At 36.2% G+C, this 72,089-nt stretch overlaps 1 protein-coding gene and 1 pseudogene across 1 annotated transcript; both read left to right on the top strand.

The window, feature by feature from the left end:
* The first annotated feature begins 44,538 nt into the window (after nt 1-44,538).
* Nucleotides 44,539-45,194, top strand: LOC119520676 (annotated as a pseudogene).
* Nucleotides 45,195-51,273: 6,079 nt separating this feature from the next.
* LOC119520895 (olfactory receptor 8H1-like) lies at nt 51,274-52,221 on the top strand. The gene has a single exon (XM_037818752.1). The coding sequence runs from the start codon at nt 51,274-51,276 to the stop codon at nt 52,219-52,221; it is 948 nt and encodes a 315-aa protein (XP_037674680.1).
* The last annotated feature ends 19,868 nt before the right edge of the window (nt 52,222-72,089 follow it).

The following is a 72,089-nucleotide window of genomic DNA, read 5'->3' as shown; positions in this document are numbered from 1 at the left end:
CTGGTATAGAAAAAATCTGGGGGATTTAATTTTCTGAAAGATAAAACTTAGTGAGTGCATCTTTTATAGAATCTCAGGTAGGGATCCACATATTTGTGTACTACTTTTGGTAATGGCATGGCATACTGTGGCCATTTGGGATGTCTAGATTGAGATTCCAACACAGAAATCTCTAGGATAGCCACTCGGCACTATTTAGAATCTCTCAGTCACTGTGACCTCAGCTTATCACCTTTCTTTTTTCCCCTTTTTGTCAAGTAGGCATTTTCAATCTCTCACTGCCAGGGCCAGGCTCATTCCTGGGAATTATGTCCCACATCATCAGGGAGATTCATTCTCCCGGGAGTCATGTCCCTCATAGGAGGGAGGTTAATAAATTTATGTGCCAAGTTGGGCTTAGAGAAAGAAAAGCCACATAGGAGCAACAAAAATTGCCACTGTAGGTGCCTCTTAGGCATAATTATAGAAGGGCCTATTTACAACTGTCAGTTTTTCAAGAGCAAGCTTCAAGATGAGGGCTTGACTTATGTAGTGGATTCCTAACTTCATTTAATATGTACTCTATCCTAAGATAAATGGTCAGTTTCTTACATTATCTTAAGTGTACAATCATCATCACTCTCAACAGTTCTCATCAGCTGCTAATTAATCATCCCTAGTATTAATGTAGAGTTGGTAAGGTATTCCTATTAAATATAGTCAGGAATACATAATGGGTAGTTTTTCCATACCACTCTGTGGTTAACCCTCTGCACCAGAGACATACCTTACAGATATATCATGTTAATGCTTGTTTAGGTACTGGTTGCTACTCTGTGAATTACATGGCTTTAAACAACCATTTGCAAATATGTTTGCCTTTAATGCAACACTGATACTTATAATCCCATTAATGAGCCATAGTCAGACCTGACCATTCCCATATCATTTACATCAACCTCATTGTCATATCTGCACATATTGGATTATCATTCCCCCTTCACTAGCTTCTATCTCAAGTACCCCTATATTCCATATTAAAATACAATTATTTTACATTTTCACAGACTTCACATTAGTGGTAACACACAATATGTTTCCTACTGTGTCTGACTTACTACAGTCTGCATTACGTATTCAAGGTTCATCCATGTTGTCATATTTTCCATGACCTCATTCCTTCTTACTGCTGTATAGTGTCTATATACCATAATTTTTTATCCACTCACCTGTGGAAGGTATTTGGAATTTTTGCATCTCTTGGCAATTGTGAACAATGCCATTAGGAAACTTGGTGTGCAAATATCTGTTCATGTCACTGCTTTCAGCTCTTCTGGGTATATACCAAGAAATGAAATTGCTAGATTGTATGGTAACTTGATATCTAGTTTTCTGAGGAACTGGCAAACTGTATACAGCCCCACCAGCAATGAAAAGGGTCATCTTTAGCATTTGTAGTTTCATGTTTAATGGCAGCCATTCTTATTGATGTGAGATCAAATCTGATTTTGGTCTTGATTTTCATTTCCCTAATAACTATTGAAGATGAACATTTTTTACGTGTTTTTAGCCATTTGTATCTCCACTTCAGAGAAATGACTTTACATCTCTTTTGCCATTTTATAATTGGTCTCTTTTTACTATTGTCACTGAGTTGTAAAATTTCTTAATATATGCAAGATATCAGTCTCTTATCAGATATATGATTTCCAGATATTTTAACCCATTGATTTGACTGCCTCTTTCCCATTTTGGCAAATTCCTTTGAGGTACAGAAGCTTTTAACTTTGAGTAGTTCCAATTTATCTATTTTTTCTTTTGTTGCTTGTGCTTTGGGTATAAGCTCTAAGTGACCTCGTAGTACTAGGTCTTGAAGATGTTTCCCTACATTATCTTCTAGGAATTTTATGGTACTGTCTCTTATATTGAGGTCTTTGATGCACTTTGAGTTAATTTTTGAATGGCTCGTGAGGTGGGGGTGCTCTTTCATTCTTTTGGATATGAATATCTAGTTCTCCCAGTCCCATTTTTTGGAAGATTGTTACATCCTAGTTCAGTGGATTTGGGGGCCTTATCAAAAATCAGTTGACCATAGATCTAAGGGTTTATTTTGAAATTCTCAATTGTGTTCCATTGATCATTATGTCTACATTTGTGCCAGTACCTTGATGTCTTGACTACTTTGGCTTTATGGTAAGCTTCAATATCAGGAAGTGTAAATAGTCCGCCCACAAAAATTTCTTCATTTTTCTATTTTAGGTTTTCAGCAATTTGGGGCACTTTTCCTGCAGGATAAATTTGATAACAAGCTTTTCCAAGTCTGCAAATGTGTTGTGGGAATTTGGATAGGAATTGCATTGAATCTGTCAATCAGTTTGGGTAGAATTGACATCTTAATAAATTTTAGCCTTCCTATCCATGAACATGGAATATATTCCTATTTCTTTAGGTCTGCTTTTATTTATTTTAGTAAAGTTATGTAATTTTCTGTGTAGAGCTCTTTTACATACTTGGCTAAGTTTATTCCTAGGTACTTGATTTTTTCAGTTGCTATTGAGAATGGAATCTTTTCCTTGGGTGTTCCTTCAGTTCAGTCCTTTCCAATGTATAGGATCATAACTGACTTACGTGCATTAAAATTGTATCCTGTCAATTTGCTAAATTTGTTTATTAGCTCAAGTAACTATGTCATTGGTTTATCAGGGTTTTCCAAATATAAGGTATTATCATCTGCAAATAATGACAGTTTTACTTCCTCCCTTCCAATTTGGATACCTTTTATTTCTTTGTCTTTTGGGATTGCTTCAGCAAGAACCTCTGGCAATGTCGAATAGCAGTGATGACAGGGGGTATCGTTCCTGACATTAGAGAAAAGGCTGTCAGTCTCTTACCATTGAGTAGTAGGATGGCTGTGGCTTTTTCATGTATGCCCTTTATCACTGAGAAAATTTCTTATGATGGCTACCTTTTGAACTATTTTTATCCCAAAAGGATGCAGAATTTTGTTGAGTACGTTTCCAGCATCTATTGAAATGATCATTTGATTTCTCCCTTTTTATTTGTTAATGTGTTGTATGACATTGATTTTTCTTATGTTGAGCAACACTTGTATGCCTGGAATGAACCCCGCTTGGTCATGGTGTATGATTTTTAATGAGCCTTTTGATTCTGTCTGCAAGTATTTTGTTGAGAATTTTTGCATTTTTATTCATTAGGGAGATTGGCCTGCAGTTTCCATTTTTGTAGCTTCTTTCTTAGGTTTTGGTATTGGAGTGATTTAGGCTCCATAAAACGAGTTAGACAGTGTTCCATTTTCATAAATTTTTGAAGAGTTTTAGTAGTATTACTGTCAGTTCTTTTTAGAAATTTTGGTTGAATTCCCCTGTGAAACTATCTGGCCCTGTGCTTTTAATTGTGGAAAGCTTTTTGATGATTGGAACTCTTGGCTTGTGATTTGTTTGTTAACGTCTTCTGTTTCTTCTCTGGTCAGTCTAGGTTGTTCATGTGTTTCCAGGAAATATCCATTTCCTATGAATTACCTAGTTTGTTGGCATACAGTTGTTCATAGGACCCTCTTATGATTTTAAATTTCTTTGGGATCTGCAGTAATGTCCCCCCTCTCATTTATTAATTTTTTTAGGTCTTCTGTCTTTTTTATTTTGTCAGTCTAGCTAAGGGCTTGTGAAACATGTTGATCTTTTCCAACAATGAACTTTTTGTTTAATTTATTCCATTTTTTGTTCTACATATTATTTATTTCTGCCTTAATCCTTGTTTCTTTTCTTCTACTTGCTTTAGGGTTTGTTTGCTGATAATTTTCTAGCTTCTTCAGTTCCATTATTCTTTTTTTATTTTAGCTTTAGATTCTCTTTTTTTTTTTTTTTAATCATTTTATTGAGATATATTCACATACCACGCAGTCATACAAAACAAATCGCACTTTCGATTGTTCACAGTACCATTACATAGTTGTACATTCATCACCTAAATCAATCCCTGACACCTTCCTTAGCACGCACACAAAAATAACAAGAATAATAATTAGAGTGAAAAAGAGCAATTGAAGTAAAAAAGAACACTGGGTACCTTTGTCTGTTTGTTTCCTTCCCCTATTTTTCTACTCATCCATCCATAAACTAGACAAAGTGGAGTGTGGTCCTTATGGCTTTCCCAATCCCATTGTCACCCCTCATAAGCTACATTTTTATACAACTGTCTTCGAGATTCATGGGTTCTGGGTTGTAGTTTGATAGTTTCAGGTATCCACCACCAGCTACCCCAATTCTTTAGAACCTAAAAAGGGTTGTCTAAATTGTGCGTAAGCGTGCCCACCAGAGTGACCTCTCGGCTCCTTTTGGAATCTCTCTGCCACTGAAGCTTATTTCATTTCCTTTCACATCCCCCTTTTCGTCAAGAAGATGTTCTCCATCCCACGATGCCAGGTCTACATTCCTCCCCAGGAGTCATATTCCACGTTGCCAGGGAGATTCACTCCCCTGGGTGTCAGATCCCACGTAGGGGGGAGGGCAGTGATTTCACCTTTCAAGTTGGCTTAGCCAGAGAGAGAGGGCCACATCTGAGCAACAAAGCAAAAAATTGCTCTGTGGTGTCCAGTCCACCAGTTCCTGGCTTTCCACCTACTTTCCTGGAGGAGTAACTAAAACATACAGCTCACCAGTCCGCCATCTTGCCCCCCCCCTATCCATGTGGTTTTAAAAACCCCAATCTATTTTTTTTTTTTTAAATCATCATTTTATTGAGATATATTCACATACCACGCAGTCATACAAAACAAATTGTACTTTCGATTGTTTACAGTACCATTACATAGTTGTACATTCATCACCTAAATCAATCCCTGACACCTTCATTAGCACACACACAAAAATAACAAGAATAATAATTAGAGTGAAAAAGAGCAATTGAAGTAAAAAAGAACACTGGGTACCTTTGTCTGTCTGTTTCCCTCCCCTACTTTTCTACACATCCATCCATAAACTAGACAAAGTGGTGTTTGGTCCTTATGGCTTTCCCAATCCCATTGTCACCCCTCATAAGCTACATTTTTATACAACTGTCTTCGAGATTCATGGGTTCTGGGTTGTAGTTTGATAGTTTCAGGTATCCACCATCAGCTACCCCAATTCTTTAGAACCTAAAAAGGGTTGTCTAAAGTGTGCATAAGAGTGCCCACCAGAGTGACCTCTCGGCTCCTTTTGGAATCTCTCTGCCACTGAAGCTTATTTCATTTCCTTTCACATCCCCCTTTTGGTCAAGAAGATGTTCTCCGTCCCACGGTGCCAGGTCTACATTCCTCCCTGGGAGTCATATTCCACGTTGCCAGGGAGATTCACTTCCCTGGGTGTCTGATCCCACGTAGGGGGGAGGGCAGTGATTTCACCTTTCAAGTTGGCTTAGCCAGAGAGAGAGGGCCACATCTGAGCAACAAAGAGGCATTCAGGAGGAGACTCTTAGGCACAAATACAGGGAGGCCTAGCCTCTCCTTTGCAGCAACCGTCTTCCCAAGGGTAAAACTTATGGTAGAGGGCTCAACCCATCAAACCACCAGTCCCCTATGTCTGTGGTCATGTTAGCAACCATGGAGGTGGGGTAGGCGAATACCCCTGCATTTTCCACAGGCTCCTCAAGGGGGCACTACATCTTTTTTTTTTTTTTTTTTAACTTTCCCTTCTTTTTTCAAATCACCTGTATGAAAAAAAAAAGTTAAAAAGAAAACAAACATACAATAAAAGAGCATTTCAAAGAGACCATAGCAAGGGAGTAAGAAAAAGACAACTAACCTAAGATAACTGCTTAACTTCCAACATGTTCCTACTTTACTCCAAGAAAGTTACATAATATAGCAACATTTCAGTGAACTTGTTTCTACTACAACCATCAGAAATTAACAGACCATAGTCATTTCTGGGCATCCCCAGAACGTTAAATAGCTTATCTGTTCTTCCTGGATTATTGTTCCCCCTTCCTTAATTGCTCTCTACTGCTAGTTCCCCTACATTCTACATTATAAACCATTTGTTTTACATTTTTCAAAGTTCACATTAGTGGTAGCATATAATATTTCTCTTTTTGTGCCTGGCTTATTTCGCTCAGCATTATGTCTTCAAGGTTCATCCATGTTGTCATATGTTTCACCAGATCGTTCCTTCTTACTGCCGCGTAGTATTCCATCGTGTGTATATACCACATTTTATTTATCCACTCATCTGTTGAAGGACATTTGGGTTGTTTCCATCTCTTGGCAATTGTGAATAATGCTGCTATGAACATTGGCGTGCAGATATCTGTTCGTGTCACTGCTTTCCGATCTTCTGGGTATATGCCGAGGAGTGCAATCGCTGGATCGAATGGTAGCTCTATATCTAGTTTTCTAAGGAACTGCCAGACTGACTTCCAGAGTGGCTGAACCATTATACAGTCCCACCAACAATGAATAAGAGTTCCAATTTCTCCACATCCCCTCCAGCATTTGTAGTTTCCTGTTTGTTTAATGGCAGCCATTCTAACCGGTGTTAGATGGTATCTCATTGTGGTCTTAATTTGCATCTCTCTAATAGCTAGTGAAGCTGAACATTTTTTCATGTGTTTCTTGGTCATTTGTATTTCCTCTTCAGAGAACTGTCTTTTCATATCTTTTGCCCATTTTATAATTGGGCTGTCTGTACTATTGTCATTGAGTTGTAGGATTTCTTTGTATATGCAAGATATCAGTCTTTTGTCAGATACATGGTTTCCAAAAATTTTTTCCCATTGAGTTGGCTGCCTCTTTACCTTTTTGAGAAATTCCTTTGAGGTGCAGAAACTTCTAAGCTTGAGGAGTTCCCATTTATCTATTTTCTCTTTTGTTGCTTGTGCTTTGGGTGTAAAGTCTAGGAAGTGGCCTCCTAATACAAGGTCTTGAAGATGTTTTCCTACATTATCTTCTAGGAGTTTTATGGTACTTTCTTTTATATTGAGATCTTTGGTCCATTTTGAGTTAATTTTTGTGTAGGGGGTGAGGTAGGGGTCCTCTTTCATTCTTTTGGATATGGATATCCAACTCTCCCAGCCCCATTTGTTGAAAAGACCATTATGGCTCAGTTCGGTGACTTTGGGGGCCTTATCAAAGATCAGTCGGCCATAGATCTGAGGGTCTATCTCTGAATTCTCAATTCGATTCCATTGATCTATATGTCTATCTTTGTGCCAGTACCATGCTGTCTTGGCAACTGTGGCTTTATAATAAGCTTCAAAGTCAGGGAGTGTAAGTCCTCCCACTTCGTTTTTCTTTTTTAGAGTGTCTTTAGCAATTCGAGGCATCTTCCCTTTCCAAATAAATTTGATAACTAGCTTTTCCAAGTCTGCAAAGTAGGTTGTTGGAATTTTGATTGGGATTGCATTGAATCTGTAGATGAGTTTGGGTAGAATTGACATCTTAATGACATTTAGCCTTCCTATCCATGAACATGGAATATTTTTCCATCTTTTAAGGTCCCCTTCTATTTCTTTTAGTAGAGTTATGTAGTTTTCTTTGTATAGGTCTTTTACATCTTTGGTTAAGTTGATTCCTAGGTACTTGATTTTTTTAGTTGCTATTGAAAATGGTATCTTTTTCTTGAGTGTCTCTTCAGTTTGTTCATTTCTAGCATATAGAAACATTACTGACTTATGTGCATTAATCTTGTATCCCGCTACTTTGCTAAATTTGTTTATTAGCTCTAGTAGGTGTATCGTTGATTTCTCAGGGTTTTCTAGATATAAGATCATATCATCTGCAAACAATGACAGTTTTACTTCTTCTTTTCCAATTTGAATGCCTTTTATTTCTTTGTCTTGCCGGATTGCCCTGGCTAGCACTTCCAGCACAATGTTGAATAACAGTGGTGACAGCGGGCATCCTTGTCTTGTTCCTGATCTTAGAGGGAAGGCTTTCAGTCTCTCACCATTGAGTACTATGCTGGCTGTGGGTTTTTCATATATGCTCTTTATCATGTTGAGGAAGTTTCCTTCAATTCCTACCTTTTGAAGTGTTTTTATCAAAAAGGGATGTTGGATTTTGTCAAATGCTTTTTCAGCATCTATTGAGATGATCAATTGATTTTTCCCTTTCGAGTTTTTAATGTGTTGTAATACATTGATTGTTTTTCTGATGTTGAACCATCCTTGCATGCCTGGAATGAACCCCACTTGGTCATGGTGTATGATTTTTTTAATGTGTCTTTGGATTCGATTTGCAAGTATTTTGTTGAGGATTTTTGCATCTATATTCATTAGGGAGATTGGCCGGTAGTTTTCCTTTTTTGTAGCATCTTTGCCTGGTTTTGGTATTAGATTGATGTTAGCTTCATAAAATGAGTTAGGTAGTGTTCCATTTTTTTCAATGTTTTGAAAGAGTTTGAGTAAGATTGGTGTCAGTTCTTTCTGGAAAGTTTGGTAGAATTCCCCTGTGAAGCCATCTGGCCCTGGGCATTTATTTGTGGGAAGATTTTTGATGACTGATTGGATCTCTTTGCTTGTGATGGGTTGGTTGAGGTCTTCTATTTCTTCTCTGGTCAGTCTAGGTTGTTCATATGTTTCCAGGAAATTGTCCATTTCTTCTACATTATCCAGTTTGTTGCCATACAGTTGTTCATAATATCCTCTTATAATTTTTTTAATTTCTTCAGGATCTGCAGTTATGTCACCTTTTTCATTCATTATTTTGTTTATATGGGTCTTCTCTCTTTTTGATTTTGTCAGTCTAGCTAGGGGCTTGTCAATCTTGTTGATCTTCTCAAAGAACCAACTTTTGGTGATATTTATCCTTTCTATTGTTTTTTTGTTCTCTATGTCATTTATTTCTGCTTTAATCCTTGTTATTTCTTTTCTTCTACTTGGTTTAGGATTGGTTTGTTGTTCATTTTCTAGCTTCTTCAGTTGATCCATTAGTTCTTTGATTTTGGCTCTTTCTTCCTTTTTAATATATGCGTTTAGTGCTATAAATTTCCCCCTTAGCACTGCTTTTGCTGCATCCCATAGGTTTTGGTATGTTGTGTTCTCATTTTCATTCGTCTCTATATATTTAGCAATTTCTCTTGCTATTTCTTCTTTAACCCACTGATTGTTTAGGAGTGTGTTGTTTAACCTCCAGGTATTTGTGAATTTTCTAAGTCTCTGATGGTTATTGACTTCTAATTGTATTCCATTGTGGTCAGAGAATGTGCTTTGAATGATTTCAATCTTTTTAAATTTATTGAGGCTTGTTTTATGTCCCAGCATATGATCTATTCTGGAGAAAGTTCCGTGAGCACTAGAAAAGTATGTGTATCCTGGTGATTTGGGATGTAATGTCCTGTAGATGTCTGTTAAATCTAATTCATTTATCAGATTGTTTAGGTTTTCAATTTCCTTATTGGTCTTCTGTCTGGTTGATCTATCTATAGGAGAGAGTGATGTGTTGAAGTCTCCCACAATTATTGTGGAAACATCAATTGCTTCCTTTAGTTTTGCCAATGTTTCTCTCATGTATTTTGTGGCACCTTGATTGGGTGCATAGACATTTACGATTGTTATTTCTTCTTGCTGAATTGCCCCTTTTATTAGTATGTAGTGGCCTTCTTTGTCTCTCAAAACATCCCTGCATTTGAAGTCTATTTTATCTGAGATTAATATTGCTACACCTGCTTTCTTTTGGCTGTAGCTTGCATGAAATATTTTTTTCCATCCTTTCACTTTCAATTTCTTTGTGTCCCTGTGTCTAAGATGAGTCTCTTGTATGCAACATATTGATGGTTCATTTTTTTTGATCCATTCTGCGAATCTATATCTTTTAATTGGGGAGTTTAATCCATTTACATTCAACGTTAAAACCGTGAAGGCATTTCTTGAATCGGCCATCTTATCCTTTGGATTATGTTTGCCATATTTTTCCCTCTCTCTATTAATATCCTTTATTGTACCCATACCGAATCTCTTTAGTACTGAACCTTTCTCCAAGTCTCTCTGTCCTGTCTTTGTTTCTCTGTCTGTAGGGCTCCCTTTAGTATCTCCAGTAGGGCAGGTCTCTTGTTAGCAAATTCTCTCAGCATTTCTTTGTCTGTGAAAAATTTAAGCTCTCCCTCAAATTTGAAGGAGAGCTTTGCTGGATAAAGTATTCTTGGCTGGAAATTCCTCTCTCTCAGAATTTTAAATATATCGTGCCATTGCCTTCTCGCCTCCATGGTGGCTGCTGAGTAGTCACTACTTAGTCTTATGCTGTTTCCTTTGTATGTGGTGAATTGCTTTTCTCTTGCTGCTTTCAGAACTTGCTCCTTCTCTTCTATGTTTGACAGTGTGATCAGTATATGTCTCGGAGTGGGTTTTTTTGGATTTATTCTATTTGGAGTTCGCTGAGCATTTATGATTTGTGTATTTATGTTGTTTAGAAGATTTGGGAAGTTTTCCCCAACAATTTCTTTGAATACTCTTCCTAGACCTTTACCCTTTTCTTCCCCTTCTGGGACACCAATGAGTCTTATATTCGGACGCTTCATATTATCTATCATATCCCTGAGGTCCATTTCGAGTTTTTCAATTTTTTTCCCCATTCTTTCTTTTATGCTTTCATTTTCCATTCTGTCATCTTCCAGGTCACTGATTCGTTGTTCAACTTCCTCTAGTCTTGTACTATGAGTGTCCAGAATCTTTTTAATTTGGTCAACAGTTTCTTTAATTTCCATAAGATCATCCATTTTTTTATTTAGTCTTGCAATGTCTTCTTTATGCTCTTCTAGGGTCTTCTTGATTTCCTTCATATCCCGTACTAGGGTCTCATTGTTCATCTTTAGTTCTTTGAGTAGCTGCTCTAGGTGTGTCTCTTCTGGTCTTTTGATTTGGGTGCTTGGGCTTGGGTTATCCGTATCGTCTGGTTTTTTCATATGCTTTATAATTTTCTGTTGTTTTTGGCCTCGTGGCATTTGCTGTCCTTGATAGGGTTCTTTTAGGGTTTGTAGACCAGTTGAAGTCCTTATCTCTAATTTATCAGATCTACAGCTTCGTGGAGTACACTTTCTCTAACTAACCAGCAGGTGGCGTCCACGAGCCACCTGTTCTCCACAAGCCAGATCTCCCCTGCTTAGCCTTTTTGGTGAGTGGGGGAGTGAGTCTTGTGGGGCCCAATTGGTGTCCCAAGCTTGCGTGTGTAGTTGGTGTTGCCTGCCCTGTATGTGGGGCGTGTTTCTGGGCAGTCGGGGAGGGGGGGGTGGCCCTAACAATCAAATCTCCCTGATGATCCTAGAGTTTTAAAGCTACTGCAATAGTCTAATCCTTCAGTTCAGTCCTGCCACAGTTTGTCTCTGCCACTGACCCACAAGTCTTTGGTATTGGCGTATGGCTCCTGAGACTTGCAAGTGGGCCCCTCTTCCAGGCTGTGCACCCCGGGTCCTCTGTTGAGGGATGACTGTGCTATGTCACAGGTGAGTGCCGTCCCCCCAGGGCAGTTCTGGGCTGCTGGGCTGTGTTGGGAGGCTCCCAGTCTGCTCAAATGATGGCTGAATGGGGCTCTGTTAATTCACACTGCTCCCCCTTCCCAGCTCTGGGACATTCAGCTGAGGTTGCAGGGAAGGCTAATGTCCACGCCCAGTTTTGTGGTGTGTGCCTGTTATTTGAAGCACTTCCGTCACACTGGGTTGTCTGGGGCAGCTCTGGGCTATGGGGCTGGCGATGGGCAGGAGTGTTTCCTGTCCACCAGGATGGTGGCTGTGAGCGGACACCCCCCTTTTCTTGGGAAGTTGTGTTGTTTAGTGAATTTTCTCAGCCACTGGATTATTGCCTTTTGTCTCAGAGCTCTCTTATTTCTGCTCTTGACTTGACGTGCCCAAATTTCAATTCTTTGAAGCTTTCTGTATTGAGCTTCTTAGAGTAATTGTTTTAGAAAAAGCAAAAAGGATTTAAAAAAAAAAAAAAAAAAAAAAAAAAAAAAAAAAAAACGGCCCTCCTCAGAGATCTAATGGGTTATTGAAATGCTAATAGACAAAGCAACCAGGGCCATTAAGGAAAGGTGCCCTGGGCAGAGAGATCAGCCTTGCTTCGGGATTTGCATATGCGCCTCAAGGCCTGATCTCCGCCCTTCCCCTTTCTGTGTTCACCAGAACTCCAAAAATCCTCTGCTTTTACTTTGGAGCTTCTCGTGTTGTTTTCCTTCTATGCCCGTCTCCTCTCTGCTGGGCTGGCTGCTCTCAGAGTCTCTGGTGTCTGGCCTCAGTCTATCTATGGTTGGAGTTTGAATCAGTAGAATGAGTTTCCGATGAGAGCAGCCACTGCAATTCTCCCTTCTCCTTCCTGGAGCTGACAGCCCCTCCTCCCCCGGGACTGAGCCTGGCAGGGAGGGGCGCGGGTCCCCTGGCTGCAAAAACTTACAGATTTCGGTGATCTCAGCAGTTCCACGTTTTCATGAGTGTTGTATGAAGTATGCCCAAAGACAGATTGCTCTGTGGTGTCCAGTCCACGCAGTTCCTGGCTTTTTACCTACTTTCCTGGAGGAGTAACTAAAACATACAGCTCACCAGTCTGCCATCTTGCCCCGCCTCCTAGATTCTCTTTTAATGTATGCACTTAGAGAGATAAATTTCCCCCTAAATACTGCCTTTGCTACATCCCATAATTTTTAATTTGTTTTGTTCTCATTTTCATGTCTCTAGATATTTAGCAATTTCTCTTGCCATTTCTTCTTTGATCCACTCATTGTTTAGGAGTGTGTTGTTTAACCTTCAGATATTTGTGAATGTTCAAAATCTATGATTGTTATTGACTTCTAGTTGCATTCCATTGTGGCCAGAGGACGTTATTTGAATAATTTCAATCCTTTTAAATTTATTGAGGTTTTTTTATGCCCCAGAATATGATCTATCCTAGAGAAAGTTCCATGATCACTGAAGAATAATATATATGCTGGTAATTTGAGGCATAAAGCTTTATATATTTATGTTAAGCCTAATTCATTTATCACATTGTTTAGATTCTCAGTATCCTTATTCATCCCATATGTTGCTGATCTGTCTATAGGAAAGAGTGATGTATTGAAGTCATCTGCAACTATTGTGGAAATGTTTGTTCCTTCCCTCAGTTTGCTGATCTTTGTCTCATGTACTCAGGGCACCTTGAATGGGTGCATAAACATTTATGATTGTTATTTCTTCCTGGTGAATTGTCTCTTTTACTCTTTTAGTATATAGTGTCCTTCTTTGTCTCATATGATATCCTTGCATTTAAAATGTACTTTATCAGAAATTAGTGTTGATACACCTGCTTTTCTTGGCTGTTGCTTGCATGGAATAATTTTTTCCATCCTTTCATTTTTGATTTATTTCTGTCACTGGGTGTAAGAAGAGTTTCTTGTAAACATGTTGATGCTTCATATTTTTAATGCAGTCTGGTAATCTATACCATTTAATTAGACAGTTTTATCAATTTGCAATCAATGTTATTGATGTGAAGGCAGTTCTTGAATCAGCCATTTTATCCTTTTGTTTTTTGTCAGATTTTTTATGCTGCTCTATTTCCTTTGAGGTACCCTTACTAAAACTCTTCAGTTCTGTGCCCTTCTTCAGACCTCTCTCTCCCATTTTTCTCAGCTATTAGAGCTCTCATTAACGTTTCTTGTAGGGCAGGTCTCTTGTTAACAAATTCTCTCAGCATTTGTTTGTGAAAATTTATTTTGATAGAGAGCTTTGCTGCATAAAGAATTTTTGGATGGCAATTTTTCTCTTTCAGAATTTTAAATATGTCTTACCACTGCCTACTCATATCCATGGTACTCACTGAGTAGTCAGTATTTTGTCTTATATTGTTTCTCTTTTATGTGGTGAATCACTTCTCTCTTGCTGCATTCAGAACTTTCTCCTCCTCTTCATCATTTGACAATCTGATCTGAATATGTCTTGGAGTGGGTTTATTTGTATTTATTCTATTTGGAGTTCATTGGACATCTTTGATTTGCATATTTATGTCATTTAGAAGGTTGGGAAGTTTTTCCCAACAATTTCTTTCAATGCTCTTCCTAGCCCTTTACTCTTCTCTTCCTCCTCTTGAACACCAATGATTCTTATATCTGCAAGCTTCATGCTGTCCATCATTTCCCTGAGAGCCATTTCATTTTCTTTTGTATTTTTTCACTGTTTCTTCTTTTATGCCTTCACTTTCTATCACCCTATCTTGGAGTTTGCTGATTCTTTACTCTAGCTCTTCACATCTGGTGTTATGTGTCTAAAGAATCTTTTAAATTTGATCATCAGTATCTTTTTTCCATGAGATCCACCATTTTTAATTTACTCTTGCAAATTCTCCTTTATCCTCTTCTAGGGTCTTCTTCATGTCCTTTATATCCTGAGCCATGATATTGATATTTATGTGTACTTTTTTTGATTAATTTCTCCATGTTCTGTGCCTCTTTCTCCTCTGGGTTTTTAATTTGGATATCTGGGTTACCTGTATTTTCTGTTTTCTTCTTATGCTTTATAATTTTCTGCTGTTCTTGGCCTCTTGGCATTTGCTTACCTTGATAGGGTTCTTTTAAGATATGCAGGATTGTTTCAAAAAGTATCTATAATTTGATAGAGGTAAAGCTTCATATAGTGTACTTTCCATGACCTACTAGCAAATGACACTTGAGACCCCTCTTACCCTCAAGCCAGCCCTCCCCTAATATTGCCTAATCATTGAGTGGTGTCTAAAAACTGTGGAGGTCCAACCAGTGCACCAATTGTGTGCACTGGGTACCACCAGCCCCGTGGTTTGGGGGCATGCCATGTGCAGTTTGGCAGGGTGTCTACTACAGGACACAGTGGTTCTAGCCATTTCCAGGGTTGTGAGTGTAGTCCAGTGGGGCTGCAGAGCTGCCTGTCTCACTTTTCAGCTCAAGTGTCCCACAGTCCCTCTTGCCAGGTGCCCACAAATCCCTGGGATTGGTAGAAGATCCCTGGCTCTTCCCAATGGGCACCTCAGCCTCTAGGCTGTGCACCCCATGGGGCTTCAATGGAGGACAAATGGATGCCATCACAAGCCCACAGAATAACAAATTGCCTCAAGGAAGCTCTCAGCCAAAGTGCTGAATGGTTTTCTCCCAGCCAGCTATAAAATGGCTGTACAAAGTCTTTAAATCTACCTTCTTTCACAATCATCTGCATGCTCCAATGGCAATCCTGGCATGGGGACTCTTGGCTGTCTGTGAAGGATTATCACCCATGCAGCATATCGAGGAGGGTGCTCAGGGTGTGGAAGGCTACTCCTCTCCATGCTGTCATCTGGTTCCAGCTTCCCATTCCTCAGTTGATTTCCATGCCCAATACTCACCCATCTCTAAATGCAATCTCTTGGTTTCTCCATATACACACTCTCTATTGGTGCAGAGTTCCCTGTTCAGATGGTCAACCCTGGAACTGCTGTTCTGGAGCACTTTCTGTCCTTTATCTAATGTTTGTCACTGAGGAGAATTTTGCTCTGTCTTTCCTAATCTGCCATCTTGGATCCTTCATTATGGTTTTGATTTGCATTTCCTTGATAGGTAATGATGTTGGAAATCTATTCAGGTGCTTTCTGACCATTTGCATATCTTGTTAGTAAAGATGTCCCTTTAAGTGTTTTTATTAAGTTGAAGGATTTAATATACTGTACATTAATCCTTTATCAAATGTGTGGACTTAAAATATTTTCACACATTATATAGGTTATTTTTTTTTTTACTATCATGACAAAGCCCTTTGAAGAAAAAGGTTTATAATTTTGATGAGGTCCAAATTACCAACTTTTTATTTCGTTACTTTTTTTTTACTTGTTCATTGCCTTTAAAGTTCAAGAAATCATTGCCAACACATGGTCCTGAAGATGGTTCCCCAGGTTTTAACTAGTGTTTTGACAGTTCAAGCACTTGTATCCAGAACTCTGATCAATTTTGAGTTGATTTTTGTATATGTTATGAGGTAGGAATCTTCAGTATATTTTTGCAAATATATATCCAATTTTCCTGGCACTACTTGTTGAAGAAAATTTTTTTCCCAATTGAGTTATCTTTGCCACCTGATAAGAAATCTTTGACCATAAATGTTGAGGTGGATTTCTGAGCTTTCAGTTCTGTTCCATTGATCTATATGTCTATTCTTTTCCCTATACCATGCTGTTTTGATTACTGTGGTTTTGTAATAAGTTTTCAGTTCAGGAAGCATGAGTCCTCTAAATTCATTCTTCTTTTTTAAGATGGATTTAGCTATTTGGAGCCCCTTCTTATTCCATATAAATTTGATGATTTTCCATTTATGCAAATAAGTTTCTTGTAGTTTTAATGGAGGTTGCATTGAATCTATAAATTTCTTTGGGTAGTATTGACATCCTAATGACATTTAGTTTTCTACTCCATGAATTGTATTGCCTTCCATTTAACTCTTCTTTAATTTCTTTTAGCACTGTTTTGTAGATTTCTCCGTACAAGTCCTTTACATCCTTGGATTAGTTTTATTACTAGATATTCACTTTTTCTTTGATTGCTATTGACAAAGGATTTTTTTTCTTTATTTTGCCTTTTCATTATTCATTGCTTGTATATAGAAAGTCTAGTAATTTGGGGGTGAGAATCTTGTATCCTGTCACTTTGCTGAATTCATATATTAGTTCTAGGAGTTTGTTGTGGACATTTCAGGATTTTCTTTATTTTCATTTTCATTTGCCTCAAGATATTTCCTATTTCCCTTCTAGCTTCCTCTTAGCCCATTGGTTGTTTAACAGTATGTCATTTAATTTCCAAACATTGGGAATTTTTCCCATTTTCTCTCTGGTATTAATTTCTCACTTAATTCTGCTGTGGGTAGAGAATATACCTGGCATGATTTTAATATTTTTAATTTATTGAGATTTGTTTTGTGACCCAAATATAGTCTATATAGGAGAATGCTCCATGCTCACTTTAGAAAAATGTGTATTCTCCATTGATTTGGGTTCATCATTCTATATATGTCAGTTAGGTCAAGTTGATTTAGTGTATTACTCAAGTACTGTAGTTCCTTATTGATTTTCTGACTAGATGTTCTATCCATTATTTAGAGTGGTGTGTTAAAATTCTCTTAATATTAATGTGGAACCATCAATTTCTCCTTTCAGTTTTGTCAGTATTTTCTACATATATTTGGGGATTTGGTGTTTGTTGCACATATATTTATAATTGTTATATCTTCCTTTTGAATTGGCCCCTTTATCATTTTGTAATGAACAAAATTTTCCCTTGTGTCTTTGATTTAAATTCTATTTTGTCCAATGTTAGTATAGTCATTTTATCTATCATTTGATTTCTATTTGCATGGTCTAATTTTCCTCCCTTTTCACCCTCAACCTACTTGCATCTTTGATATTAAGTTTAGCCACTTGCAGAGAGCATATAGATGTGTATGCTTTTTTTATCCATTCTGCTAACCTTGGTCTTTTGACTGGGGAGTAACATACCAGTTGATTGTAGGAGAATTCCAACTATCCAACAAAAGAGATATAGATGGAAATAAAAGAATAAATTTTATTTGAAGCATAAAGGTTAAAACACTGTAGAAGCAGGCTTGGATGTAGTTTAGAAAAAAGTAGAAATATAAATGAAGACTTCATTAAAAAGACTAGAAAGATATCATTTTGTCAGAGGTGATTAAAATGTGGTGTATACTTAGTTGTCAAAAGAGAAAAGGAAAAACAGAATTTAAGTAATCTAATTATATTTGTATGTTATTTTGCAACTTATTGTGTCAGCCTTCTTTATTCAGGCTGCATTGTCTTGTTCCTGTGTCAGTATAAGTATTCTGCTCTGCCTTCTGGAGGCAAAACTTAGGAATCAAGAACTTGTGGTTTAACTTAAAAGAATTCCTCTTTATAGTGTTTTGGATTACTACAGAAAAATAAAATTTGATTTAATTAAATTCTCTAGATTTTCTTGGGAGGGAAATGTAATAGTTACATTTAGAGGCAAGAGAAATTTGAGATTAACATCTATGAATTTAGTACAAGGGTTTACACAAATAGTATATATAAGTGAAAGAGAACCATCTTGAAACTGAACTTGTTAAACTTTTTAAGTAATCTGTAAAATTCATAAGTGCTACTAAAAGTTACATTTTTCCATTTTTTCTTAGAGTTGGCTTTTACTTCCCATGCAAACAGCATTACTGATATATTTTTAGCAGAGATGGAAAAGTGAGGTTTTCATTGGATGTGCATTTTGGAGACTGATAACTGGTGAATGAAGAATCTGAGACAGTCCAGCCTCAATATCATCATATTTCAGATAACCTTGGGCTCTGTATATTCCAATGGGAACTTAATTTGAAACAATTGAAAGTATACTTTGATTTTCTTACTAGAATTGAGTGAATCACTAAGAGATGTCATCTTTTTATGGGGCACATAGAATCATTATTATGACTGTGTATCCTAATTCTAGTCATGCAGACAACATGCATTCAGAGTTATATAGTAATCTCTCTTCCCTTCCCCTTGGCATATTTAAAAAAATAAACAGGGTGGCTTCATGATAGCAAGGGAAAACCAAGAGACTTTAAAGTCTGGAATAATGAGAAAATGTTTTGGAATGAAGCAAAACTTTTGGTGAAGTATTTGAACAATGATCTTGGGACTCAGTAAGCTAAAAAGACATCTAATAATTGCCATATGGCTGATTCTCAGATTTGTGCCCCCTGAGTGTCCAACTGAATTAATACATGGGTAATAACCAGAAATCAGACATCTGATGCAAGCATGGATCCTCTGGGAAGCTGAGAAACAAAGAAGTCAGTGCAACTCTGGTACCTAGGGAATCAAAGATCCCAAGAACTTTTAAGAGAAATGTTCCATGAAAGAGGGAAAGGGGAGACCAGAAGATGTTGAAGTAATTGTAAGGCAAAAGTTAGAACCTGGTTCATTACATCAACAAGCAGAACTTCTAATACCTGAAATTTATAATTATTTTTATCTGATCAGTCAATTATTTAAAAATGCATCAATCAGATAATTTAATTCATTAGAAGAATGATGTTGATGATGAAAATGCCCCTTTGAAAAGATAGGAGATCCATATAGAATTCTTGCTGTGACTATTCTTTGTTCTTTACATTGTTCCCAAATTTGCTTAGAATTTTTTTTTTAATAATCAGGGTGTAAAATTTGATGTATCATACAGAAACCTCTGTCTTGAGTATTATCAAATTACCACTATCACTAATACATATTACAAATTTGAAAAGAAAAAAACTATCTTTAATATACATTTAACTATATTAATTAAATATGTCACATCACCTCTATCTACCCACCCATAATACAACAGTAACAACAACAAACTCTAAAATGTGGGTACATCTGCCTCATTAGTACTTTTAGAGTTTTTGCACCAAATAGATCAACAGATCAAAATAAATATTCACAGATAGGAAACAAAAGGATTTGAAATAATTCATATACTAAAACTTATGAGACATAAAATACTAAAAGATGGAAACAAATTCACACAAGAAGAATGAAAAGGAACAGTTAGTGAAAGAATGAAGGTAATTTCTCCAAATAATGAGAATCCAGAAGAGTGAACCAGAGATTTGATTTTAAAACCCCAGACATAAAGTGATCCCTGGTTCCCCAGGAAAGTATGAGTCAGCATAGCTGACCATCATTGTGTTTCAGGTATAGTCAAGGTGAGAACTTCAAGGAAGAATTATCAGCTCTGTAACAGTAAGTAATTCTAACTGAACTTATTTCTGTGACATGCTAAGGATTCTTTATTAGCTAAATGGTATTCAGGCAAATAAGTAACTGAAACTTCTCATGAAAATAGAGTACCCCAGAAAGCATTACAGTCATGTATGTATTACTGTACTACTGAATATAAATATTAACATATTTCTTTTATAAGACACATAAATGAAATTTATCCTTCTCTCCATCTCTTGCAGTTATTTTAGTATTAATATTAATATGATCATGTAAGAATTGTATCTAATTTGTTCAAAATTGGAGGACAGAAAAGAATAATCATTAAATGGAGAAATGAAAGAGATATATAGTGAAATAAAAAGAACAGTGAATGGAAGGAAGAAGAGAATGTGAGAGAAAATGTGCTCCATCTAACCTTAGAAGTGCACTTGATCTTAATTTCTATACCCCCTATTAAATATTATGAACAATGTTTAAACTTTCCAAGCACAGTTTTCTTCAAACCTTTTGGTGAAAAAATGGAAATTTGAATAAAATGTTAATATTCATAATTGATATTTTACATTTTCTCTTTTATCAGGATAATTCCAAGTATTTTACTGAATCATACTATAGACAAGTATCTTCAGTAACTTTCTTGATAGAGTGTGGCTATGTATTTTGTAACTACAAGATTATTCTAAAAATATCAGGCCAGAAAGAGACACTGAAATATTGAATGAGAAATCTTTCCACTTTGGTAAATGAGTCCAAACTAACTGTGTCTAGAAGGGGACTAGGGTTACTAGGGGTTCTCTTAATGGTCTTTCTGATTTTGTTTGCTCTGCTATTGGCAGGAACTTTGGCAGACTTCCAGCTGCAGGTTTCTCTCGTAATTCTTCCTCTAAACATGTTATCTTCTGGATGTTTGTTATTCTCCCACAGAGCTTATACTCTGCATACTGAAAATCATTTAATATTGAGTCAAGTGTTCCAGTGTTCTCTTTCCTTGACTGTGCATGTTGATTCTTTCTCCTCTCTCTCTTTAGAATCATATAAGCATTTCTTTGACTGCCACAGGATATAAACATTTCTTTGCTACCTGCAAACCCCGTTTTACTTGGTGATCATATCTGACCGTATCTGTGATCCTTTGCTTCTGATGTGACAAATCATATAAAATGCATTTCCATGATGTTCAACCTAATATTTTGTGGTAAAATAAAATAAATGATGTCTGATGTTATCTCATTCCTCTTTTATTCTTATCTTGCTCAAACATAGCTCACCATCAGCTGGAGCTTTTAGGTATGTGTTTCTTCATAATAGCAATAATCACCATCATCTTTGTCTCCTATGCACATTGTCACAGCCATTTGAGGCTCTGCTTTAGCAAGAGACAGAAAAATGCCTTCACTACATGTTCATACTACATTGTGATGGTTATCACACTCTTTGGTACTATGTTCTTCAGGTATGCACAAGTAATTACCAACTCCTCAATGGAGCAAAAACAGTGGTTCCTGCTTTTTTATACCCTGATTACCATCACATTAAAATGTTTTGTTTATATTTTTATGAACAGAGATGTTAAAGATCCTCTGAAGAGAATCATTCAGAAGTATAGGCCTGACTTCTGACATCTCTTCTAGGGCCAGCAGCAGAGCAAAATTAATTTATGCATGTGGGAAGAAGTGTTCACATGTATGGTGGGATATGTGAGTCAGTTCAGCATTGAAGATAATGGTGAGGTTTGGCATGTATCCTAAACACTGTGATCTAAACTGTACAAAAGCAAACAAAACAACTTAATTAACATGGATAAGATAAAAGAAGGAAGTTGTCAGCAACTGATGACACTTTCAAGGAATATTCTTTACTTAGATGGGAGACTTCCATGCACATTCCCTCTTTTTGTTGCTTTTAAATTTCATTTTACATACTTTTCTACATTCTTAGTTACCTCCTGGTCAATCTTTTGATTCTCCACTTTTTAAAACACAACCTGGAAAGAATAGAAGCGAGAGGAGATTATTATTGGGATTATAAGTAAAAGTGCTGTGTTTTAGAGGAATTTGGTTGAAAGAGGTTATTTAGAGTCAGGTATGTCATCAATTAAAACTATAAATATAAATAAGGTCTTATATGAGCTACTACAAGTGTATGATATTTGGACAAAGAAATAATATTAGTGTGGTATATGGGGAAAATTATCTAAAACAAAACTACTATGTGCATTCATATCTTTACAGCTTGATTTATGTCCCATAAATATTGGTAAATCTTCAATTTCAGCCAAGCAAAAAGTTAATTGCTTGTGATGGGGTCTCCCAAAGGCCACAGCTGGATTCACCCAATTTAGCCCAGGGCCATGGAGGAAAAGTTGATTTAGAATCAGCCAGAGTTGATATTTTTGCACTCAGTTTATTGAGATATATTCAGAAACCATATAATCATTCACAGCATACAATTAATTATTCACAGTACAATTATATAGCTGTGCATTAATCATCACAATAAATTTTTGATCACTTTCATTACCGCAAAAATAAGAATAAAATTAAAATAAAAAAGAATACCAAAAAGAAACTATACCCCTATCCCTCCCCATAATTCATTTAATATATTTTGTCCTCATTTTTCTACTAATCTGTCCATGCACTGAATAAAGGCAGTGGGAGCCACAAGGCTTTCACAATCACACATTCACACAATGTAAGCTATATAGTTACACAACTGTCTTCAATAATCAAGGATATAGGGTTGTATATCAGCATTTCAGGTATTTCCTTCTAACTATTCTAATACACTAAAAATTAAAAATGGATATCTATATAATGAATAAGAATGACCTCCAGAATGACCTCTCAATTCCATTTGAGCTCTCTCAGCCACTGAAATTTATTTTCTTTAATTTCTCTTCCCCCTTTTGGTCCAAGAAAGCATTGTTAGTCCCATGATGCCAAGGCCAAGCTCATCCCCATTAACAATATCCCATATTGCCAGGAAGACTTACACCTTGGGAGTCATGTACCACACACAGGAAAGGCAGTGAGTTTACCTGCTGAATGGGCTTATAAATGAAGGCCAGATCTGAGCAATAAAAGAAATTCTCTGAGGGTAACCCTTTGGCACAATTCTAAGTAGGTTTAGCATTACTTTGCAGTAACAAACTTCATAAGGGAAAACCCCAAGATTGAGGGCTTGGCTTTCTAAGTTGTTAGTCCCCAATGCTTGTGAGAATATCAGTAATTCCCTGGGTGGAGAAATTTAATATTTCCACATTTTCCCCCAGTCCCACAGGGTGGCTTTGTACATACATCTTTACTCTCTAACCAAATTTCTCTGGGATGTATGAGGGCTTCACACTAACCTGTAAACCAAGGAGTTTTCACGCCCTATTCAAATTTACATGTAATTATGGTATTAGAATAAACTTACCATACTGGTTAAATTATATAGTGTGTTACAAAAATGTAGATTTTATACCTAATAAACCTCTTTTTTGGCCTCACACAGAAGTTGAAGTTTTAAAACAGTGTCATTATAATCCTTTACCCTTTAGTCTGATTTACCTAATTCTAATGAAGCCCATTGTATTCATATTGCTAATTAATGTCTGATCTCTTTTTCATACTCTTTAACATTTGCTGTATGGGTTAATGCTGATATTCATAGCTGCCAGACTCTGGCTCTGCGTCTCAGGTGTAACACAGAAACCCAAACTTCCAGGGACCAAACAGGTTATAAACAAAGAGCCCAGCATCTAAGAATTCAGAAATAGCCATTACAACCCAGGAATTGATGTAACTGCTGTAAGTACTTACCATCTAGGAATGTTTACAATAAGCCTTCCCTGATAACCTATGCTCTCAGTTTTCAATTCTCAGAGTTTGCACATAAGAGTCCATGTTAGTGATGCATTATAATGTTTGTCTTTTCATTTCTGGTTTATTTCACTCAATACAATGTCATCAATGTCCATTCACCTAGTTGCATACTTCACAACTCCATTCCTTCTTGTAGAAGCTCAATATTCCATTGTATGTATACATCACAGATTGTCATTCCATTCATCAGTCAATGTATCATTGGGCCACATCCATCCACTGTAAATCATGAATACTGTCACCATAAACCCCACTGTGCAAATGTCCTTTTGTGTCTCTCTTTTCTGTTCTTCCAAGTGTATAACCAATAACATGTTTTTGGGACCATATAGAAACCCCATGCTTACCTTTCTTTGAAACAACCAAAATTCCCCCCAGGTGGGCTACACCATTCTACTTCTCCACCAACCATGATTAGGTACATCCCATTCTCCACATTTCCTCCAGCACTTGTATCCCTATGCTTATTTTTAGATGATTTTATTCCACAGAACACATTACATCTATGTCAGTTTGTATATATATTGTGTCCCCCAGAAAAGGCCATGTTCTTGGATGCAATCTTATGGTGGCAGCTATATTAGTGTTGATTATGTTGGAACCTATTGATTGTTTCCATGTAAATGTGGCTCATTCAACTGTGGATGAGAACTTTGGATAATTTCCATGGACTTGTTACCCCACCCATTCAGGGTGCATCTTAATTGAATCACTGGAGCCCTATAAAAGTGTTCACAGACAGAAGGAGCAGCTGCAGCCATGAGGAACACATTGAAGAATGCACAGGAGTTGAGAGAGAAGCAGCAGCTGCAGGACATATTTTGAAGATGGCCATAGAAAGTAGACCTTTTGTATTCCAGAGTTTGCCTGGAAGAAACTAAGAGAATACCCCCAGATGCCTGTAGAGAAACATCCTGGGAGAAAGCCATTTTGAAACATAATGTGGGAACAAAGGAGGAAGATGCCAGCCGGTTGCCTTCCCAGGCAAAAGAACTGTTCCAGATGCTATTGGCCATTTTTTTCTGAAGGTATCCTATTTTTGATGACTTAGCTTGGACACTTTTATTGCCTTAAGATTTTAACTTTGGAAAAAAATAAATTCCCTTTATAAAAGCCAATCCAGTTCTGATATTTTGCATTACAGCAGCATTAGCAAACCAGAACAATGTCCTAAGTAAGCTGTCAATTGTTCCCTGTATAGCCACATAGTGAGGCATTCACCACCATCTATATGAGAACATTTCCATTACTTCCACAAAGAAAGAGGAAGAGGCAAAAAAAAAAAGTGAAAAAGTAAAAGAAAAAAAGATGAGGTGGTTTCACTCTTCATGAAGGCAGATGGTCAGATCAGTGGAAACTTACACTGATCTCCCTTTCAATGGATTTGAAAAAAATGATTATAGTCAGTGCCACCTACAGCTGCTCTCTTGGGAATCAGCACATTTGGAATCAAACCTGATGGGGAAGTATTCTCAGAAATTCCTTTGCTAATAACATTGATTTCAGAGGCTGAACAACCAATGAGCCATGCCTGGGGAGCCTGTCTCCCAAGACCTAGACCATGCCTAAGGGGAAGGGAGTGGCTTTCAGTTTCTAGGGGAACACAATCAGTGTCATGACAGGGGATGCTGGCTCCCAGAGCAGGGATATCCCTTTGGGCTATGGGATTTCTTGGACACAGAACCAAACACTATTCAGTGGACACCATCATGCCTGCCTTCTGGGAGTTCACTTTCATGTCCCAAATTATGTCTCCTACCCAGTCAACTCTAACACCACAGCACATTGTCATGATAGGGGCACTGCATCAAGAGACTCCCTTGACAGCCACTCAGAATTTGGACTGAGTGAAACTTGTGGTGGGCACAAAATAGAGCAGCAAATCCCAGTGCTAAGACAGCCCAGGAAACAAACACTATTACAGTTATTTCCTGTGGACAGGGTCATCCCAAGTGCCCAAAGCTTCCTTGAATTCAGGCTGGTACTTAGACTGTGCATGCACATGACTCATCATGAACACTGGTCAAAGCGAGCACCAGGAGTGCTAAGCGACCAGCCTCAAATCCATTGGTAACTTCATGCCATTGAAATATATAGGCAGGTCAGTACTCATCCAAGGGCTTTTATCTTAGAGCACCAAGCAGGCAACACCTATCAGGAAGTCCCACTGGGGGTTTTGGCACAGAATCTTCCTGGTAGAGTCAACAGCTCACCATCCATCAGGTGTGCAGCAGTTACTTTGGGCTACAGAAGAATCCCAATATTTCTACCTCAGCCTGCACTTGTATGAATTCCTCCTCATTACCACCTGTCCACTTGGAGTACCCTTTAAATTTTCAGGACCCAGATGGAACCATTTAATTTGAGGCCTGTTGTTTAAAACCTGATGCTCAATGTGAGGCATTCAGCTGGTGGCTGAACTTGTGCCTACACATTCCAAGGGAACACCTGAAACATAGGCCAAGACATATTCTGATCAGATGGTCAAATGCTGAAGAGAAGGAGCAAGTTCAAAAAGCAGTAAGAGAGAAGCAATGCACCACTTACAAGGAAAACAGAATAAATTAAGTGGTGACAACTCTGCAGCCACCATGGAGGAAAGAAAGCAGTGGCATGACATATATAAAATTCTGGAAGAGAAAAATTGTGAACCAAGAATTCTTTATCTGGCAAATCTTTCCTTCAAATTAGAGAGAGAGCTTAAATTTTTCACAGACAAGCAAATGTTGAGAGGATTTGCTAACAAGAGACCTGCCCTACCTTGTGTACTAAAGGGAGCCCTACCAACAGAGAAACAAAGAAAGGAGAGAGAGGTATGGAGAAAGGTTCAGAACTAAAAAGATGAAGTATGGATATGGTAAAGGACATTAAAAGAGAGAGGGGAAATTATATCTGACAAACATAAGCCACAGGATAGGATGACTGATCAAGAAATGTCTTCACAGTAATAACATTGAATGTAAATGGATTAAACACCCTAATTAAAAGATATAGATTGGCAAAATGGATAAAAAATATGAACTATCAATACATTGCATCCAAAAGACTCATCTTAGACAGAGGGACACAAAGAAATTGAAATTGAAAGGATGGAAAAAAATATTTCATGAAAGCTACAGCCAAAAGAAGCAGGAGTAGCAATATTAATCTCAGATAAAATAGACTTTAAATGCAAAGAGGTTATGAGAGAAAAAGAAGGCCAATACATACTAATAAAAGGGACAATTCAACAAGAAGAAATAACAATCATAAATTTTTATGCATCCAATCAATGTGCCACAAAATACACGAGACAAATATTGGAAAAACTAAAGAAAGCAATAGATGTTTCTACAATTATTGTGGCAGACTTCAATACTCAATCTCTCCTATAGACAGATCAACAAGAGAGAAGAAAAATAAGGAAATCGAAAACCTAAACGATGTGATAAATTAATTTGAATTAACATACATATGTAGAATATTACATCCCAAATCACCAGGATACACATTCTTCTCTAGTGCTCAAAGAGCTTTTTCCAGAATGGATCATGTGCTGGGCCATAAAACAAGCCTCAATAAATTAAAAAAATTGAAATTATTCACAGCAATTCTCTGATCACAAAGGAAAACCATTCGAATAATATTAGAACAACCACCAGAGACTAAGAAAAGTCAAAAATACATGGAGGTTAAAGAAAACACTCCTAAATAATCAGGGATTAAAGAAGAAATAGCAAGATAAATTGCTAAATATATAGAGAGGAATGAAAATGAGAACACAACATATCAAAACCTATGGGATGCAGCAAAAGTTGTACTGAGGGGGAAATTTATAGTTCTAAATGCATACATTGAAAAGGAAGAAAGAACTAAAATCAAAGAACTACTGGAGAAACTGAAGAAGCTAGAAGATGAACAGCAAACTAATCCTAAACCAAGTAGAAGAAAAGAAATAACAAGGATTAAAGCAGAAATAAATGACATAGAAAACAAACAAATGATAAAGAGAGTAAATAACATCAAAGGTGGTTATTTGAGAAAATCAACAAGATTGCAAAGCCCCTAGCTAGACTGACAAAATCAAAAAGACAGAAGACCCAAATAAACAAAATAATGAATGACAGAGGTGACATTACTATGGATCCCATGGAAATTTAAAAAAAAATACTATAAGAAGATATTCTGAACAACCGTAGGCCAAAAACCTAGATAATGTGGCCAAAATGGCCAATTTCCTGGAAACACATGAAAAACCCTGATTGACCAGAGAAGAAATAGAAGACCTCAACCAACATATCACAAGCAAAGAGATCCAATCATTTATGGAAAATCTTCCCACAAATGCCCAGAGCCAATGGGCTTCACAGGGGAATTCTACCAAATTTCCAAAAAGAACTGACACCAATCTTACTTAAAATCTTTCAAAACATCAAAGAAAATGGAATACTACCTGACACATTTCATGAAGCTAACATCAATCTAATACCAAAACCAAGTAAAGATGCTACAAGAAAGGAAAACTACAGGCAAAACTCCCTAATGAATATAGATGCAAAAGTTCTCAGCAAGGTACTTGCAAATTGAATCCAAAGACAAATTAAAAAATCATACACTATGACCAAATGGGGTTCATTCCAGGCATGCAAGGATGGTTCAGCATAAGAAAATCAATTAATGTATTAAAACACGTTAATAAATTAAAAGGGAAAAATCAAAATACCATCTCAATAGATGCTGAAAAAGCATTTGACAAAATCCAATATCCTTTTTTGATCAAAACACTTCAAAAGTTAGGAATTGAAGGAAATTTCCTCAATATGATAAAGAGCATACATGACAAACCCACAGCCAGCATAGTACACAATGGTGAGACACTGAAAGCCTTCCCTCTCTGATCAGGAACGAGAAAAGAATGCCTACAGCTACCACTGTTTTTAACATTTTGCTAGAAGTGCTATCCAGGGCAATCTGGCAAGACAAAGAAATACAAAGCATTGAAATTGGAAAGGAAGAAGTAAAACTGTCATTATTTGCAGATGATATGATCTTGATTCTGTAAAACCCAGAGAAATCTACAACACAGCCTCTAGAGCTAACAAACAAATTAACAAAGTAGTGGGATACAAGATTAATGCACATAAGCCAGTAATGTTCCTAGATGCTAGAAAAGACCAAACTGAAGAGACATTCAAGGAAAAGATACCGTTTTCAATAGCAACTAAAAAAAAAAAAATCAAGTACCTAGGAATAAACTTAACCAAAGATGTAAAAGACCTACACAAAGAAAACTACATAACTCTACTGAAAGAAGTAGAAAGATGCATAAAAATGTGAAAAACTATTCCATGTTCATGGATAGGAAAGTTAAATGTCATTAAGATGTCAATTCTACCCAAACTCATCTGCAGATTCAATGCAATCCCTATCAAAATTCCAGCAACCTGCTTCACAGACTTCAAAAAGCTAGTTATCAAATTTATCTGGAGGGGGAAGGTGACTTGAATTGCTAAAATGATTCTAAAAAAGAAAAATGAAACAGGAGGACACACACTCCTTGACTTTGAAGATATTTATAAAGCCACAGTAGTCAAAACAGCATGGTACTGGCACAAAGATAGACATATTGATCATTGGAATTGAATTGAGAATTTGGAGATGAACCCCTAGATCTACGAACAACTGAACTTTGTTAAGGCCCCCAAAACCACCGAACTGGGACATAATAGTCTTTTCTACAAATGGTGCTTGGATAACTGGATATCCACATCTGAAAGAATGAAGGACGATCCCTACCTCACACCCTACACAGAAATTAACTCAAAATGGATTAAAGACCTCAACATAAGGGACAATACCATAAAACTCCTAGAACATAATGTAGGTAAACATCTTCAGGACCTTGTATTTGGAGGTCATTTCCTAGACCTTACACCCAAAGCACAAGCAACAAAACAAAAAAAACAGGTAAATGGGAACTCCTCAAACTTAAAAGTTTCTGTACCTCAAAGGAATTTGTCAAAAAGGAAAAGAGGCAGCCAGCTCAATGGGAAAAATATTTGGAAACCATGTATCTGACAAAAGTCTGATATCTTGCATATATAAAGAAATCCAACAACTCAATGAAAATAGTACAGACAGCGCAATTATAAAATGGGCAAAAGATATGGAAAAAAAGATCTCAGAAGAGGAAATACAAATGGCCTGAAAGCATATGAAAAAAATGTCAGCTTCACTATCTATTAGGGAAATGCAAAGTAAGACCACAATGAGATACCATCTCACACCACATAGAATGGCTGCCATTAAACAAACAGGTAACTACAAATGCTGGGTAGGATGTGGAGAAACTGGTACTCTTATTCATTGTTTATTAGACTGTATAATAGTACAAGCACTCTGGTAGACAGTCTGGGGTTTACTTTGAAAACTAGATATAGAGTTACCCTTTGATTCAGCAATTGCCCTTCTTGGTATATACCTGGAAGATCTGAAATCAGTGACACAGATATCTGCATGCCAAAGTTCATAGCAGCAGTATTTAAAATTGCCAAGTGATGGAAAAAACCTGAATGTCCTTCACCAGATGCGTGGATAAATAAAATATGGTATATTCATACAATGGAATACTATGTGGCCATAAGAAGGAATGATGTCATGAAACATATGACAACATGGATGAACCTTGAAGAAATAATGTTTAGCAAAAGAAGCCAGGCACAAAAAGAGAAATACTATATATTATCACTAATGTGAACACTGAACAATGTAAAATAAATTGTTTATAAATAGAATGTAGGGGACCTAGAGTTAGATAGCAATTAATGAAGGGGGAATGATAATCTAATAAGAACAGATAAGTTATTGTGAGTAAATTTAATGTTCTGGGACCAATCAGGAATGACTATAGTTTGTTAATTTCTGGTGGATATGGTAGGAACAGGTTCACAGAAATGTAGTTATCTAAGGTTATCTGCTTTTCTTTTCCTTTCCTGGGTTATATTGTGCATATTTTCTTGGAGTAGAATAGGAACATGTTGGAAGTAATTCAAGGATATTTGTTTATCTAGAATATTTGTTTTTTCTTATTCCTTTATTTTGGTTTTGTTTGAAATTGGTTTTTATTGTCTGTTTTCTTTTTAATTTTTGAAGAAAGCTAATTTAAAAAGGAAATGATTAAAAAATATGCAGGACCCCTCCTGAGGAACTGGGGTGAAATGCAGTATGTTAGGCTTCATCACCTGGATTATTGTTGATGTTCTCATGAATGTTGAGGACTGGGAGATTGATGTGCTGAACCGTCTATCATGGAACTTGCCCTTAGTAGACCTGTTACTGCAAAGGAGAAGATGGGCCTGCTTATAATTGTGCCTAAGTGTCTCCCGCTTAGTCCATCTTGGTTGCCTAGATGTGGCCCTCTCTCTCTAACAAAGCCACCATGGCAGGTGATCTCACTGCCCTTCCCCCTACACGGGACCTAACCCCCAGGGGAATAAATCTCCCTGGCAATTCAGGATATGACTCCTGCATCATGGGATTGAGAACACCTTCTTGACCAAAAGCATGATGCAGAATGAAACAAAATAAAGTTTTCAGTGGTGACAGAATTCAAATGGTGTTGAGAGGTCACTCTGGTGGACATTCTTACACACTATATAGATAACATTTTTAGGTTTTAATGTATTGGAATAGCTAGAAGTAAATACCTGAAACTATCAACTCCAGCCCAGTGGCTTTGATTCTTGAAGGCAAATGTATGATAATGCAGCTTACAAGAGGTGAGAGGCTGAATTTGAAAACCTTGTGGATTGCACTCTTTCATCCAGTGTATGGATGGATAAGTAGGAAAATGGGGGCAAAAAATTTAAAGGAAAAATAGGGCAGGATAGGGGCACAATTTGGGTGTTCTTTTTCCCCTATTATTTTTTATTGTCACTTTTTCTGGTACAAGGAAAATCTTAAAAAATAGATTGGGGTGATCAATGAACAACTATATGATGGCAATGTGATAAATTGTAGATTTTCGATGATTGGTTGTGAATAATCATCTTAATGAAAAAACTGCTTAAAAGTGAAAAAAATTGTACCTTTTTTACAATCATCCAGCATCCTAGGTTTCACTGTTTTACATTCCCAGTCTTTATCTTTCCTCTCTCATTCTGGTGTCCAACATGACGCTAATCTTCCTCTTTTAGCCATTCTCTCAGTCAACTTTATTCAGTGTACTTACATTGCTGTGTTACTTTCTCCCCATATTGTTTTCCAAACCTCTGACTCCTGTCTTTTCCTTTCTATCAGCAGTGCTTCCTTAATGTTTCCTGTAGAACAATATATTGTTCACAAACTGTCATTGTCTGTTTGACAGAGAATATTTTAAGCTTTTCCTCATATTTGAAGGACAGTTTTGCCAGATATAGGATTGTTGATTGGTGGTTTTTCTCTTTCAGTATCTTAAGTATATCACCCCACTTCCTTCTTGGTTTCCACTGAGAAATCTATACAGTCTTATCAAGCTTCCTTTTTATGTGATGTATTGCTTTTCTCTTGCTGCTTTCAGGATTCTCTCTTTATCTTTGACATTTGATAATGTGATGATTAAGTGTCTTGGCATAGGCCTATTCGATCTATAATGTTTGGTGTATGCTGCACTTCTTGGATCCATAGCTCTATGTCTTTCATAAGAGATGAGAAATTTTCATTTTTCCCCCTATTTTTGCTTCTGGCCCTTTTCCCTTCTCTTCTCCTTCTGGGACATCAATGAAACATACAGTCCTGCATTTAATTTTGTCCTTAAGTTCCTGGAGATGCTGCTCATATTTTTCCATTCTTTTCTCTATCTGTTCTTTTGTGTGTAGGTTTTCATGTGCCTCGTTTCTGAGTGTTGTCTTCTGTCTCTTGAGATCTGCTGTTGTATGGTTCCATTGCATCTTTCATCTCTTGTGATGTGCCTCTCATTTCCATACATTCTTCCAGTTGTTTTTTCAAACTTTCAATTTCTACCTTATGTATGCCCAGTGTTTTCATTGTATGCTTCATCTCTTTTGCAATATATTCCCTAAACTTTTTTAATTGATTTAGTATTAGTTTAAATACCTGTGTCTCAGTTGAAATGTGTTTTTTCTTTTGCTCAGCCATAACTTCATTTTTCTAAGTTTAGTTTGTTGTTTACTGTTGTCAAGTTATCTGGTTTCCTTGGTTACCCCAATCAGGTTTTCCCAGACCAGAATGGGCTCTGGTCCTGGGAGGAGGGAATAGTAGCTGGATACCCTGAGGGTGTCTTAGGAGATTGGTACACCCTATGAGGCCTCAACTCACTATGCTTTTCTGCACAGCAGGTGGTGTGGGTCAGCCGGTATCTCCAGACTGGTGTAAGGTGTGGCCCATGGCTGTTTTCTCCCAGGCACTGTGGTCTGGTTCTGATTGGAAGGCAGGTAGTAGAGCTAGGCCCCACCTCTTTCCTCTCAGGGAAGATACCCCCATAGGGAGAGGTCATTAGCAATTGATAGTTTATCTGCCTGTGCTATCTCCACCCTTGTCTGGGTCAGAGTGCTGGGAACTGAAAATGGCTGAGGCTTTCCCCACTGAGCCAAACAAGGGACAGAAAGCCCCAATCAGTGCCAGTCCACTGCCACCCTCTTGCTCTCCAAGGTCATTCATCACCAAAAGCCTCTGTCTGCTTGTTGGGGATTCATAGCTTTTATTGAGCAGTCCATGTTTGTTGATTAAAACCCCAGTTGGAGATCAGCTGAACAATATTCACTTGCTGGGAGAGTGCTGCTCTATAGCACTGGGAGGCTTTGCAGTTCAGGCCATGGGGAAGGGGGCTCCCAGCTTGCATCTGCAGTTTTTACTTACAGATTTTATGCTGAAATCTCAGGCATTCCTCCCAATTCAGGTTTGTGTGTGATGAGAGGACAGTCATGTTTGTCCCCATGCTTTTATTCCAGATTATGTTCTAGTTGTTCCTGTTTTTTTTATTGTTTCAAGGGAACAAACTAGCTTCCACTACTTTCTATGCTGTCATCTTCCATCTCAAAATGTGGTAAATTAATTGCAGTTGATGAAAGAACACTTCTAATATTATAAACCACACTGTTTATTCAGGCTATGTATTTTGTTATGGGTCATATGTGTTGCTGCACAGTCCTATCTTTCTTATTTTCTTCTTTTTTCATCCAGTTTCACATACACTACTTCATGTCCCTCTTAGCCCCTTTGAAATATATACTTCCCTGCTGAACATTATGTGCAGAATCTGCTACAGACAACACTAACAGTTACTGAATCTTTTCATCACTCCAATAAAGCCCAATATCCAGTAGGAAATCCTGGTGCAGAGAAGTCTTGGAAATAAAAAACTCCTTTCAGCTAGAACTTGTGGAGAGAATCAACTCAGGACAGGTTCCCAAGGTGGCCTAGATTTCAGGTAGTTCCTTGGAATGCACATGAGCAAGTTCTGGGGACACCTGCCTGCCCAACAATGAGCATAATGTTGCTAAGTGACAGGTCTCAAATGCATGGCTCCTTCTAGGGTCAGAATATTTAAAGGGCATTCCAGGTGGGCAGGCAATGCCAGGTGGAATTGGTGCCAGTGCAGGCTGAAGTAATTACATGGGGATGGTTCTGCAGCTCACAGAATCAGCTGCACACCTGGTGAACAGTGAGTTTTGACTTTACCAGGAATATTCTGTGACAGAAACCCCAGAAGGACTTGCTGGTTGGTTTTGGTTGCTAGGGGCTTTAAGATAAGTGCCCCTGGCTGAGTATTGGCCTGCCTATATTTTTCAATGTCACATAAGTTGCCAATGTATTTGAGGCATGTCACTTAGCACCCCTCATGCTCACTGTTACCAGGGCCCATGATGGGCCCACACATGCACATTCTAAGATCCTGCCTGAACTCAATGAAGCTTTGGGCACCTGGGATGAGTCCACCTGGTCCACACATCCTAGCTTAAATGAGACTTGTTTTCCAGGCTGCCTTAGTGCCTGGATATGTTGTTGTATTTTGTGCCCACCACATGTCTCACTCTGGGTCCAAATACTGAGTATCAAAGGAGTCCATTGATACAGTGCCAAAATGGTGAGAACCTGTTTTACTTGAGATGACTGGGTTGGAGAATAACAAGGAACATGAAAGGGAACTCAGACAGCAGGAATGATGGGGTCCACTGAATATTATTTGGTTCTGGGTCCAGGAAATCACATAACCCTAAGGGAAAACCCATTCTGGGAGCCAGCCTCCACTGACTTGTCACTGAGTGTGTTCCCATAGAAACTGGGAAAGCACACCCCTGTCTCCCTTGTACATGCTGTTGGCCTTGGGAGATAGTATTCCCAGATGTGGCACATTTGTTTTTCAGCCTCTGAAATCAATGTTATTATCTAAGGAAATTCCAAGAAGACTTCCCCAACAGGTGCTGATTCCCAAGAGTATCTCCACGTGGCACTGACACTGACCATGCCTCTGAAATCCAGTGAAAGGCACGTCAGTTTAACTTTGCCCTGCTCTGACCATCTGCCTTGATGAGGAGGGCAACCACCTCATCTGAAGTTAATTTATTTTATTTTTTTACCAAGTTAACATTTGCTGTGTTTTCTTCTTATACTAACATGTTTTTATCAGCCATGGGAAAGCAATATATTAAAAAAAAACTTTATCTTTAAATATTCTTGTAACATTTTATCTAAGAACAAAGAGATTTTCTTATGTATTCACTGAAAGATTATCACACTCAGGAAATTCACTTTGCTGTCAGTACTGGAATCTCATCTATAGTCCTTACACAAATCTCACAAATTACCCCAAAAATGTCCTCTATAACAAGCTAAACTATAATAATGATAGAAATGAAGTAAGAAAAAGAAAAAACATAGCAGTGTCATCTCATATCATACATTACATTTTTGTTGTCAGATACATTTAGTTTCTTTTCTCTGAATATATATCTTTTCTTTCCTTCATCTTGAAACATTTGAAGAATGCTGAACAATCATTTTATAGAATGTTCAATTTGTTTTTATTCAAGTTTCCTTCATGAGAAGGTTTAGTTTATGAATTTTGGGCAGGAATGGCAGAAAAGTATTGTGCCCTCAATGTGACTATTTTTTGAATGTCATCTTTTATATTTACTTCTTTTCATTTTATTTTATTTCATTTTTTAACTTTATCAAAAAATTAAAAACAACAGACAAATAAAAAAAAATCACCACCTTACAAAGCAAACAAAGCAAAGGATTTACGGAAACAAATAATCTAATATAACTATTTGCTTCCAAGATGTTCCTAGTTGGCAATTCAGTTAAAGAATGAACATTTCTAATATTATAAATGGTACTGTTAATTCATTCCATGTATTTTCTTATGGGTCATGTGTGTTGCTGCAGCATCCTATGTTCCTTATTTTCCTCTCTTTTCATCTAGTTACATATACAATGCTTCATGTCCCTCTTACCCACTTGTAAGTACAGACTGTGCTGTAAATTCTGTGCAGAATATGCTACAGACAACACAACAGTTACTGAATATTTTATGTCACTCCCTATAGGGATCCCTGTGCCAAAAGGTACTCAATATCCAGCATGAAATCCTGGCAGCAGAAACCTCAGGAAAGAAACCTCATTTCAGCTAGAACCTATGGAAAGGACTGACTCAGCCCAGGTTCCCATGGTGGCCTAGATTTCTGGTTTTCCCTAGGAATGTGCAGGCACAAGTTTGGCCACCAGATGAACCCTTCACATTGAACATTGGTTTTCTAAATGACAGGCCTCAATACAATGGCTCCTTCTGGGGTCTGAAAATTTAAAGAGCATTCCAAATGGGTAGGTGATACAAGGAGGAATTGGTGCTGGTGCAGGATGAAGTAGAACTATTGGGATACTTCTGCAGCTCATGGAATCTGTTGTGCACCTGAAGAATGGTGAGCTTTTGACTCTACCATGAAAATTCTGTGCCAAAACCCCCAAAGGGACTTCCTGGTAGGATTTGACCTCTTGAGGCTTTAAGATAAGTGCCCCTGGATGAGTACCCTTTAAATTTTCAGACCCCAGAAGAAGCCATTGAATTTGAGCACTGACACTTAGCAGCCCTGTGCTCATTGTGAGACATGTGAGTGGCAGCTGAAATTGCACATGTGCATTCCAAGGAACCACCTGAAATCAAAGCTGATTTGGGAACTTGGGCTGAGTCAGTCCTCTCCACAGGTTCTAGATGAAATGAGGTTTCTTTCATGATGTTTCTTAGTGCTGGGATTTCCTGCTGAATGTTGGGCACCAATTGGTACAAGGATTCATATTTGGAGTGATGGAAAATATTCAGTAACTGTTGGTGTTGTCTGTAGCAGATTCTACACATAATGTTCACCAGAGAAGTCTATATTTGAAAGTGGTTAAGAGGGACATGAAGTACTGTATATGTATCTAGTAGAAAAGAGAGGAAAATAAGAAACAGGATTGCGCATCAACACACATGACCCATAGAAAATACAAGGCCTGAATAAACAGTACAATTTATAATATTAGAAATGTTTCTCCATCAACTGCATTGAAGATACCACATTAATGCAAGCTAGGAACATGATGGAACAAAGTAGCCAGGTTATTTGTTTTTCTTAATCTTTCCTATGATTTTTTTGTAATGTGATTTTCTTGTTTGAGTGTTGTTTTAAAATTTTCAATAAAGTTAACAAATGAAATAAAATAAAAAATAGAAGTAAAAAAATTAACATATAAAAGAACACAAGTGAGGCACAATACTTTTCTGCCATTCCTGCCCAAAATTCATAAACTGAATCTAATCACAATGAAATATTGAGTGAATGCAAACTGAAGAACATTCTATAAAGTCATTGATCAGAACTCATCAAATATGTCAGGATGAAGGAAATTAAAGTTATACATAGTCATACCTGACAACTAAATGCAATGTATGCTATGAGACTGGACATTATGTATTTTTCTTTCTTCATTTATATCATTATTAATATTAATATTTTGCCTGTGATAAAGGACATTATCAGGGTAATCGTTGAGACATGGATCAGGCCTATTGATGAGATACTATTACTACATCAAGTTAATTTCCTGACTTTGATAATCTTTTTGTGTATACAAAAGTGAATGCCTTTGTTCTTAGATGAAATGTTACAAGAATATTTAGAGAGACATTTTATACATTAATTTCCAATGGTTGAGAAAAGCTTATTATAAAAAGAAAATAATGCAAATAAGTCAGTGAAAAAGTAAAATAAAATAAATCAACTTCAGATGAGGTGGTTGCCCTCCTCATCAAGCCAGATGGTCAGATCAGGGCAAAATTACATTGATCTGCCTTTCACTGGATTTGAGAAGAATGGTCAGAGTCAGTGTCACCTGGGGCTACTCCCTTGGGAATCAGCACATTTGGGTTCATACCAGTCATGGAAGTCTTCTTGGAATTTCTTTTGTTAATAAAATTGATTTCAGAGGCTGAAACACCAATGTGCCATGTCTGGGGTTATTGCCACCCAAGGCCATTGCGATGTACAAGGAGGGTGGGGTGTGCTGTCACAGTTTCCAGTGGAACACTCAGTGTCAAGCCAGGGGAGGCTGACTCCCAGGGAAGGCACATCCCTTAGGGCTATGGTATTTCCTGGACCCATAACCAAACAATACTCAATGGACACCAAAATGCCTGCCCTAAGGGAGTCCCCTTCCCTGTCCCCAGCAACTCTAAGACCACAATGGGTTGAGATCTGGTCAAAATGAGCACCAGGTATTCTAAGCAACATGCCTCAAATCCATTGGTTACTTTTATGCCATTGAAATATATAGGCAGGCCAGTTCTAAGACCCACATTGTCTCACTAGCAAAAATGGATTCAGGGCCAACTGTGTACTCAGGACAGCTGTCAGGTTCTGCTCCCCTGTTACCCTGGTTCCCATGGGGAGCAAGGGCTTCAAATTGCAACCCAGCATCTTCCTTGGAAAACCATATGAGTACTGACCCTTTCTCTCAAAAGTGGTGAATCTGTCATAACACTTATGACAATGGAGTGTCATCATAAGGAGTGAATGTGTTGTTAGACAAATATAATTAGTTTTTATTTGTTCTCAGGACTAGAATAAGCAGTCAAGCTAAGTTCCTGGCTAGCCAAGGGAACAATACTGTTTGAAAGGCTGAGAAGTACCAGCTTAAGTATTTTTTAAACCCAGGCCTGGATAATGGAGGAAAGGGGTAATAAATTCAAAGGGCATAAGGTGACTATTCTGGAAATGACCTTCAGAAGAATGAGGACTGGTGGATTGTTTATTAATCCCATGATTTCCACACTGGGCTCCTTGAGTCAGATCTCCAGGGATAAAAGCCCAATCCCAGACAGATATAGTAAAACAATTGTTCTCAGGTAAAACACTTGTGGCATGAATTTCCATATCCAAGGGCAAAAACAGCTTCTGCTCCCTGTAAAATGACTCTGTTGAAGGGTTCAGACCAATTCCTCAGTTCTTTCTAGGAATGTGTAGCTATATCAACTGTTCTTCCCCATGGTTTGAAATGGTACAGGGGAGTGGAATCTTAAAATTCAAGCCCTAACATGTGGAAAAATGAAAGCTTGGAGGTTCTAATGTAAAAGAAACAATAAGGGCAGATAGAGGAGGTTAGGGCAGCGAGAGAGATAAAAAATAAAATGAAGAATGTGGTGAACCTGAAACTAAGTATTGCAGGGATTTCAAGAAGTACAAAGGAACCAACTATGTCAAGCACAGCTGATGGAGCAGTTAGAAGGAGGTGAAGGATATTTTGGGGTGGTGGAAATGTACATAAACAGGAAATGGTGATACTTGCAACATGCTGTACCTTTACAACATATGTGTCTTTTATATTTAAGGTAGATGAATGTTAGGTCACATAAATTTTACCTCAGTAGAACAGTTTAAAATGCTTAAAATGCACTTTCCTTGTGATTAAGCTTTCCTTTGTATAATACACAGCAAATGAAAGCATGTCCTTATATAAACATTGTGTGCATGGGTAATAATAGCTATACTCAGAATATACCACACTTGAAGAATCCAAATATCCACCAAGAGGAAAATGAATAAACATATTACATATAGTAATTCAATGTCAAAGTGCTCAATGATCAAGAAAAAAAAAACAAGAGAACTGCTGATTCACACAAAAACAATCCATTTATGGTTGGATTAATCCCAAAATAATATTTTGAGCAAAAGATGCAGGCATCAAAAGATAAATTGTGGTTTATTTCATTTTTATGAACTAAAACTTCTAGAAGAAAACACAGGGAAGCATCATTAGGATTTTGTGTAAGAGAATGAATTTTTAGACTTTAGACCCATAGCACAAGCACCAAAAGACAAAAAAAAAAAAAATAGAAAAATGGGAGCTAATCAAATAAAACTTTTGCGCATCAAAGGAATTTATCATGAAAGTGAAAAGACAACCTACACAATGGGGGGAAATATTTGGAAACCATATATCTGGTAAGGGTTTTATATCCAGAATATATAGAGAAATCCTATAGCTCAACAATAAAAAGACAAACAACCCATTCAAAAATGGACAAAAGTCTTGAATAGACACTTCTCCAATGAGGACAGACAAATGGGTAAAAAGCACATGAAAAGGTGCTCAACATCACTAGCTATCAGGGAAATGCAAATGAAAGCCACAATAAGGTATCATTTCATACTCCACTTGAATGGCTACTATAAAAAAAAAAAAACAGAAAACTGCAAGAGTTAGAGAGGATGTGGAGAAATATGTATGCTCATCCATTGCTGGTATGGATTTAAAATGGTGCAGCCACTGTGGAAGACAGTTTGGCAGTTCCTCAGGGAGCTAAATTGAGAATTACCATATGACCCAGCAATCTAACTACAAGGTATAGCCAGAAAAATTGTAAGCAGGGACTCAAACAAATATTTGTATCCTGATGTTCATATTGACCTTACTCACAATTGCCAGTTGGTGGAAGCAACCCTATTCTCAACCAATGAATAGATAAAATGTGGCATATACATATATAATGGAATATTATTTAACCATAAAACAGAATGAAGTCCTGATGAATGTGACAAAATGGATGAATGTTGAGGAAATTATGCTGAGTGAAATAAGCCAGATGCAAAAGGACAAATATTATATTGTCTTGCTGATATGAACTAATTATAATAAGCAAACTCCTAGAGTTATATTCTAGAATAAATGTTACCAGGGGACAGACTGTGGTTAGATAATGGGGAGTTAATGCTTAATTTATACAGAATTTCCATTTAGGTTTATGATAGATTTAGAAATGGATGGTGATGATGTTGGAATATTATTGTGAGTATGGTTAATAGCACAGAATCATATAGGTGAATGTGTTTAAAAGGAGAAACTTTAGGTCATAGATGTTACTACAAAAAAAAAAAAAAGATGAAACATATAATTGTATAACACAGTGAACCCTACTGTAGACCATAGACCATGGACTATAGTAAATAGTACAAGTATATGCATGATCTTTCATGAATTGTAACAAATGTATGAAACTAATACAAGGTATTTATAATAAGGTGGTATCTGGGGAAAAAACCTAATGTAATCTGTGGACAATAGTTAGTAGCACTATTTTAATAACTGTTCATCAATTGTAAGAAAGGTAACTACAGTTAAAAATAGAACAATTACCAAAAAAGTGCTGTCATCAATTGTAACAAATGTTCCACATCAATGCACTGTGTTGCTTGTGGGGTGGTATATAGGAATCCTATATTTATGAATGGTCTGTAAACCAACAAATTCTCTAATAATTTTTTAAACTAGAAGGAAAAGTCATGTTACAGTGCTGCTTCATTCCCAAAAGCAGCAATCTATTCATTACTGATTTTGTACCGTCTAATGCTGAGTGAAATAAGCCAGGCACAGAAAGAGAAATATAATATGCTACCACTAATGTGAACAATGAAAAATGTAAAATAAATGGTTTATAATGTAAAATGTAGGGGAACTAGTGATAGAGAGTAATTAAGGTAGTGGAATCATAACCCAATAAGAACAGATCAGCTATTGTGGGTAAATTTAATGTTCTGGGAATGCCCAGGAATGACTGTGGTCTGTTAACTTCTGATGGGTGTAGTAGGAACAAGTGCACGGTAATGTTGCTATATTAGGTTATTTTCTTTGGGTAGAGTAGGAACATGTTGGAAGTAAAGTTGTTTTCTTAGGATAGTTGTCTTTGTCTTACTCTCTTGTTATGGTGCCTTCAAAATGTTTTTTTTTTTTAATTGTACGTATTTTTTAAATTTTTTGTATAGTTGATTTTAAAAAAAGAGTTAATTAAAAAAAGAACAATGGAAAACTCTGCAGAGTCCCCTTAGAGAGCTGGCAGAGAATGCAGGGGTGTTAGGCTTCCCCATGTCGATGGTTGCTGATGTTCTCACAGATATAGGGGACTTGTGGTTAGATGCACTGAGCCCTCTACCATGGGACTCGCCCTTGGCAAGACTTGCTACAAAGGAGAGGCTAGACCTGCCTATAATTGTGCTTAAGAGCCTCCTTCTGAATGTCTCTTTGTTGCTCAGATGTGGCCCTCTCTCTCTAGCTAAGCCAACTTGGCAGGTGAAATCACTGCCCTGCCTCCTTCATGGGATCAGACACCTAGGGGAGTGAATCTCCCTGGCAACATGGAATATGACTCCTGGGGAGGAATCTAGATCCAGCATCATGAGATGAAGAACATCTTCTTGACCAAAAGTGGGAAATGAAAGGAAATGAAATAAGCTTCAGTGACTGAGAGTTTCCAAAAGGAGCTGTGAGGTCACTCTGGTGGGCACTCTTATGCACAATATAGACAACACTTTTTAGGTTCTAATGAATTGGAACAGCTAGCAGTAAATACCTGAAACCCTCAAATTACAACCCAGAACCCATGAATCTTGAAGATGATTGCATAAAAATGTAGCTTATGAGGGGTGACAATGTGATTGGGAAAGCCATATGGATGACACTCTCCTTTGTCCAGTTTATGGATGGATGAGTAGAAAAATGGGGGAAGAAAAAAGAAAAAAGTCACCCAGTATTCTTTTTACTTCCTTTAATTGTTCTTTTTCATTTTCATTTTTATTCTTATTATTTGTGTGTGTGTGGTAATGAAAATATCAAAAATTAATTTTGGTCATTAAGAGATAACTATATAATGGTAATGTAAACAATTGAATGTACACTTTTGTTTTGTATGACTGCATGGTATGTGAATATATCACAATAAAAATGAATTTAAATTAACAGAATGAATTGCCTTTCAAAGGAACACTTAAAGGGCAATAGAAACTCCTTACAACAATGGACTTGATGACTATACCAGCAATAATTTCAGAACCAAAGCAGCAGCTCCTGCTCTTGTGGAAATGGTAACCACCAGTCCCATGCAAGCCTTATGAATTCAAATAAGTGGGGTCAGCTGCCCTCAAACTGCAGTGAGGCAGTGATAATAGTCTGCCCTTTCCTGTGGCACAGACACTAGAAATTGGGGAATATAAGGTCAATTAGCTCTGGTTCTTGCACATGTAGCCAAGCTGGTTGAGAATTCTAAGCCCATTGGGTATTATGCCAAAGGTTATTTGTATTCCACCTCTGGGACCCCATCCCCAATGCTACTGTATGCATAACTTTGCAACCCCAAACTACCCATAGATGTGACCCTGAAGGAAATGCAGCATTAAAAACACCCTCTTCTGGAACTCTTGTATCCACTAATGAAAACTACACACACACACACACACACACACACACACACACACACACATACATACATGTATATATATATAGTTGCTATATGTGCTACTAATTCTTGTTTAAAAATTGTAGATTACTGTTTCAATAATGTAGTAACTAATGTATTTATGTATTTAGCATTATTCTACCAAGTTTTAACTTTAGTGGTATTTGTATGCTGTAGAATGTCTGCTTGAAAATGGTTTCCAAAATTATTTTTGTAACAAGTGCAAGAGGTATAAATATTGTTTTGTATTAAAAGGAAAAGGAAAGTAGTTTCATCCTAAATGACTGGTCATTTCATAATGTAAAGGAGGAAATGTAGGACAAAAACCTGTATGGATTTAGAAAGTTGCAGAAAGTTTGTGGAAAGGGAAATTTATTTCTGTAAACAAAGGAAATGGTAAAACAAAAGTAGGTATAGAATAAAGCAGACTGCCTGGTAGTTTTATCCTTCAGCTATTTTAGCCCCAGGTTATGTATGCTTTAATCAATATTCAATGTTGTGTATATGTACCCAATAACTCACAAAATATAACATAAGCTCTTGATCAAATGCCAGATCATAAACAGTATGTTGAACATTTATCTGATGAGCCGTTGTTCAAATGGTTTAATTCTTTAACTTGGCCATGGTGCCACTTGTTAATAGTATTGCTGTCCACATGTACTTGTTTACTTGTACTCTGCTATTCACTGTATTGTTGTGAATTATGGTACAATATCTTTCCTATGGTCAACACAAATCACTGTGTTGGGGTGAATTGTGGGAACCCTGGGCCCCAAGTGTCTTGAAGATTGCACACAGCAGTTTGCTTGACCTAGGACAGTTAATATTTGACCTATTGTGCCTCTTTGGATGTATTATGTCTCCCAAATGCCATTATCTTTGATGCTATCTTCTGGGGGCAGAGAATCTTCACAATGATCTATGAACCTGCCACTATTCAGAGCAGCTCCTGAATGCAGGGCAACATGACTTGACTTCCCACACTGTAGTTAAGCTCCATAATAAAAGCTCATGTCTCAAAAAATTAATTTTTGTGGTGATCACACAACTATATTATGGTATTGTGCTCTGAACACAGACTCAGGGCTGCATGGATGGTGGAGTGTGCTTCTCCAGAGGTAAAAACCATGGCTATGAGTGCTGGCTCCCTTTGTCCCCACCCTTTCCTTACCAGCCAGCACCTTGACTGCACAGTTTTGTCACTGGAGCCAGGAGGCTTAATGAGCAGAATTTGCTGCTTTTTTGTTGTAACCCATTCTGATGGCTGGGAATAAAGGAAGAGGGAATGCTGCTTACAACTTTAACACAGAGGCAGTTGGATTTACCAGAGGCAAGAAGTTACCTGATGTTGTACTGAAACCACCCCCACTATTTCCTGATACAGATTATAAACCATTGCCAGTGAAAATGAGAAGGTGAAGATTATATGCTGGCTTCAAAACAGGAGCTGAGAGAAATGATGAGAAGAATGCCCTTTTTTATGGAAACATCTGAAGAAAAACAAGATATTGAAAGGTATAGTAAAAGATACATGAAGGTATAAAAAGAAGAATGGGTACCAGATTGGAGAAGACTCCCAAGAGAGATGAGGCCAAGGAAAAAAATGCAAAAAAGACCCAAAATCCAAAAAGGCAAAAGATACAGGCAAAGTTACTTCACTCACTAATACTGCAGATGTATTGAAAAAAATTGTGGAATTGGAAAAGAGAGGTGATAGTGAAAAATCATATGATGAAAATGAAGAGAAAGAAGGAAGCAAGGAGAAAAGTAAAGAAGGTGATGATGATGATGATGCAGAACAAGAGGAGTATGATGAAGATCAAGAAGAGGAAAATGACTGCATTAATTCATACTTTGAAGATAGAGATGATTTTGGTGCAGAGAATGATGACAACATGGATGAAGCCACCTATTAGCCATGAAATTTCTATGAAATATTTTTATGATATGGCTTCTGAACCTTTGGACAGACCTGTGTTCCATTTCATTTCTAAGGAATGAGTATTCTATTTTTGTTCTGGTTTTATTGGACAAATGCTTGTTACCAAAACTTCCAGAACCACTTTGAGTTTATATACTGGTTAGCATACAAATCTCTGACACTCTGACATTCCCTCCAAACACTTCTGTCATGCCATCCCTGTTATGTATTCAAGTGGACATTTAAAAGTATTATTTGAGTTAAAATGTGCCTAAAGAGCCTTTGCATCTCTTACTCTATGCATTAGTACTTGAACAAATTATTATTTAACTTCTAATCTTACATAAAACTATGACTAGTCACCATAATGAATTTCTAGAATCTGAAATTTGACAATACTGCACATGGAGCACTTTAAAAACAAAGAAACTTGAAGAGTTTTTTCTTTATTTTTCATGGTATGTTCTCTAGTAGTGTATTATGAATACACAAACCTACCTGATTGCTTACAAATGCAAAGTTTTGAGACTGGAAGTTTTATAATTGAGAGTAAACATACAAGGAAAAATGCTAATCTGAACTATATAAATTTCACATCTCACATCTCAGCCAGTAGAAAATAACTGTCACCTGCTGTGAATATGATAAATTCTTGAATTTGGGGCTAATTTCATACCATACAGTGTATGAATTAATCAACCCTCTGTAATAAATTTGGCATCTTTGAATATTTGGAATTATGAAAATTCAGACTGAGACATTTTCTTTAAGTTTATTTTACAAAACTGTGGAGTAAGTTCTAGTCATATAAATGTCTATAAAATGCTTATGTGTGAAATGTGTGAGGTAGAGTGGCCTCTATTGTGTTTCACAGGACTCATACCCTGCACATTTAATATATAGAGTAAGGCAGAATGAAACTCAGGTAATTTTGAAATTAAGATTAATCCTTTTTGTTTAAAAGCTACCCCCTTTCCTTTTTATATTTATACCTAAGACATCAGCCTCCAAAAACTGTCACAGATGCCAAAGACTTTCAAAGATATCCATGATATATTTTTCAAGAATTATTTGTTAATATTATCTACAAAAAGAAATAAAATTTATTTTTCCTTACTTTGGAAAATACCATAGTCATTATCCTGTAATCTGAGAATCAGAGACCTAGATTCTATTTCTACCTGTACTGTTAGACTTAACCTTGAAACTGAGCTTGGTTACATTTTCTGTGCCTTGGTTTCCCCACTTGTAAATGATTTCCTATAAAAATAGCTTAAACACCAACCAAAACTTACCATACACATTCTCTTATAAAAATTACTTCTTAGTTTAAATTTTGTCTTCATGTGCTAAAACACTAGAGTTTGGAAAATAACTGAAAATGTAAGTTTTAAGAAACAGAACAAAATTTTCCTCACAAAATATGCTATAATCTGATTTTTCACCTTATATTTTGGTGGGGAGAATTGGATAAAATTTTCTTGTCCCATTTTGTAATGCAATTTTCTTAGGAAGATCACTTTCAATGGCAATAGTTCCTTAAATAATTCAAGATGGGCTTGCTTGAGGACCATTACTAGGTTAGTGCTGTGTTGATTACATGTGAATTATTTCTTCTCTAAAGAAGCTTGTCAAAAATTAAAAGATTCTAAATGGAAGACATTAATAAAACAAGTGTACTTTACAGCAGCAACCTACTGCACTTAAGAGTGGAAGCTTCACAAAGTTTTCAGTAGTGCTGGGCAAATAAAATTGCCTTTTAAGATTGATAATTAACATAGGTGTTTTATTATTCCTCTTTTTAAATATCTTAGCCAAATACCATTTAATTCATAGAAATATTATCTCTACTGTTCTATTTACTTGCTTTATTATAAGTCTGTATGAAACCAGGCCACCAAAGGCAAAGGTATGTCTTTTCCTGGCTTTCAATTTGTGTCCACCATTTTAGCCCTGCTGATAGGAAAATTTACTCAGGGAGGGCTCCAGCCATTTCTCTTGCATGCATTGTATTCCCCCCTTTGGAAAATCATTTTACAGTTGTAAAGTTGGCTAATGGCAAGAACAGGCAGGAAGTATTTGCTGGTGCTTTACCAGCAGGAATCTTAATATTTGTGGCTTAAATCTCCAGAGATGAAATCTCAGTTCCATAGTAATGTAAACTTTATGCTGAAAGCCTTAGTGTCTTTAAAATTGCTATATAACAAGCAAAAATTTTTGTTGCTATAATGCTTATTTTATTCTAAGCCTCTAACTTAGGTTCTATTTATTTGATTGAATTTTTCATTTCTTGTTTCTCTATTTCTTGCCCTGCTTCTATGTAGCCTTTTTGTGTTGGGGTCTTCTCAGAAATGGTCAAACACAGTCAGGTTTTCCCAGTCCAGAGATGCCCAGGTTTCAGGAGTTTACTGAGTTTCCTTGTGAATGAGAACCTCTTGTGAGGCCTTTAGACTCTGTGTTTTTCCTATGCTGTTCAGCAGGTGGTCCTTGCCATCCTGCAGCTCTCTCACCTGTGTGAGGTGGTATGGAGCCTTTAGTTTTCCAGGTGACCCTGACAAGAGGTGTGGCTGATTGAAGCTGCCTTCTGAATTTCATTCCCTGTTATCTGAGTTCCCCCAAAGTATGGCTGCCACTTGAGCTGTGCTGCACCCTCTTTCTCTTGGGGAAGTTATGGTCTTTAGTGAATTTTCTCCCCCACTTGACCCATTGTTTTTCTCTCAGAGCTTTCTCAATCTTTTCTTGCCTGGGCCTAAATTACACATCTTTGAGGGTTTTTGTTATGGGCTACTTAGAATATTTATTTTAAAAAAGAGTAAAAGATAAAAAAGAAAAAAAAGAATAAAAGGTCCCAGTATAGACTATTTAAAAAAAAAATTTTAATTCAGTCCTTGCAGTTCAGATGGGCTATGGAAATGCAAACAGACAAGTTGTTGGAGAGCAATTAAGGAACAATCAAGAAACCAGAAAAATTGTCTTTTCAGAGAAGGGCCATGGCCCTCTGGGTTTGCATAAGTGCCTGGTTCTGTTTGAGTCCAGCCTTCCTCTATATAATATTTTTGTTTTCATTTGCTGTTTTTTGCTAGCCCTATCTCCTTTCTGAGTGGCTGACTACTACCAGATTCTCCAGTGTCTGGTCACAGTTAATCTTTGGTTGGAGATTTTGTTCAGCAGACTGAGTTTGTTAATCAGTTCCACAACTGCAGTTATCCCTCCTTGTTCCCAGCACAGATGACCCCTCCTCCCTTGGGATTGTTCCTGTCATGGAGGGGCATGGGCCCCCTGGCCATGAGGACTTACATATTTCACTATCTCAGCTGTTCCATACACTCATGTCTGTTGTACAACTTTGTCTAAGCTCATATTCCTCTGCAGTGTCCATTCCATAGAGTTCCTGGCTATCTACCAACTGCCCCAGAGGAATAATGAATACCCACACCTCACCACTCTGCCATTTTGCCCTGCCTCCTTAAAATTTGTTTTTAAATCACATTGAGTAATTGTCAGGAATAAAGTTCCAATTTTGTTAAAGTGTAGGACATAGAAATCATTTTTCCATTCTGTTCCCTACCACTGAAAGTCCGTCAGAATTATTTTACTGTTTGAGATGATATATTTGAATGCCACAAACAAAGATTCAGCAAAAAACATTAGACATAACATTAGTATAGGTAATATTTATTTCTTTAACACTTGCTTATTTTATTTTAAAGTACAAATAAGAACTATGGAAAACTGAGTTAATTGTTAAAAGAAAACTCCTTCATGGTAATTTTGCAAGGAGTAGGCTGACCTTATTGAGGTGACATTGACAAAGAATATCTTAAACCCAAAAGGCACAAGTAGAGAAACAAATTGAAGCTGGCTTGGTTTTCAGCATCACTGAATTATTGAAGAAGAGAAGAATTGTGTTTCAAAAATTTCATCAAAATTATGATTTAATATTTAAAAATTTTTTTCCATACCATCAAATTCTATCTTGAAATTCTGCAATGCAAACATTTTTTCTTGAATGAGCTGCTTATAAATCTACATGAATGTTAATTTCTTTCTTAATTACTGCAGGATTCTCAAGAATGTGTTCTCCTTGTTATATATAGAGGAAGTCAGGTTTGGATCATCAAATTAATTAAAAAATGTTTACTCTTTCAGCACAGAATTATACTTTCTTTCATCATGTTTCTTTTAATATAATAAAAGCCAATACACTGAAATAATAAACAAGCTGCATAAATATTGTTATGACTGAATACAACAGTGCATCCCCCATGTAGATGAATTGGGTGACACTCTCAGTCCTGACTGAAGAAACTGCGCTATGTTTTCCTTGCAAGGTTTCAAAATGCCCATTACTCAGGTTGTGCACACTCCCAGATAGATGCCAGTTGTGCTTCACCAGCCACTGGAAAAATACATGAACTAGTGGGTTTTACAAGTCTAATAGAGCATATGTGTATTATAAATGTTTAATAATAAAATAAGTATACTACTGAAAATACAGCATCATAAAATTATATACACAAACGTATATACATATATGAAAAAGCATATGCATAAAAGATAATAATTGAAAGAAAACTGTGTTGTTCCACACCTGATGGTTATAGATTTGTCCTTTCAGCCACAGATTAATTAAATATTTTTCTAAAAACACCTTTCCTTAACCTGGTCGTAAATAAGAACATCACAAGGGAATACCAAAAAAATGTTACTTGTTATTTTGTGGCTACTAAAAGGAAGACAATTTTCTCTAACAAGATTAACATTAATGCATTAGTCTTTAAACTTTGATCCTTGGAATCATACCAAGCAATCTTCCCTGGAAATTGGTCCCAAAGGTGACTAAATGTTGCATTATCCATTATCAGCAGTTCTCAGCATACATTGTGCCTGGCATTATCAGGATGAAAGACAAAGAATACTCTCCCCTGCTATGTTCACAGTAGCTTCTGACATAGTTTTGGTATATAATTTTCAGGAAAACTTTATATTTGACAGGACCTGAAATACATTTTAGCCTGATTTATTTCACCTCAAAAAATGAAAAAAGCACAAATAAAAATTTGTGCCCAAAAATTTCAGACAAAAGTTTTATCAATGGAAGCAAATATTATATCAAGGAAATTTCAAGCTCCATAAAATGTTAATTACTTTATTTGTGAGACAAACTTGAGATTTAAGATTTCTAGACAGAGAAGCTGTATGAAGTTTTACATCAACCTTGGCTCAGGTTAAGTACTAATTTCAAAGTTTGAGTGTTTTAGTTTATCTAAAAATAGATATATTATTACAATAATGTGCATATAAATATAAATATCATGTTGACCTTACCTAAGGATTGCCAGGATTTGTAGAAATGGAAATACATAATTGATGGAATAAGAGTCATCAATGCATATACATATACAGTAAATATACTTTGGATGATATTTGATTAAATAATCTGTTAAAATATCTTCTGATAAGGAATGGTAATATGTGGTCAATAATATTAGTAGAATCCCCTAAAGTACTCTAAGGTATGATTAATGATAATGGACACAAAAGAACAGTAAATAATGCATGAATCTCTCTACCATTTTTCTATATCTTAGTAATTTTTTTCTGTTTTCTGTAATTAATTAAATAAGAATATAATGTTTTGTGCATGATCTCTTGACATAAATATTCTTGGTAGAATCACAGAGTCAAGAACAATTATTGAGGCTAGATGAATTACTTAACATTCTGTGCCATTTTTCTCATCCACAGTAGTCCACAAAAGTAATATCTATGCTATATTAATTCCATGTGCATAAAATATGTTAATAAATTGTAAAATTGATTGTAATTATGAAATATATAACTTTATTATATAAGGTCCATATGATGATTTATACCTAAAATATATTTAGCAGGCAAACTAATCTTTTTCCATTCTTATTTTGCAGAAAATTCTTTATCTTGAGTTTCTACAATCAAAAACCCTTTAATCTAAAAAATTCTACATCAAATCTATAATCAAAAACTGCTTTGAAGACATTCAACCAAGTATCACCTTTGAATTCTCAAACAGCTCCCAACAGTTGAATGCTACTATGGGAAATAGGAATAACACAGATATAACTGAATTCATCCTTTTGGGATTGACTGACTCTGAGGTGATCTGTCAGGTCCTCTTTATGTTATTTCTCTTGATATACCTGATTACCCTTCTAGGGAATGCAGGGATGATAATGATAATTTACTTGTATCTCCAGCTTCACACTCCCATGTATTACTTCCTGAGTAACCTGTCATTTCTTGACATCTGTTACTCAACAGTCATCACTCCTAAAACTTTAGAGAACTTACTGACTTCTAACAAGTATATTTCATTCATGAGCTGCTTCACTCAGATGTATTTTTTTGTCCTCCTCTGTGTCACTGAATTTTTCCTTCTTTCTTCAATGGCTTATGACCGCTATGTAGCTATCTGTAATCCTCTTAACTACCAGGTTGTTATGTCTGCAAGACTCTGCCATGCCCTCATCATTGGATCCTATGTGATTGGCAGTACTGAATCCTTAGTCAATGTTCTTTGCATGAACAGTTTCCATTACTGCAAATCCAATGTAATCTATCACTTTTTCTGTGATGTTCCCCCAATATTAGCCCTGTCATGCACTGACACTCAAGACCTTGAAATCATGATACTAGTTATTGCTGGTTTAAATGAATTGTTGTCTCTTATTACAATCTCTGTTTCCTACATGTCCATTCTGTCTACTATCCTGAAAATTAATTCCACTTCAGGAAAGCACAAAGCCTTCTCTACTTGTGGCTCCCACCTCCTGGGAGTCTCCATCTTTTATGGCACTACAATTTTTACTTATTTAAAACCAAAGAAATCCTACTCCTTGGGAAGGAATCAAGTGGCCTCTGTGTTTTATACAATGGTGATCCCCATGCTGAATCCACTCATTTATAGCATTAGGAACAAAGAAGTGAAAAATGCCCTCATTAGAGTCATGCAGAAGAGAGAAGGCTCCAGGAAGTTGAAATAATATGGTGCTGAATCTTTAACCTCAGGTTTTCTTTCTGTCATATTTAGAGGTTTACTTCATCACATTCTACCCACAATAGCATCCTTTAATTTGTTTGCAATTTTTTTGAGCCAACTTCTATTAGACCATGCATGAGCTGGAACATGTTTAAGTATATGTTTTAGAAATCTACACAAGAAGTGGAATCAATGAAATATGCATTAAACCTGTAATTTAAATATATGTTTTAGGGCAACTACTGTGTAAAAATAATGTAGTGTTGTCCTTCAAATTTTATCACAGAAATCCCCATTCATGTTCCAGTTTCAGAGAATTTTATATTTAAGGGCACTTTCATAAATCATTCAATTTTTTTCTGAAGAAGAAATACAGAAATATAGAAATGGTGCTGCTTTGGATTGGACACTGAAGTGTTTGGTTTCTGTATCTGCCAGATTTTAGCCTTATGGCACACCAACTAAGTAAATTGCTGAAACTCTAAATCTAGTTTCCTCCACTGTACAAGAAAAATAATTCTAAATACAGAGAGTTTTGTTAAACATCAAATCAGCTGATAAATGGAAAGAGTTTAATTCAATACTAATCACTTATGGCCAGATCATCAGCATATGTCCATTCTTGCAAACTTTTGAATGCACAACAGCTTTTGTTATGAAAATGTTCATGGTATTTTCTAAATACTTTTACTTAGTCTTAGTCATTAAAAAATAACTAAAAATGAAAAGGAGTGCTTCAATATTTGGTCTTAGAGCAAAGTAAAATGTTGTAAGATAATTAAGTTATGGAAAAAAGTATATGTTTCTATGTTAATAATGAAGAAAATTGCAAGCTATTTTATATTATTAAAGAAAATAGAAATAGCCTAACTAGTTTTGATAGCTCTCTTCATTGTCTTCTAGACTAATATTATGTATGTGTATGCATATATTATGAATATATACAATTTCTTTTTCATTTTCTATAGCCATTTTTCAGCTTTTGGCTTTCACTCATCTTCACAACTTTTGTAATCCTTTTGTTGTTTAAACCCAAGAAATTAGTTTGTTCTTGCTACATAAGTAAAATTAAGGATGTGACTTTGCAATGGTTTGAGACTTGAAGTTTTATCATTCATAAGGTTAAATATCTCCTTACAGAAATATTTCTTTTGTGTCTACCTCTAACCCCTGTGAAAACCCTAGCAAATGGTGATGTGCCAATAAGCTTCAGTAAATTATATTCCTTATTAAATTTTGTTATAATTAACATATTCCCTTTTCCTTGCTTTCTCTAAGATTATATTCCTTAAAAAGAAATAAAGTCTTGAGTTAAAATACTATTTTGTTTTGAAATTTTTAATACAGAAAATTTGCAAAGCTAAGAATTGGTAATGAATGAATAGAAAATTTTTTTATATCTCATGAATTTTACTCACTTAGGTTGCTAAAATTTCCTTTTAAAACTCTTTTACAAAATCTGAAATGGTAATTTTAATTATTTTTACTATTCAATATAAATTTAAGAATGCATGTTTTCTATCTTTTTCTATATTTGATATTTTCATTTAAAGTCCAGCAATGGATATTGTATATTTTATTTGCTTTCAACTGATTTGTATTGCTTTAACTTATATTAAGTGTTTTTTTGTAGACTTATATTTCATTTACTTAAATGATTTTTAAAAAATTAAAATAAATTTAATATTGTTTTGGAAGTAAACCATTAATGACTTTTTCCTAGTAGTATCACTGTTAATTACTTTATTAAATAATTATAATGTGTGTTATTTTCCTCCACATCCTGAATTTATATGAAAATTTTAATTTCTCTTATATAGTATCCATATAAGTTAATGTAGTATGCTTACTTTTGCTCTGATCTCTATGTTGTCTGGCATCTCTATTTATTGCAATTAACCTTGATTTGCATCTAGAGATGTCTTTAATAAGCATTTATTTTTAATAATGTACTATTTAGACTAATTCCTCATCTTGTATATACTCTGTGTCCTTTCTTATATTTATAAGATCCTTACATTTTCTCATCTGTTTTATGAACTGTGCATGTCTTGTTCTCATTTATGTTATTTTTATAATCTAAGAAATGGATGCTGTTGTTATTCATTGGCAATGATGCTCATTATATTTGCTAATATTGCAGACATTAATAATTCCAGAAAATGCTTACATTTTAATTAACTTCAGACTACCCTGTCCTCCTACAATATATTCTATAAAGCATATATGATGTTATTAAATAAATGTAACATAATAGTTGGGCAATATGAAAACATGACACTATTTGCATTGCCCTTCTACTGTTGCTATTTATATCAATGCATATCATATGCTATGTAATACATGGTCTGAAATATTTTTAAGACAAATACTTTTGTTCATTTTGTTGTGACAGATTTCTCCATGTTGTAAAATTTGAACTCTTTCAGTAATGACAAAGAAAATAAGACTGGAATAGAGTATGAGAAAATATGAACAATAGATTTTTTATTTACAAATGATCGATTTCTATAATAATATATAAAACAGATATATTTATCTAGCCCATACTGTGTAGCAGACAATATTCAAAGGACTGTATGTATATAAAGAACATAGTTTATCTTCAAAATATGACTCTTAGGAAGGCTCTTGCAATGCTTAAAATGTGATCTCAGAAAATGAAAAGCTATCCTGCTACTTGTTCTTAAGCATCATTTTGGCATATTCTCTATGTCAAACAGCTCACATCAAGTCCATCAGCAAATAGTCTTTTGATTTTGACTATTTCTCACCACCTCCTTTTCTATATTACTGGCCCAGAGAACCAAAATCTCATTCTTTATATTATTGCTGAAGCATTTTATACTGTCTCCCTGATTTCTACCTTTCCCCCATAAGTTTAATCTAAATGTAGAAGTCAGAGTGTTACTGTTAAAATGCATATTTTATCATGCCACCTTCTTCATAAACCTACAAGACTTCATTACAATAAGAGTAAAAATAAAAATTTTCAAGAGCCTTCAGACAAAATGTGATCTTGCCCTAATCCTTACTTTTATGAAATCATCCACTATCATTACATCTTTCATGAACACTTACCCTGGGGAATAATATATAAATGTTTAATTTCTCATAGTCTATGTAAAATAACATACTATAACATATGTTCCATAATTTAGTAGAGACTCTAATATACTTTTACATTGTGTTATTTTTGTTATAAAATTCACTTTCCTATATGGCTTAATACCAACCATACATCAAACTAGTTTTGCTTTAGCAGCTATTCTTAAACAATTAAAATTTATAAAACAAACATTTAATATAGTTCCCTTCATTTCTATATTTTCAGTGTCACTTATGTCTATATTCTGTTATTTTATACCTCACTGGATCATATTTAAGGACAAGTTTGTGAACAAAATATCGTTTCTGGGTGTGTTTCTGTGTGTGTGTGTGTGTGTGTGTGTGTGTGCATGTGTGTTTTTGTTAATTTTCCTAAGAATGTCTGCATTTTTTCTTATATTTGAATGTTATTTTTAGTGGGTATTGAATTATGGAATGTGGGTTTGTCTTTCAAATTTTTAAATACGTTTCCATTATGTTCTGTCTTGTAGATGGTTAATATTTTATAACTATGTTTTTTTTCTTCTGTAGGGTATATGTATTTCCTTCTGACCCTTTGTTTTTCAGAAGTGAGTCTGAAAAATATAGATGTCTTTTGTGGTCAGTTAATTTGCTTTCTGTATTTATCCTTCCAGGGGGATGCTGATATTTTTGGCCCTGTGATTTGAAGTCTTTCTTTATTTTTGGAAATGTCTTGGCAATTATGTCTTTAAATCTTTCTTCTGCTCCCCTCTCTTTCTATTCTTACTACCAGTATATTAAAATGTTTGGTATTGCCCCACTGCTCTTGTATAATTTTTTCCCACTCTGTTTTTTTCTTTAACTTTCTGTTTTGTTAATTCCTATTGGCTTATCTTCAAGTTCACTCATTCTTTTCTCAGCTGTATTGACTCTACAGATGAACATGTTAAAGGGATTCTTTGTTTTTGATACTCTTCGTGCATGTGCATTTTAAAATTTTATTTCCACGATTTCATTGCTACTTTACAGAATCTGTCTCTTTGATGAAATTTGGGTGAGTTGTTTACACTCTCCACTAGATATTTTAAAAAAGTAATTGTCAATTCTCTTTAGCTAAGGACCACCAAAGAAACCTGTTCAACAACTTGGCTTTATTACTCAATGCAGAGAGGAGAAACACAAAACATGCAGAAATGTGCAGATTCTAAGTAAGAGGGTTTGTGAAAGAAACTATGACAGGATTTTGTCTTTGGTTAGATAATTGTGGGGGAGCCTAAGAGAAAGCCAATTTCTGTTAGTAGGTTGTATGTTGCCAGAAGCAGAAGCAATTCTGCCATTACTTATCTCAATAAACTTATCTATCATTAGAAAACCTAAATGAAGGTTAAAGCCATAGTTAGAAATAATAGAAAATACACATTTGGTAAGACAGGAAGATGTTTGGCAATTTTTGTGCTGCATGGTGACCATGTCAGGGGAACTCCCAGCCCACCTCCAATATTTCTCATGAGCACTTGGTAGGACCTGCAAAGAAGACATTGAGAAGAAATGCAAACACCTTGATTGTAGGTTTCTATGCTTTTCCCAGCTAACACTCAAGCCCACTTTTGGCTTTAACAATTCTTTATAGTTTAACTCATTTCTTCATACCAGCTTGTACCATGGTCACTGCTTTCTACCATCTTCTAACAAAGGTGAGAATTCAATTATCCCATCTTCTCTGAGGTTGTCCCTCCTTGGAATTCAGATTTCTTGATATATGCAAAATCAACTTTCTTGTGGCCTTGGGAAAAGCTATGATTTTTAAAGATTATTTGGCTTTTTAAAAATTATGTTGTTGCAATGTGGTTTCTTTTGCAGATTTCTACATCCTAAGTAGAAATGGAAGTTCTATATGCTCTTTTAATTCAAATCAAGTGATGTTCCTTCAAATATCTCCTTCTTGACAGCACCACACTTGCCTGTATAATATCTATGCTGGTTTGGATGTATTATGTCCCCCCAAATGCCATTATCTTTGATACATTCTTGTGCAGGCAGGAAACAAATTGTTGTGGATTGAGTTGGAGACTTTTGATTGGAAGTTTCCATGGAGATGTGATCACTCAACTGTGGGTGAGATCTTTCATTGGATAATTTCCATGGAGTTGTGGTCCTAGCCATTCAGCATGGGCTTTGATTAGCTTACTGGAGCACTATATAAGCTCAGACAGAAGGAGCAAACTTGCTTCAGCCAAGAGAGACACTTTGAAGAATGCACAGGAGCTTAGAGGGAAGCTGAAGATGAGAGACAGTTTGAAGATGACTGTTGGAAGCAGACTTTTGCTCTGGAGAAGCTAAGAGAGAAAAATGCCCTAAGAGCAACTAAGAGTGACATTTTTGAGGAACTGCAGCCTAGAAAGGAATGTCCTGTAAGAAAGCCATTTTGAAACCAGAACTCTGGAGCAGATGCCAGCCACATGCCTTACCAGCTAACAGAGGTTTTCCCGACACCATTGGCCACCCTCCAGTGAAGGTACACAATTGATGACTTACCTTGGACAATTTATGGCCTTAAGACTGTAACTTTGTAAACAAATAAGCCCCCTTTATAAAAGCCAATCCATTTCTGGTTTTAGCATTCCAGCAGCATTAGCAATCCAGAAAAGTATCTTTCTGTGGTTTTAGTTCCGTACCTTGAAAATGGAATGGAACCTAAGAATCATTATAGTCATAATTGATTATACCCACTTTGTTTTTCCAATATCCTCCTTATTCTTCATCTTCTTCCTTCACTTCCTTCTCCTTATTTTTTCCTTCTCCTCCTCCAAATTTTATCCTCCTCCCCCTTTCTTCTTCTTCCACATCTACATTTACCTCTACTTCTACTTCTTCTTCCTCTCCTTTTCCTTCTCCTCCAATTCCTCTACCTTCTTATCAAGCTTTTTGTACTTTTACTCCTATTTTTTATGTCCTCATCTTATTGATCACCCAGGAAAATACCCTGCAACTATACATGTATCAGCAAACTGAATGATTTGTCAAGTATATTGGAAATCAACTCTTCCTTTCTTAAAAAAGCTCTTTTCAATCTTATTTCTATGATTGGCTTAATAAAGACTTTCACTACTTCATAAGTACATCAAAACATAATATCAAGAAAATGAATTGAAAACTTGTATAATAGAATTATATAATTGATAGCAATACAGCCAATATAGGTTATTATCTAGAAAGATAAAGAACTCCTACAATTCAACAATAATCAAAAAATGCAATTTAAAAATGGACAAAAAATGTCAACACACATTCCTTAAAAGATATATAATTGGCCAATATGCACAAGAAATATACTATATATACAAATAAAATGAAAAATTTACAGGAAAATTTACACATCCAAACTTACACATACAGAAATAGTTAATAGCCAGAAGGCATGTGTTTTAAAAATGTCCCAAGCAGAAGGAATAAGATAATAGAGGGAACATTTGGTCTGCTCAAAGAAATATTAACATATAAATGTAAAAGTGAAGGGAAATATGCTAAATATTGGATTTTTAAAAATTTAATTGCTTTAAAATGATTTTCTAGAGGAAAACTATGCTGATGCATTGTTGAGTTCATTTACATGAAAAGTAAAAGTTGTTGCAAAAATAGCACAAATTTGGTAAGGATTAGTTGCATCTACTGGAATGCTAATAATCCCTTAAGCAACCACTGTGAAAGGAAGGCAAAAATGCCAAAAGTGGGAATGAAAAACAGATAGCATTAATGTTACACACAAATATAATTAGGGTAGTAATAAAATATTAGAAACATCCTTTTGCTGGTAAATTTCATAATTTAGGTGAAGCATAAAATTCCTTAAAGAGGATCACACCAGAAGTGCAGGTATTGTGAACAACCTTATATCAAATCAAGGCACTGAATTTTTCCTTAAAAACATTCCACATGAATATAAAGGGGAATTCTTTTTCCAATTTGAAAACCTCAATTCCCCTCAGAATTTAATGAGGAGATTGCTGTATGAAACCACATTATACATGCAGAAGAGGACAACTTGAGAAATAGTAGAGCTGTAGCAGATAATAAACCTGTGTTCCAGGTTTCCATGAAAAAAAAGCCATCCATAAACCCTAGCAAGCAAAAGTCTGCACTGTTATATCCAAGGATGATACATTCCCCTTCTTTAGGCCATTCTGTTTTCAATACCTTTCTTACCCAGGAAACCTGGAACAGGACTAATACAGGTTTTCTCCACAGCCCAATCAAATCACCTGTTAATTGTTTTTTCCTTTAAAATTTCTTTCTGAAAATAGAACAATAGATGTATGTTTCAAAAGCTTTAGATGGTATTGCCACAATGAGTTTGACTTCTCTCAGCAACTCCATAGAATGCCTGCCAGCAATATACAATGCTCAAAGAACCTGTTTTTCTGTTAATTTTTTTTAAATAAATAAATGGATTTTTTTTGCAAAATATATAGTTTTAGAGGGGTAAACTGCTATGGAAAACAGTTGCCACATGCATGAGGAATGAGGTTGGGGCTATTTAAAATAGAGTGAAAAAGCATGGACTTATGAGGAACATAATGAGAAAAGAGCCATGCAGTTACCTGGGGAAGAGAATTTCAGGGAGAAGAGAAAGGAAAATATCCAGACAGCATCAGGGCCAATGTGTATAGGGAATAGTGAGGTCATTATGACCACTCCAAAGTAAGCATAACAGACACAATGATAAAGGTTGAATTCAGAGGAGTAAGGGGAAGGGGCAAAACCATTTTTGATCTGGAGGATCCTTTATTTTTTTAATTTTTACTCTTTGATAGGAAGTCTTGTAGGTTTTGTGGGGAAAAGTGATATGATCCAACTTACTTTAAGTTGTAGCACACTGTTGAGTAACACCCAACACTCTATATTGAGATTAGACTCAAAATGGATAAGGTAGAAAAAAGTAGGTAATCTAGAAGATATCTGCAATACTTTAGATACTGAGATAAAGATTGTTTTGACAAGGGTTTTAGCAGAGAAGTTGTTGAAAAATTCACATTCCAAATATATTCTGCAGAGGGAATAAATATTATATTATGTTTTGAGGTGTGTAACATAGAGAAAATGCCAGGATGACTCTACTTGTTTGCCTAAACAAGTGGAAGAATGTCTTTCTATTACTTTAGATTAAATGTCAGATAATGCATGGAGATATCTTGTGAACATAAACTATGTTAATTATGGATTTAAAGCACTTTGAATGTTGTCTGGAATTCCATAATTCCTCAGTAAATGTAACCTATTTTATACAATTTCTATAACATCATTTAAAAACAAAAGCTATATTTCATTGTTTAGTGTGAATTGCTCCAGTCTTACTTCATTATCACTATTTCAAGTGTTCAACTTTTACAATAGCACACTAAACAAGAATTTTCTCTCATAACTACTTCATATCAAATCTTACATTTAATATGATATACAATGATATAAATAGGGATAAAGGACAATGTAAAAAATATAGTGATTAATATTGTTCAAAGTTTATATTATATTTATTTAATAACATCATAAAAGTTTTATAGAATATACTATAATTATGGGTAGTTGGAATTTAATAAAATAAGCATTTCTTGAACTTAGTATTGTTTGAAAATTTAAAAAATCTGTTAATCATTGTGCCAGTTTGTATATATTATATCCCCCACAAAAGCCATGATTTTTAATCCAATCCTGTGGGATGTGGGGATTAGGTTATTTCCATGGAGATGTGATACACCCAACTCAAGGTGAAAATTTTGGTTAGATTTTTTCCATGAAGGCCTGGTGCCACCCATTCAGCATGGGTCTTAATTAGTTTACTGGAGTCCTTTAAAAATGCTGACAGAGTCATAGATACTTGCTGATGCTGATGCTTAGACATGCTTGGAGATGCAGACAAAAGTACTTGTAGCTAAGAGATGAAGCTCAGAGTTTTCCCTGCGATAGACTAAGACAGGAATCCCAGGTGCTTAGAGAGAAAGGCCTTAGTAGAAAGAATCAAGAATGCACAGGAGCTGAGAGAGGAGCTGGAAAGCAATCCAGGGTCAGGAAATGCCAACCACATGCCTTCCCAACTAAGACAGGTTTTCTGGATGCCAAAGGCCTTTCTTCAATGAAGGTATACCCATGTTGATGCATTAATTTGGGCACTTTTATGGACTTCTGACTGCAAATTTGTAACCAAATAAACCCCCTTTATAAAACCTAATCTATTTCTGGTATTTTGTATAACTGCAGCATTAGCAAACCAGAAGATATTTTGGTACCAGAAGTAGGGTGCTGCTGCACTTGCAAATACCAAACATGCTTGGAATGGCTTCTTAACTTGATAATGGGAAGATTCTGGAAGAATTGTGAGAAGCTTGATATAAAAGGCCTAGACAACTTTGAAGAGACTGTTGGTAGAAATATGTACCTTAAACATACTTCCGGTGAGGTTTTGAACAGAAATGTTGAATGTGTCATTGCAAACTTCCAGAAAGACAATCCTCGTTTGAAAGTGGTGGAGAATTTGTAAAAATGAAGTCCTGGTGTCAGATGTAAGGCAGAATTTGAAAGTGACAAGCTGGGATACTTGAGGAAATTTCAAAACTAAATATCAAAAGTGTGACCTGGCTTCTCCTTGCAGCTCTTAGTAAAGTGTGAGATGACAGGGATAAACTGAGAATTGAACTTCTGGGTACAAAGACCAGAAACTGATAGTTTGGAAAATTCTGTACTTCCAAAAAGTGAGATCCCAGACTCTACAACCCCAAGTGAGGGATTTAACCAAACATGGAAGGCAAACACCATTTTGTAGAAGCCAGGACTGGATATGGAGTTTTCCACAAATGATTTGTGGAAAATCCTATTGTCTGATGCTTTTGACCCACATAAACAGCATGCAAGGCCTAAAAATATTTGCTAGATCTGTATAGACAGAACCATTGTTGGTCTGGACTGGAAGGAATGGAGAAGGAATAAATTGAAGGAAAAATTTCTTCAAAGACAGAACCATGTAAATTGAGGTCTGCAATCTTGAAATCTCAGGAAAGGAGAGCAGAACAACCAATGAACATGGAAAGGATGTTTGCCCTGTAGGCAGAGGGTGGGTCTTCTGCCTAGATGCTCAGGAAGAGTGCTGCCACCCCAGGCATCAGAGAGTGTGGAACTAATTCCCTGGGGATTGGGGAGAGCCTGGCCACCACCCAGTCTTCTGAAAGGGTTGAATATGTGCCCCAGAGATGGCAGAGAGTCCAGGTGCTGCCCCAATGTTTGAGAAGGGTGGGGCCAAAGAGGTGGCCTCCACAATGTGTGAACATGTGGGAGCACTCTCCCAGTGTTTGGAGAGAGAAAGGGATGCCACAAAGGCCCTTAGAAATGGTTGGACTCCTGCTTTCTGAAGCCCCAATATGAAACATCATTGTATAAATCACACTTAGACTTTGAAATCTAATGGAGTTTGCCCTGTTGAGTTTAGGAACAGTTCCTGTGAACCATTTTCCTTTCAGTTTCTCCTTATGTCCTTATGGCAATGGATATGTTTATCCTATAGCTGTCCTTGTTTTGTATATTCACAGCAGATAACTTGTTCTGAGTTTCACAGCTCCACAGCTAGAGAGTAATTTTGCCTTAGGACAGACAGTGCTTGTAATTGATTTTGATAGTATCTTGTACTTACATATTGTCATGGAAATGATTTAAATTTTTGTGATATTGTGATGGCATGAATATATTTTGTATATGGAAATATCATGCCTTATGGAGTCCATGGGTGGTATGTGTCAATTTGGATATATTTTATCCCCCACAAAAATCCATGATCTTTTATCAAATCTTGAAGGATATTGGGATTAGTTTTTTTCCATGAAGATGTGACTCACACAAGTGTAGGTGAAAATTTTGTTTAGATTATTTCCATGGAGACATGGTCCCACCCATTCAGCATGTGTCTTAATTAGTTTACTGGGGTCCTTCAAAATGCTGATAGGCCCAGATGCTTGCTGATGCTGATGCTTAAAAATGCTTGGAGATGCAGACAGAAGGACATTTAACTAAGACATGAAGCCCAGTATATGCTAAGACAGGAACCCCTTTTCTCTCCAAATTCTGGGATGAGTGCTCCAACTTATCCAAACATTGGAGAGACCACCTTCTTGGCCCCATCCTCCTCAAACATCAGGACAGCACCTGGACTCTCTTCTATCTCAGGAACATACTGAACCCCTTCAGAAGAGTGGGCTGGAGGCTAGGCTCTCTGCAATCCCTGGGAAATGTGCTCCATCCTCTTTGAGTCCTGAGGTGATAGCACTCTTCCTGAACATCAAGGTGGAAGTCCCACCCTCAACTTCTTGGGTAAACTCACCATTTCCATCAGTGTGGATCATTCTGCTTTCCCAGTATGAGATCTCTTGACTCCAGATGTCAACATCTATGACTCTGTCTTTGAAGAAATTTTTCCTTCAATTTGTTCCTTGTTTGTTTCCTCCAGCCCAGACTGGCAGTAGCTCAATCTATGAAGATCCCACAAAAAATCTGTTGGCTTCAGAAGAATGATACAGGGGTCAAAGCTGTCAGATAATAGGACTTTCCAGAAATCCTTTCTGGGTAACTCTATCTCCAATTTTGGCTTGTACTGAAATGACAGCTGCGTTCCATGTTTTATTAAATCCTCACATGGGGTTATATATTCTGGGGTTCCATGACCTGGAAGCCTGGAATTTTCCAAACCATCAGTTTCTGGTTTCTTTGCACCTGAGTTCAGTTTTAAATTTATCTTTCTCCACTTTAATTTTACTATAAGCTGTAAAGAGAAGCATGCTATATCCACAAATTTTAGTTTTGAAACCTCATTTGTCAAGTACCCCAGCTCACTGTTCTCAAATCCTTCCTTCCATCTGACACCAGGACTCAATTTCCCCAAATTCCTTGCCACATTAAAACAAGGGTCACCTTTCTTCCAGTTCACAAAAGCACATTATCATTTCTGCCTAAGACCTCATCAAAAGTATATTTAGAGTCCATATTTCCACTATCTCTTTGAAGAAGTTTAGGCCTTTTCTATCAAGCTCTTCACAAAACTTCCAGTGTCTTCCCCTTATCCATTTGAAATGCTGTTCCAACATGTTTGGCATTTGCAATCTCTGCAGCACCCCACATATCTGTTACCAAGACCTGTTCCAGTTTGCTAATGCTGCCATTATGCAAAATACCAGAAATGGATTGGTTTTTATAAAGGGAGTTCATTTGGTTACATGATTAGTTTTAAGGCCATAAGGTGTCCAGGGTAATGGGACTTTCACTGGAGGATGGCCTATTTTTGTCCAGAAAACCTCTGTTAGCCAGGAAGGCACATGGCTGGTGTCTGATCCAGAGTTCTAGTTTTAAAATGTCTTTCTTGCAGGACATTCCTCTCTAGACTGCAACTCCTCAAAAATGCCACTCATAATAACTCTGGGGGATTTGTCCTCTCTTAGCTTCTCCAGAGTGAATGTCTTCTTTCAAAAGCCATCTCCAAAATATCTCTGCAAGCTTCAGCTCCTGTCTCAGCTCCTGTGTGTTCTTCAAAGTGTCCTTCTTGGCTGTAGCAAGCTTGCTCCTTCTGTCTGAGCTTACATAGTGCTCTAGTAAACTAATCAAGGCCCATGCTGAATGGGCAGGACCACACCTCCATAGAAATTAATCAGAGTCATCATCTACAGTTGGGTGAGTCACATCTGAATGTAAACACTCAAAGAATTACAATCTAATCAACACTAACATGTCTGCCCACACAAGATTGGATGAAAGATAATGGCATTTGGAGGGACATAATACATTCAAAATGGCAGAGGTAGTATATAAAATAATTTGAAATTTTCATATAAATTCATGATTTATAGGGAAAATTTACATTTTAATTAATTGAATAAATTAATGAATAGAGATGAACTGGTGACAAAATTTTAAAAACTTTACTCCAAAAATGCAGATTGGGCTTTTAAAAACTTTCAAATATCATTTAGGAAAATAGACAAATATAATTCTACCTAGTAATCAGTAATAGAAATTAAAAATTTAAATCTTTGAATGTGAAAATATATCTAATAATCATTGTGAATGTTTAAAAACAAAAAACAAATAAGTGGAAAATGCAGAAAACAAACTTTTATGATATGTGTTTAATAGCAGTGTATATCAAAACAGAAATTCCAGATTATGTAGAGGAATTTTTAAAGGGAATTTGAGCAACCCACCTGACTATAATTTATGAGATGTCACAAAATTTGGATACATTATCAATCCTTAGCTTTCTAAATACTCTTTATTAAAAATTTTAAAACAAATGAGCCAAGAATTTAAATCAAGAATTTATTTCTTTTTAAAGATTGTAACAAAATTATATAAATCAGGAGAAAGGAAATGATTTATTTTTAATCACATTTAAATTTAAAAAAGAACTACTCCATAGTAAACCTTGCTGACACACCAGAGATTGAAGTGTAATGAAATGGTTAGCAAACAGGAGAAAGAGATATTTCAGTACACAGATATTTAACCTGATGAATACATAAAACTTCAGATCTCTGAGCATTGTAAGATGAAATTCGTATTTTGCTTAGGTACCAAGAAAGCATTCATCTCTCAAGATTAAATTATGGAGGAATTGACAAAGACTTGGGGATGAGAGGATACCAAAAGCTGAACAAATAGAAATAGAAAATGATAAAAATTATAAATATATATGCAATATATACATACACATTTGTTTTGTCTAGAATTTAAAAAATCTAAAAAGAGATTATATTTCTATTTTCATTTATATTTAAAAATATTTTCTGAATATGATCACACATTTTTTCTATACTTAATTCTGTCAGAATATTTTACATTGCTCTAAGACGAAACACTGAAGTGCTGATTTTAGCAGATTGTTTGTGAAGAAAATTAACCAAAATTATGTACAAAGCACCATTGAATGTTTTCATATCCAAAGGCTTTGAGTATTCAAACTTTTGCAAGAATGTAGGTAGTCAGATAATGGACTCCAAATTTATGTCTACTGCATCAGATCTTTCAAATCATAACAGATTTAATATTTGTAGCAACTCTATGGAAATAGACATTATTTTGTTCATACACTTAAGGAAACTAGATTTAGAATTTCAGTGACTTAGTAAGGGATATACAACCAAGAAGTTGGCTGTTCCACAAACTAAACCCTGGATTGTGCAGTCCAAAGCAGCACTCTTTACTTCTGTGCTATATTACTTCTCTACAGAATATAAGGGACTTTTGAAAGTACTCTCCATAATGAAATTATCTGAAATTGATGCACAAATGGGGAATTATATGATTCAATTTGAAGCGTTAAAGCACATTTTTTTGCATATTATTTGCCCAAAAAGCACATATATTTAAACCACAGTTTTACCACATATTTCAAGGCTTTCAGTTACTATGTAGATTTCTAAAAATATATTCCTGGAAAAAATCCAGGTCATGTATTGTTAGGTAGACAATGCTTCAGCAGAAATGCAAATGAATTAATGATGCTGTATTTACAGAGAGACCAAGTAAATAACTAAATAGCAAAAAAGGAAAGATGCACTTAAATGTTCAGTGTCACTGTCATTTCAATCCCTGGAGTCATTTCTTTTCTGCAAGAAACTAATGAGCATTTTTCACATATTTGTTCCAAAGACTATAATTGAATGGATTCTATAGGGGGTTTACCATTGTTTAAATCACAGAGGTCACCTCATCTTTCCAAAGGAATAGGACTCCTTTTTTTAAAAAAAATTCAGTTTTATTGAGAAATATTCACATATCATACAATCATCCATGGTGGACAACTATTCACAGTACCATCTTATAGTTGAGCATTCATCACCCCAATATATTCTTGAACATTTTTCTTACACTAGAAAGAATCAGAATCAGAATAAAAAAAATAAATAAAAACAAAAAAACACCCAGATAACCACTCATTCCACCCTTTTTTCATTTAGGTTTTGTCTCCATTTTTCTACTCATTCAACCATACACTGGATAAAGGGTTGTGATCCACAGGGTTTTCATAATCAGACTGTCACCCATTGTAAGCTACATTGTTATAAAATCATCTTTAAGAGTCAAGGCTACTGGGTTGGAGTTTGGTGGTTTCAGGCATTTACTTCTAGCTATTCCAATATATTAAAACCTAAAAAGTGCTATCTAAATAGTGCATAAGAATGTCCACCAGAGTGACTTCTTGACTCCATTTGAAATCTCTTAGCCACTGAAGCTCCATTTAATTTCATTTTGCATCCCCCTGTGGTCAAGAAGATGTTCTCAATCCCATGATGCCAGGTAAGACTCATCCCTGGGAGTCATGTCCTGTGGTGCCAAGGAGATTTACATCCCTGGGAGTCAGGTCTTACATAGGGGAAAGATCAGTGAGGTCACCCACCAAGGTAGCTTAGCTAGAGAGAGATGGCAACATCTCAGCAAAAAGAGGCACTCAGGGGGAGACTCCTAGCCACAATTACAAGAAGGTTTAGCCTCTCCTTGCAGCAAAGAGCTCCATAGGAGCCAGCCCAAGACAGAGGGCTCAGCACATCAAGCCAACCGTCCCCAGTGTTTGTGAGAACATCAGCAACAATCCAGGTGAGGAAGTCCAACACCTCTGAATTCTCCCCCAGCTCTTCAGGGGGCACCAAATATATATTTTTATTCTCCACCCAAATTACTCTAGGATTTATTCCTATTTCATTCTAATCTATACAGACTAACCATAGCTCACTTCCTATTCAAAGTTCCATGTAATTGTAGTGTTCAAACAAACTGTGGAAATTATATTGTTTAGAAAATATAGATTCTACACCAAATGAACATTTCTTCCCTTGGTCTCACATGAAAGTTGAAGTTTGAATGCAGTCAGTTTCCACCTTTAACCTTTGGTTCAATTTGCTCTAGTCTTAACCAGATCTGTTTTATTCATATTTATAATTGAAGTCTGGGCTCTTTTTCAGATTTTTTTTAACAGTTACTTTATGTGTAAATACTGATATTCATAACTTCTGAGCTCTAGCTCTGAGTTTTAGGTTAACACAGAACCCCAATGTTTTAGAGACCAATCAGGTTATACATTAAAGGATCAACATCTCAGAGTTTGGAGAGAGCCATTAAAATTCAGAAATAGATTTGACTTATGATCTAGGGACCATTACAATAATCATTTCCCTGTTAGACTGTGCTCTAAGATTTAATTCTGAGTTTACACATTGTAGTTAGTCCATATTGGTGAGGCATTACAGTGTTTGTCTTGGTTTCTGGCATACTTCACTGAACACACTGTCTACAGGATCCATTCACGTCATTACATGTCTCACAGCTTCACTCCTTCATGTAGTTGTTCAATATTCCATTGTTTGCATACACCACAGTTCACCATTCTGTTCCTCAGTCAGTGTACCCTTAGGCAACATCCACCCATTGCAAATCATGAACACTGCCTCCACAAACACCAATGTGCCAATGTCCACCCGTGTCTCCACTCTCAGATCCTCCAAATACACACCTCACAATGAGGTTTCTGGGCCCCATGCCCCACATACTCAGCTTTGTGGGGAGCCACCAGAGTGACCACTAGAAAGGCTACACCATTCTGCCTCATCAACAGTAAATAGGTACATCCCTCTCTCAATGTTTTCTCCAGCACTTTTACCTCTATTTATATTTTTTTCTACAATCTTATAGAGGAATACTCATGTAACATACAACCATCCACAGTGTACAATCAGTTGTTCACAGCATCATCACATAGTTGTACATTTGTGTTCACAGTCAGCACTTGAACACATTGATTATTGTGAAAAAGTGTTTTTGATGAATAATAAAAAAGATAATAAAAGAAAAATACAAATGTCATACAATACAATATAATAGTAAGGACAAAAAACAATACTACTTCCAAAAATCCCATATCCCTCCCTTTTATTCCCCTCCCATACACATTTAACTTTGGTATGTTGCCTTTGTTACATTTAATGGAAGCATATTAGAATGTTACTCTTGACCATGGACTCCAGTTTGCTTTGATTATGCTTTTTCCCAAATACCATCCCTTTATTTCAACACTCTGGTGGTTAACATCCATTTGTTCTTCCACATACGAGAATATTTTTACATTTGTACATTTAGCAAAAGTCATCGGTCACTCCAGTTTTTGCCAAGTTATACAGTCACAGTCTTCATCATCTATCTTTACCTCTAGTGTCATACATTCCCCTATCCCACCTCTTTCAGCTTTACTTGCAGACATCTTTGTTCCATGTACTTACAATATTGTGCTACCATCACACAGTATTATGCTATCCATTTCTGGATCTACACCGTCATTCCTGCTGGAGATTTCTGCAGTTATTCAGCATCAAATTCCTGATTTCTACCCTCTTTCTATATCCAGGTAGCCTGTGTTATCAGCTTTTAGCTCTCAAAGTCTGCTTATTAGAGTTATTTCATATTAGTGAGAACATATTTTTCCTTTGTTTCTGGCTAACTCCACTCAACATAATTTCCTCAAGGTTCACCCATGTTATTATATGTTCTATGCTTTTGTTCTGTCTTGCATTTGCATAATATCCCATCACATACATTTAACACAGTTTGTTTAACCACTCTTCCATTGATGGACATTTGGATTGCTTCCAAATCTTGGCAATGATGAATAATGCTGCAATAAACATTGGTATACAAATGTCAATTTGTGTCTTAGATTTCAGCTCCTTTGAGTATATACCTGGCAAAGGATTAGCTGGGTCATATGGCAAATCTATACTTACCTTCCTGAGGAACCTCCACACTGTCTTCTAGAGTGGATGCACCATTCTACATTCCCACCAGCAATGAATAATAGTGTCTCATCCTCCACATTCTCTCCAGCAATTTTAATTTTCTGTTTTTTGGAAAATGACTATCTGGTAGGTGTGAGACTGTATATCATTGTGGTTTTTATTTGCATTTCCCTAATATCCAGTGAAGTTGAGCATTTTTTCATGTTTTTCAGCCATTTGTATTTCCTCTTCAGAAAAGTGTCTATCCATGTCTTTTGCCCATTTATTATTTGGGTTGTTTGTCTTTCTGTTGTTGAGTTTTAGGATTGCTTTATATATTTGGGATATTAAAATCTTATCTCATATGTGGTTTCCAAATATTGTCTCCCATTGTGTAGGCTGCCTTTTTACTTTTCTAACAAAGTCCTTTGATGTGCAAAAGTGTTTGATTTTGAGGAGATCGCATCTGTCTATTGGTTCTTTGGTTGCTCGTGCTTTGGGTGTAAGGTCTAGGAAACAATCACCTATCAAAAGATCTTTAAGAGAGTTTCCTATATTTTCTTCTGAGAGTCTTATGGTTTTAGCACTTATATTTATGACTTTGATCCAATTAGAGTTAATTTTTGTATAGGGTGTGAGATAGGAGTCCTCTTTCATTCTTTGGGAAATGGATATCCATTTCTCCAAACACAATTTATTGAAGAGGCTGCTCTGTTGCAGTTGCTTTGGCTTGACTGTCTTATCAAATATCAATAGTCCATAGATGCAAGATTCTATTTCTTAACACTCAGTTCAATTCCATTGGTCAGAATATCTCTTCTTAGGCCAGTACCATGCTATTATGTGCACTGTAGTTTTCTAATATGCTTCAAAGTCAGGTAGTGTGAAAACTCCCACTTCATTCCTCTTTCTCAAGATATTTTAGGCTATTCAGGACACCTTGCCCTTCTAAATAAATTTGGTTGTTGGTTTTCTATTTCTGCAAATTGAGTTGTTGGGATTTTAATTGGTATTGCATTGAATCTATAAATCACTTTAGGTAGAGTTGACGTCTTAATTATATTTAGTCTTCCAATCCATGAACATGGTATGTTCTTCCAATTTTTAGGTCATGTTCATTTTCTTTTAGCAGTTTCTTGTAATTTTCTTGCATAGGTCTTTTGGGCCCTTCATTAAGTTTATTCCTAATTACTTGATCCTTTTAGCGGCTATTGCAAATGGGATTTTTAAAAAATTTCTTCCTCTTGTTGCACATTACTTTTGTATAAGAACACTAGAGATTTTTGCATTTTGATCTTGTAACCTGCCAGTTTGCTGTATTCATTGATTAGCTCTAAAAGCTTTGTTGTAGATTTTTCTGGATTTTCTACATGCAGAATCATGTCATCTGCAAACAGTGAAATTTTACTTCCTTCTCTCCAATTTGGATGACTTTTATTTCTTTTTCTTGCCAATTGCTTTAGCTGGAACTTCCAGCACAATATTGAATAACAGTGGTGATGGTGGGCATCCCTGTATTGTTCCAGATCTTAGAGGGAAAGCTTTGAGTATCTCCCCATTGAGTATAATGTTAGCTGTGAGTTTTTCATATATTGTCTTTATCATATTGAGAAAATCTCCTTCTATTCCTATCCTTTGAGGTATTTTCATCAAGAAAGGATGCTGAATTTTGTCAAATGTCTTTTCTGCATTGATTGAGATGATCATGTGTTTCTTTGGCTTTGATTTATTGATGTGGTGTATTACATTCATTGATTTTCTTATGTTGCACCAGTCTTGCATACCTGGAATAAACACCACTTGGCCATGGTATATAATAATTTTAACTTGCTGCTGGATTCAATTTGTGGGTATTTTGTTGAGGATTTTTGCATCTACATTCATTAAAGAGATTGGTCTATAATTTTCTCTTTTTTTGTTATCTTTGATTTTGTTATTAGGGTGATGACTTCATAGAATGAGTTGGGTAGTTTTCCCTCCTCTTCAATTTTTTTGAAGAGTTTGAGCAGGGTTG

The sequence above is a fragment of the Choloepus didactylus genome, chromosome 26 (assembly GCF_015220235.1).
Source record: "Choloepus didactylus isolate mChoDid1 chromosome 26, mChoDid1.pri, whole genome shotgun sequence".
In the NCBI taxonomy this organism is placed as follows: domain Eukaryota; kingdom Metazoa; phylum Chordata; class Mammalia; order Pilosa; family Megalonychidae; genus Choloepus; species Choloepus didactylus.
The sequence above is the reverse complement of the archived record's forward strand: the minus strand, read 5'-3'. Positions and strand labels throughout refer to the sequence as shown.

Excerpts from the sequence above, each read along its gene's own strand:
- LOC119520895 (XM_037818752.1), top strand. The coding sequence starts at position 51,274 with ATGGGAAATAGGAATAACACAGATATAACTGAATTCATCCTTTTGGGA.